We start from the raw sequence: 72,089 nt of genomic DNA on the forward strand, positions 1-72,089 counted from the left end.
GGTGGTTTGTGGGTGTGTCTCCCACATACCTAACTTTTGGCCGTTTACTTTCTTGGTAAACTTTGCCCCAAGTTTTGGGGTCTGGGCAAAGACACAGCAGTAATTTATGGGTATCTGAATGTCTGACGGTGCCATCAGGCTGCTGATGCACTCACCTCACAAGTACAGATTGACCTGCTGGTGGCACCATACTTCCTGTGAATGATTTTTTTTAACAAAATGTTAATTGTTCAGACTTTAATATAGCTATGTTTTGCTTACTTGTTCAACTTTTTCTTTTGGATTTTTGTATTTACATGTATTCATAAATAAATATCTTGATAAATTATTGGTTAACATTTTAGCAATAAATTATTAGAAATGAATTACTGAGTGTAAGGCATGTTTGATTTGAAAAAATTACAACTGATATTTTAAAGACATTACAGTGGCTGGAGCAATAGGACTGCGGGCAGGGTATTTGCCTTGCATGCAGTCGACCCAGGTTTGATTCCCAGAATCCCATATGGTTCCCTGAGCACCACCAGGGTTAATTCCTTACTGCAGAAACAGGAGTAACCCCTGTGCATTGCCAGAAGTGACCCAAATAAAAAAAATTACAAATTTACAAGTCATATTAAACTCACTCTAGGTTTAGTTATAATGTAGGTGTTTTGAAATTTAAGGTAGACAAATAAATGTACTACTTTCTGCTCTTTTTTTGATCAATTATAATAACCTGCTTACAAATAATCAAAATGTACTTTTCAAAGCATTCATGTTGTCTTAAAAATTTCTAGCACAAGCTAAAACTACAAAAAGTTCACAGATCACAGATCATCCTGTTATTCGTCGATTGCCTCGAGCAGGCCCCAGTAACGTCTCTTTCATCCTAGCCCTGAGATTATATTCAAGGCTCTTTAGGAGAATGAGACCCATCATTGTTACTGGTATTTGGCATATTGGGTACGACACAGGGAGTTTGCCAGACTCTGCCGTGTGGGCAGGTTACATTCGGTAGCCTGCCAGTTTGTCAAAGTAGGAATGAGATGTCATAATAAGATGTCACGTGGCCGCAAATGCCAGGCGCGGGGGCAGGAGACTGCACTGTTCTCCCTCCGGGATCTGGTTTTTATAGTCTCTGAGTCTTGGCTGCTGATGGGATTACACGGCGCCAGGGGCCAAGTGGTGGGTGTGACCCCCGCCTACTGGAATTTGGAGGATCTGGGTGTAGGATGCTCGACTCCAATCCGAGTAGGCTTGGAGATCTCGGTCCCGGAACCTCACGTGACTTTGCCCTCTGCCGGTACCTTCAGGTGTGCGGAGAGTGGTCTCAGAATGGTGGTGTCTGGTCCTGGAGGTCTTCGGCTGCCGGAGCCCTGGTCGGGGCGGGGAGGAAAGCTCAACCCGCTCTCTCCAAGGGGCCCCGGCAAGGAATAGTCAGGCGCGGGGGCAGGAGACTGCACTGTTCTCCCTCTGGGAGAACAGTACAAAAAGTTAACCAAGAAAAAACAAGTAACTAAGAAAACAAATCAGATGCTTTTGCTCCAAACTTCTATACCCAGTTGTCAAATGTGGTTTGTTACTATTGTTGCAATGGTCACATTAATCTGCAGGCTATTTCTCTCTTTCTCTAATTCTGTTTTCTTCCTCCTCTCACAGTCTTTCCATTTCTTCTCTCCTTTTCCTTTTTTTTTCTTCCTTCCTTCTCTCCTTCTCTGAGACCATATTTTAGGATCTAGCACCCCAGATATTAATGACCTCAACTTTTTCCATTGATTCTCCCTAAGATTTGTCTCTGATTTACAAACTCAAAATGCAAAATGCTTTTGGTACAATGAAATTCTTTAGCAAACACTGAAATAGTAGAACTATCAAAGCCAAATATTATTATGGAATAAAGGGGTCGGCTACAGCAAAATCAGCTTAAACACACGGCTTGAATGTAAGAAGAGTGGGAACAAAGATAGGTTGAGTAATTGAACTCTGCCTTTTGGCTTTTGAAATGGTAGAAAGTTTGATACTTTGCCATACCCTTGGCATTTGCCACATCAAACTGCAAAGAAAAAGCCCTTTAAGGTTTAAGGGTCATAAACTCTCTTGCACAGCCTTGATTATCTCATGAGATTAAATATAGTACTCTTTTATGATTGCTTTGCTCCCTCTGTCTCCATTTATTTTAGGGTCATTACCTTGTAAACTAAAGAATTCTCATATATTCTTGGCTTCGGAATTGATCAATTGCCAGATTGAAACTCAAGTGTGATACAACACCACAGAAGACAGTGATCATCCCTTTGAAATCAAAGGAGAAAAAAGCAGAACAGCAATGGGGAACATAAAAAAGATCCTTTTAGTGAGTGACTACTTCTAAATGAGTTTTACATGGATACATCTCACTGTATATTTTTTCTTTTTTAAAATCTATTCTTCCAGTTAAATATGAATTCTCTAAATCATGATAAGCAGAAACTCAAAGTTGGCTTCATATATATATATATATATATATATATATATATATATATCTTAAACTTGGTACCACGAGGATCCCTAAGTTCTGCTGGGAATATTTCTTGTGACTCTCAGCGCTGCAGGCCTGAGAAGTCAATGGTAATATAAACTTCATTGACCCAGTTGACTAATTATAGTTGGGAGTGGCCTCAGCAACATCTGAGCACTGGTTAAGAGTCTAAAATAAAGCATATTCAGAGATGGAACCCATTTAATTTTAGGTTTTGGACCACACCCAGTGATGCACAGAGGATTACTCCTGGCTCTGCACTTAGGAATCAATCCTGGTGTCCTTGGGGGACCACATTGGATGCTAGTGATTGGATGCAGGTTAGCTATGTGTAAGGCAAGTGCCCTAACTGTTATGCTGTCTCTCTGGACTGCTTTAATACTTCTGAAGATGATTAATGTCAATTTGTAGATTATGAGAAGATGATGAGTTTGGGAGTAAAGTCTATCAACAAACACTCTACTTTTCTCATTTGATGTTGGTAAATATTGAATAAATGATTTTAGTTCCACGAGCCTCAATTTGTTCTAATGAAAACAGGGTTAATCATGTTTGTTTTTATAATTTTTATGAAGATTAAATGATCTTAAACTGTAAAGAGTGCACCATAAAATAATGATCAGTATACAAAATTCACATTGCAGTCAAAGATTCATACTGATTCATCAAATGATTATAATAATAAGTAACTATTTACCTTAATATTTTGAGGACATAATTACAGTAGTTATCTTTTACATAAGGCACATATACTCAATATGTCTCATTATGGTCACAAAAGGATTCTCAATGAATCATGTTTACTTCTGAAAGAAAAATCACATCATCACACTCACACTGGAAAAGCAGCCCAAGTAGTTTAATAGCTTAAGAAGCTAACTTCCAGGTGGAAAATAATGCTCTTAAATCATAAGACCAGGATCTGCAATTATAATGGCGCACAGGGGTGGGGGAGGTTTGTATTATCATTTTTCATTAGCGTGTTTAGCTAGAATCCTTGAATTCTTTTTAAAATAAAATAAAGCAGAAATGTTTGTACAACATTGGGCCAAGAAGATAGCTCTCAGAAGATAGAAGCAGAGTTTCAATCCTGGCATCACAGGTCCCCTGTGCACCATGGGGGGCACCATGAGCACCAAGACAGGAATATTCCTAAGAAACACTGAGTGTGACCCCCAAAACAAACAAAACCACAAAATACCAAAAACAGTTTTTTTTTATTATCTTCTTCACAAGGAATGTGAAAGGCAAGTATATTTTTCCCTTCTAATTTGTAACTCTAAAGACAAAGATAAGCTAGAAATTTGGAGTATGGATATGAATTTAAAAAATATTCATAACAGTTCCAGAAATGAGCATTATCACGCAATTATGACATTTAGGTGATAATTTGGGCCACACTTACAAGTCAATTCTTTTATAAGAAATCATAGTTCTCTAAAAAGTCCTTAGATATTATCCTCTCTGTGAGCAGTAATGCTTGTGTCTATATTCACTGAGTCCTAGTTAAATATGCTGTGCTTCCATGTTGTATAAAATCAATAATTCAAATAAAATCTGTCAATAATCTTTGAAATTATATTCGTAAGATCACCTCGAAGTTAAGACATAGAAAATTGTCTTTGAGGGGGTCAGAGAGATAGTGCATGAGGTAAGGCATTTGCCTAACATATGCTTGAGCTTTGACCTGGGTTCTATCCTGGCATTTCAGGTGATCACCCAACCACCATCAGAAGTGATCCCTGACACTAAGCCAGGAGTAAGCCCCGAGTAGCAGCAATTGTAACCCAAAATACCAAAAAATAAAAAAGGAAGAAAATTAAATTTTCTTCTATTATTATTTTAATGTTCTTAATATATATTGTTATAGCCAACCTCAAATTTAATTTGAGATGTTTTCGCAATATTTGGTGAAATACATAACAAGAATTCTGTTCATTATTATTTCACTTAATGGAATCATAGAATGTCTTGGTGGTCAAATTTTTAGCACCAAAAGCATCCATAAACAAAAAAGTGTATGGTCATTATTATCTAACTTACAGATATTTATAAAGAACTAACCTATATTGTAATTTTAAAATACATTTTTCCTGATTCTTAAAATTTCTTTACTTAAAATTTCTTACATAATTTCTAGTTCCTCTCTATTGCTGTAAGATTTCAAGGTTGCCTAAATCCACATAGCCAAGAATGAAAAAATACCAAATAAAAAGATTCCAACTTTCTCTTATTATACAAAGTCACATGTCTGAGATACACCCCTGAAAATAAAAATCATTCTACAGTGTTATGAGTAAAATCTGTCCACCCAAACTGATATGTTGACATCCAAACTAATCCTGTTCCTTCAGATTGTGATCTTATTTGGGAATGAAGTTACTGCAGTTTGAAGTTGCTAAGAGACACTAGGCTAGGGTGAGCCCTTAATTCAATATGTCTGGTGTTCCTTAAAACATAAATTTAGGGCAGGAGCGATAGGATACTGGGTAGCAATAGGATAGTGTTTGCCTTGCACGTGGCTGACCTGGGTTCAATCCCTGGCATCCAATATGGTCCCCCAAGCACTGCCAGGGGTAATTCCTGAGCATTGCTGGGTGTGACCCAAAAAAGAAAAACAAAACAAAACAAAGCATAAATTTAGTCATAGAGAAGACCGAAAAGCAATCACGTGAGGATGGAGGCAGAGACTGGAGTTATGCCACCACCAATCACAGAATGCACAGGACTCCCAGAACTTTAAGAGGCAAGAAAGAATGTAGGATAATTCCACGGGAACACAACCTCTCAACATCTTAATTTTGTACTTCCAGTCTCTAGAACTATAGGATAATGAACAACTGATATGGTTTTGTTTCTGTTCTGTTTTGGGGGGAACCACACCTGGCTTAGTGCTCAGAGGTCACACCTGGGATTCAAACCAGGATCTTAATCACAGCTTCCTGCTAGAAAATCACCCTAACCTTTGTAATATCTCTTTGGCCCTGAACTGCTATTGTTTTGAGAAACACAATTTGTGGTGCTTTGTTATGGCAGCCCTTGGAAACCAACACAGTTACCTAACAAAACTTACCTAATCTTCCTTCTTCTAACTTCAGGACTTACTTCCTCAATTATCACTTTGTCTAACCTCTGGAATTTAAACTGTACTGCCTTTACAAGGTTTGAGTTTCTATTCCCTGTTTTAACTATCCTGGCTGACCGTCCTCTAATACTTTAGAAAACAGAGGTGCATTGGAGTCAGCCCATACTAATTGTAGTAGGAGCCAGTTATTAAATATTTAAGAAAATTCTGCAAGTCAGTTGTGACTGTTACTATTTTTAAACTACATTATAAAAGCTTTAAATTATGAAAGTTACACCAAAACAAAGACATTGTAATGAAAACATTCAATTTATTATTCTTTGATTGCAGTTTTCTATCTATACCCTTATGATTATATCTCATTCATCTACATAGTAGAAATACAATATTTAAAGCTTTACTACTTCTCATATTCTCCCAACTCCATCAGAGACTTGGAACCAATCAATCAATCATTGTAGTACTATTTACATTATAAAAGTTTTCTAAAGACACAGATGAGTTATTCATGCATTTTCCAAAGCTGTTTAAATATTTACCAGCAAAGCATTGAAAAAATAATCTATAGTTCTATTCTATTAAGTCCAACTGGGTAGGCTACAGAGAAACAGTTGAACAAATCCCTTCGTATGGGTCCTGGTATTACACCTTACAGTAGGAATTAAAGAGTTTAGGGAGCAAAATAATGCAAACAAATGACTCCTGCAAATAATGAAGTCAGGAAGATTTGACAGGGATTGTCAACCAGAGATAACACTGACTTAGAAGCTGGTGACCTAATTTTAGTATCATCTTCTAAACCTCTCAGGAAAGCATCTAGCTCTGATTATAAATATTAATTAGATTCCAATCAGCATACATAAAGGGTTTGTTCTACCTATCGAGAAATACTTCAAATAGATAAAGGAATATATATGACATAAAATATGAATGTCAATCAAGTTATTAATGAACAAGATAATTGACTTGGTCAAATAGATCTAATTCAGCTATAAAAATACAGGCGAATTAAGTGCCCCTGTAAACAAGTAGAGTAAAATCTTAATAGTTTTAATGGATATAAAATTTCCCCTCGTATGTATAAGACCATCATTCTTTGCTTTGCTAAGACACCTTCCTTATTATGCACATCATCAGCTGAACAAAATTGTTCATAGAAACATCACTTCACATATAAAACAAAAATTCAAAGAATGTTAAGCTCATTGCACACTTATTTCCTAAAAATTTTAAGGAACCTTTGATGCTATTAGATGCTTAATCATATTCTGCACTGTGGTGATTCTCGGGTTAGAGATTTTGATCTAGTCCTTGAACTCTATGCCAGTAAGAGATGGGGATGCTTCAAGCTTTCAGTCATCGCCAGAGGGAAGGTAGAAAGCCTTTTTTCTTTTATTCACAATGTCAGCAGCAGATTAAGGAGTGGCATTACTCACTCCATACAAAGTCTTGCTTCGTCTACTTTTCCTATAACTTCTGTGCTTCATACTAGAAAGTATAAGTGCAGAATGCTTAAAGTGTGATTTGCATCTCTTAGTTTTGTGACTGAGGCATTCTTAAAAAACTTGTCATCTGAGTCCAATAATGTCCTACTTAATTAGCCACTGATTTCTATTTTAAATGATAACTAAGAGGATCTCTTTCCTTTTCTGTGAAAATAATCCAAACAGAGGGAGAGAAACTCAGTCTCTAAAAGTTATATTTATGATATAATACCCATTCTTAATGCATTGTAAACAAAATAAAGGGGAGAGGCGAATTCAGCTCATACATGAAACAGTGAGAAAAGAAAGCAAATAATAAAGGTAGTCCATGTAAAAATGTATTGGAATATATTTTATATTTTACTATTTAACATTTTGGGTTTGGGAAAACAACCTGAGTTTAGTTTGTTGCTAATACATACAATTATTTAAGGAAACAAGGGCTGGAGCAATAGCACGGCGGGTAGGGCATTTGCCTTGCATGTGGCCGACCTGGGTTCAATTTCCAGCATCCTATATGGTCCCCTGAGCACCTCCAGGAGTAATTCCTGAGTGCAAATCCAGGAGTAACCCCTGAGCATCGCCAGGTGTGACCCGAAAAAAAAATTGAAGATAGATATAAAACATAAGAACATAAAGACCAGAGTGTGGGCTAAGTGAAAACTAGGATTTTCTTTAACATTTGTATCTTTTACATTTGTTTTATGTTAAAACAAAAAATTTATTGACATATTGATCATATTTTTATATTTGGAAAAATTTCCCTTGAAGACATTGAAAACACATGAAAATGTATTTTATTTTGAAGTTATTTTAGTATTATACTAATTTTACTAGTACTGGCATATTGAATACGCCATGGGGAGCTTGCCAGACTCTGCCCGTGCCGACAGGATACTCTCAGTAGCTTGCTGGGCTCTCCGAGAGGCATATATATATATATGTCTATACACACACACACACACACACACACACACACACACACACACACATATATATATATATTTCTCTCTATGATTTGTTGCCTACAGTCTGAACCACATCAAACATGGTGTGTTAATTATGGAAAATGGATAAGAAGTGTCTTATGATGTGTTCAGAAAGCAGCCTGGAGCGTGGCGGTGGTTGGGTAGTGGAGGTTGGCTGCCAAGGCTTGGTCCCTTGGGGCGGGGAGGGCTCTCACCCACCCCCCTCTGGGGCACCCCTAGTGAAAACAGCCTGGCACAGAGGTCTCATTTCCCTGACCCTGAAAGAGCCTCCAATCGTTGGTAAAGACGAGTAAGGAGAGGCTGCTAAAATCTCAGGGCTGGGATGAATAGAGACGTCACTGGCACCCACTTGAGTAAATCGACAAACAACTGGATGACAGTGATACAGTGATACTAATTTTACAGCTTTACAGAAAAAGTTATGGTCTTGTTTTGTAGTTACACTGGTGGTGATTTGACAGCAAGTTATTTTTAATAGATTAAGTTCATCATAGATACGCACTTATAACTTCTTCTCAGCAGGTCCTATGATGAACTCTGCTAGGGTTTTAGAATAAAAAACTGGTCCTGACTAAATGCAAGCTTTCCACAATTACACGTCACAGTGCAATTCTTATCCATTGAGCTTGTGGTTTTCCAAATTTAGGACAACACAAGCTATTTTATCATTGTGTTGAAATGTACTGCTTCTCTTTGATTTCATATATTGTTACTCAAATTTAAAAATGGGTCAACCAATTTATAATCAAGTTCCCAATTTCTTTTGAGAACTGGGAAATAACAAATTCCCAACATACAGATCAAAGAACTTTAGAAACTTTCTCCCTGACACATACTATTTCATTCATAAGATCTGTTTCCTGTCAATAATTTGCTTAGATGAAGCTATAGCAAAATCAAATTCTGACTCAGATAATCAGATAAATATCTGCCTATGTGTTTACAAGTGTAATGTAATGTGCTGTTTCTGGGAATTGAGCCATAGAAGGACAAGACCACAATCACTTATTTGTTTGAGTAACAGAGGGACTTATATTTGGAATTATTTCAAAAGAACCCCCAAATCAGTTTACTGGAATGAAAATAGTAACCTCTACTTGAAGATTATTAAGATTAATTGAATGATGAATCAAACCTATAATCCACATTGTGATTCATATTAACTTACTTGGTGGCATTATCTTGATAGATCACACTCAGTGTGTTTCTTGGTAAGAGATGAATATATAATACATAAATTATCAATGAAGACACTTTTTAAAGTATTTCAGCAACTCCCTCATTAAAAACTACTCTTATGTTAATGTCATATCTTATTTTGGAAATTTAAATCTTCATTTCTGTTTGTAGTGACATATTGTAATCTTTGGTAAAGATTTTCCTTGCATATTATCATTAAAGATTTGGAGAAAATATTTGCTTATTAGTATAAAACTAGTAGGCAATGCCAGTTTTAAATTTTTTCACCTAAAGGTAATGAAAGGTAGGAAATAACATCAAATTTAAAGTTCTTTATCTGCCTATAATTCTGGCTGTTAAGAAGAATGTAGCTAGCAGGCAATATCTTAGGTGAAGCTGAATATCCAATACTAGTATTAGTCTCTCAACTGAAGCAAAACTCCGAAAAGGCCCTTGGAAGCAGAATTAGGAAAATTCCTCTTACTCTTATAGTCTGTGATATACGGTACTAGGGTTGGCCGTGGTTTGGTCCACCTGCCAGCGGAGTTTAAAGTTTCAGAGGCTGGGAGGAACACAATGACTTGGATCTAACTGCCTAAATGGGAAGAGGGGTATTTCTGCGACATCAAAGAAGACTTTACAGTCCTGCTGCGCTTGCTATCTCTTTTTTATGCATCCATGCACAATCCGACTTCCTCTTTCGGTAACCAGTGATTATTTTTGACAACCCAGGATACTCGGAAAGCTGCAAGACAGATGGCCGAAAAATGAAACAACCCTGGAGTGTGGCTACCTCTTATTTTTGTGTCGCTTGGTACCAGATGGACAGTGAGTGAATGGCGCAGGGGTGTTGGACGAACAGTTTAGAATGCGAATTTTCTTCCCACGAAGCTACATTTCAGACTTCATTGCCCTTTTCCTTTCGTCTGCAGTACCTGCTCCCTTCCTCTCCTCTGCCCTCTGCACTAACAATTAACTTTTCAAGAAGGTAGCCAAAAAAAAAAAAAAAAAAAAGAAGAGTATCGATAGAGCAATCACCCTCATCCTAGAGCCCCAGGCGTCGCTGCGCCCCGGGAGCTGCGGCTGAGCCCCGCAGAGTCTAGGACGGATTTGGGGGGGTGATCGGGCGCGGGCGGCTATGGAGTGGACGTTGCCGTCCGCCTGCCGAGGCTAGAGAGCCGGGAGGGAGCCGCGGACCCCCACCCCAACCCCCCACCTCTGCAGCCGGGGAGGCCTGTCCGCCACTGCCTTTTCGCACCGTTGTCATCGTTCTGGAAAAGTCATGGAAGACGGTCCGCTGCCAGACCTCAGAGATATCGAACTCAAACTGGGGCGCAAAGTCCCCGAGAGCCTAGTGCGTTCGCTCCGCGGGGAGGAGGTAGCCCCCCTGGAAAAGGACAGGGACCCCAGTGTGGGGAGCGGCGGCGGCGGCGGCGGCGGCGTCTGCAGTAGCAGTAGCAGCTGCTGCAGTTTCCCTCCCTCCGTGTCATCCTCGTCTTCGTCCTCTCCAACCTCCAGCTCCCCGCGACAGAGCCGCTCCAGCGCCCTGGAGAGGCTGGAAACCAAGCTTCATCTCCTGCGGCGAGAGATGGTGAGTGGGGCGCGCCGGCGGTGGGAGCCCTCCCTCCACCCGCCTCCCTCCCCTCCCCCCCCCAACCCGGGGGGCGCGGGCCGAGGCGGGCATCTGGGACCTTGGGGCTGGGCTGGGTGCGTGGGAAACGCGGGGAGCAAGGGGCACACGCGTCTGGTGGCAGATGTTGCGAGCCTTGTTTACCGTGGACTTTGCCCGGTCAAGGTTTGCCAAGGCAGCAGAGCCTGCGGACCTTCTGCCCTCTGTGACTCCGGGTTTCCCTTGAGCTGCGGCTCCGGCTGTGGCCCGCTGAGGGTTTGCAGCTCTAGCACCCTTCTGGGGCCTGCTGTGCCGCCAGCCATTCACACTTGCAGTTCAAAAGGTGGTTCAGTCCTTTGCACTTACTGCAAAAATTCTTCCTGCTTCACCGAGAGGTGGCGCGACCGGTCACTGCAGCCTTTCCCCCGGTTTACTCCTCTTCCACCACTCCGGTCCCCCGCCCCCCGTGCGGACGCGCAGCTGTTCCAAAGCCAGGGGCTGATGCTTCACAGCTGGTTCAGAAAAACAATGGCCCACTCGTCCTTGAAATCCTTATGAATAGACCGTTTCACTGTTTTGATCCCGGCGAGCAGGTGATTCCCCGGGCCCGGGAATCTGCTAAAGACCGCTTCCTACCCTTCCCCCTCCATCCTCTATCTACAATTGTTTTCTGAACTGTTTGCGAATGTTGGCCTAAGAACAGGACAAAGGGACTAGTAGAGTCTAAGAAGACTTGTTATTCCGGATATACTTAGATTTATTTACTTGCCATGAGCTCTTGGGGTTGTCATTTCACCTCTGTGGGTCTGAGGTTTATTTGCACAATGACTAGCTGGAGGAAATGATTCTTTCCTACATCCTTTGAAGAAAATGATGAAGAAAGCAGCAGCGTCTTCTATTTACTGCTCGGCTAATAGAAATGTTGAAAAAGGGAGCTTCAGTTACACAGACATGGTGAGGAATTCCTACCTAAATGACTCTGTTGAGGCTTTTCATTCAAAAAGAACACACCCACCTTTGAAGTAGTGTGACCCACTACATCAGAGGTGTTCCCCAGCTCTTTCTGCAGTGAGAACATTCTGGAGAAGATAAATTTCACACAATAATCTTGGCAAACGTATGTATGCAAAAAGCCAATTTTTGGAGATCATCCCTTGTGTTCAGAATTTTCATATTAGAATAGACATTCTAGTACCTCACTCTAAAGACTGTTAAAGATTTCTAAGCTGGCTTACGGACTTTAGTTTCTTTAAGGAATATGTTTTCTTGCTACTTAGAATGTTCCAGATGTTGAATGTTAAAATATATGCATATTTATATGTAGTTATGTATGTTTACATACTATGGACCTGTACACAAACAGGCTTCTAATTGTCCCTATCTACATACATATATACATATATATGCCATATATGTCTGGATATGTATTGGTGTGCATATGTAATGCATATTTTTCTTTTATATTCATATTTCACTGTATAAACATGCACACAAGTTGTACATATTAATTGAACATTTACTATATATTAGCAATGATCTGGTTACTGAATAAACAAAATGAAAAAAATCAAGAAGACTTTCTGCTTACATACATTTGCTATTTATTAATATTAGATACAACTCAAGTATGTTTTAAAAAACTACACAGGATTGAAAAAAATTGGGATACTTTTAACTAAAGAAACTTTCTAAGCTAACTCATTTTTCTTAATGAAAAATGTCACAGTTAACAAAAAAATCTGCCTTTATCAGTACGTATCTCAATGGAAGTATAACATTTTAATAAAGACATTTTTGAAAACAAACAGCCTGAGCAAAAACAGCAGTGACAGATTGCTAATTGACTTCTGCATTTTCTGTTTGAAGCATCAATATCTGTAGACTTTCAGAAATTTATGTCTAAACAGATCATTTGAGTTCAAATTTACAGTAACTTGGTATTCTAAGGATGATATCCATTGAGCAACTGGCATCACTGGAGTTTAGAGCAAGGGGCCTGAGAGCAGGCATATATCCCTTGCCAATGAGACACTTTCTCTCATGTTATATAATTCTTACAAGTCCTAAAAACCCCATCTTCAGCATAATTGCAAAGCAACAGATTTGTTTTCCTGTAGACTTGGCAGTTTTGACATAAACATTGAACAGATGCACTTATACAATTCTTCCTGTCTCTTTCTAGCATCTTCTTATAGAGAAGTTAGGAAATTAGCCCTGGAATGTGACTTTATAATAATAGCTTTCATGTTCTTTTCAGCCCTCTACTATAAGCATTGATTTATATTAACTGCTATTGTGTATGACTCTATATTTCATGCTCATTGTTTTATATTGCTTATAGATTTTTTCTGGGAATTATAGAATTACGAGAATCTGGATCTACCCACAGAGCTTTTGCCTAAAAATATAAAACACCTAAACCATGCACAAGCCTCTCTTTTCTTATTAGAATGGATGTGTATATAACTGATACAGTACTATACAAACTTTTACGAAGGTTGTCCCAGTATAAAGTTCTTTACAAAAATTGAAAGAGACTAAAGAGGAGAAAGAAACTTCTATGGCTATGTTTCTTAATGCTGAAACCTCTATTACCAATATAAATAACTTCATAAAAGGTGGACTAGGGTAAGATATTGGCCAAAAAATTGTATAGTGGTTCATTTAAATTTTTTTTATTAAAGAGCCATGATTTACAAGGTTACTGATAGTTTTTAGGCATACAATAATTCAATACCGATCCCTTCACCAGTGTTAACTTCCTTCCACCAGTGTTCCCAGATTCATTCACCATCCCAACCCCCCCTCTACCCCCATCTGTCAACTTAACAGGTACACTACAAAGTGTTAGTGATTGACAGTTAGATCTCGTTTTTAGTTCTGTTGAATATGTGTTTTGGGTTCATGGCTATACCTTTCAACCATATCGCTGGTATAACTGAAGCCATCATGCTTGTTAACCCAAACCATCTTGTTCTCTTCTTCCCTCCATGATATCTTTCTTTCTCTCTCTGAAAACACTGGGGTTGAAGATGATCTAAGCTTCGTCCTTTAACTTCAAGACATTTCCTCATCTAGTCGTCTATAGACAACAGATAAGTGAGTGCATCCTGTGATTCTCTTTCTTCTTGCTTAATTCACTCAACATCATATCTTCAAGTTTCAAACATGTTGCAGCAAATTGCATGATTTCATTATTCCTTGCAGCTGCATAGTATTCCACACATGTATTGGTAGTGTGTGTATATAAACACGTAGACATACAAACACAGACACACACATATCTTCACAATCCACTCATCTGTCATTGGATACCTAGGTTGATTTCATATGTTAGCTATTGTATTCAGTGCAACAATGAATAATAGTGTGCATATATCCTTTTGAAAGAGTGTTTTTATGTCCTGAGGATAAATGCCCAAAAGCAAAATTGCTGTCCACATGGCAGTTCAATTCTAAGTTTACTGAGAACTCTCCAGACTGTTTTCCACAAAGGTTGTACCAGAGAACATTCCCACTAGCAGTGAAGAAGAACTTTTTCATCACATCCCTGCCAACACAGATTGTTCCTACTGTTTTTGTTGTGTGCCATTTCACTGGTGTAAAATGGTATTTCATTGTTGTCTTGATTAGAATTTCTCTGATAAGTGATGCTAAGCACTTTTTCATGTGCCTACTGGCCATACCCCTGACTTCCTCTGAGAAGTGTCTAATCATTTCCTCTCCTCATTTGTTAATAGAGTTCTTTTTTTTTTTTGCTTTTTGGGTCACACCCGGCAATGCACAGGGGTCACTCCTGGTTCTGCACTCAGGAATTACTCCTGGCGATGCTCAGGGGACATATGGGATGCTGGGAATCGAACCTGGGTTGGCCGGGTGGAAAGCAAACACCCTACCCACTGTGCTATTGCTCCAGCCCCTGTTAATAGAGTTTTTGAATTTATTTTTATTGATCTTTGTGAGTATCCCAGATATCCAAACTTTATCTGATGTGTTGACTGCAAATATTTTTTTCCCCATTCAGTTAGCTCTCTTTCAGTTTTTAGCTCATGGGTTTTCTTTTTTGTTTTGTTTTTGTTTGTTTGTTTTGTTTTTCCACTCAGAAGTACTTTAACTTATGTAGCTCCATTTGTTTGTTTTTGATTTTGTTCCCTTTGTCAGTGGTATCAGATTATTAAAGGCACCTTTGAGGTTCAAATCTTGAAGAGTTCTGTCTATATTTTCCTCAATGAATTTTATAGATTCTGGTGGGATGTCAAGATCTGCCATCCCCATTGAATTGACTGTTGAGTGAAGTGTAAGATATGGATCGAGCTCTAGTTTCTTACGTGTAGTCATCCAATTTTCCCAGCATATTTGTTGTAGATGCTATCTTTACTTCATTTCATGTTCTCAGCTACTTTATCAAAAATTATCTACTCACATATATGAGGTTTTTTTCATGGGATATTCGATTCTGACCCATTGATCAGAGGGTCTATCTTTATTAGAGCACCATGCAGTTTTGATCACTATAGCTTTATAATATAGTTACAAATTCAGTAATGAAATACCTCCTAATTTCTTATTTTTCAGTATGGTTCTGTTTATTTGCTGTGCTTCTGATTCCATACAAACTTTATTATTGATTTTTCAAGATCCCAAAATAATTTCATCTGACTTTGGATTGGGAATGCAATGAATCTATATAAAAGTTTAGGTAGGATAGTCATTATAATAATATTGATTCTTCCCATCCATGAGTATGAGATATTTTTCCACTTCCTGAGATCTTCCCTATCTTTTTCTTAAGTGATTTAAAGTTATCATGGTATAGATTTCCCACGTCTTTTGTTAAGCTGACTTCTAGATACTTGATGTTTTTGCTTTTTGGGTCACACCCAGTGATTCACAGGGGTTACTCCTGGCTTTGCATTCAAGAATTACTCATGGCAATGCTCAGGGGACCACATGGGATGCTGGGAATTGAACCCGGGGCAGCCACATGCAAGGCAAATGCCCTACCTGCTGTACCCTAGCTCCAGCCCAATACTTGATGTTTTGGGATCCCTTTTTAAATTGCATAAGCTCCTTGATTGCTTTCTCCTATGCTTCATTCTTTGAATATAAGAATTCAGCTAATTTATGTCTATTGACTTTGAATTGGGCCACTTTGTTATCTTGGTTTATTTCTAGTAGCTTTTTTGTGGACCCTTTAGAATATACTATGTATATTATCATGCCATTTACAAATACTGATAGTTTTAATTCTTCTTTTCTTTTTTATTTATTTTTCTTGCCTGATTTCTGTAGCCAGGATTTCTAATAATATGTTCATTAGAAGTGGAGAAAGTGGACATCTTTGCCTTGTACATGAGCTTAGTGGGAGTTCTTTTAGTTTTTCACCATATAATATAAATAGTCCAATTCAAGGTGATAATATCAAAGTGGACTGGAGTGACAGCACAACAGGTAAGGTGTTTACCTTGCACGTGGCCAACCAGGTTCAATTCCTCCGCCCCTCTTGGAGAGTCTTGCAAGCTACCAAGAGTATCCCGCCCTCACAGCAAAGCCTGGCAAGCTCCCCATGACATATTTGATATGCCAAAAACAGTAACAAGTCTCACAACGGAGATGTTACTGGTGCTCACTCAAGCAAATTGATGAACAGTGGGAGTACAGTGGACAGTGGAATATCAAATGTTTTGGAGAGGGAATAAATTTTTCCAAAAGTAAAGTGTTTTTGATTTAAAGATAAGAAAATTTAATTATACAATAGCAAGTGTAGAGATAGACGTAGGAAAGTTATGATAAAATCTGGAAATCAATTTCATATCTCTCTTGCAAAGTCTGTACCCAATAATAGTCGTTCAGTTCATTTCAGTTCAGAGTATTTTTAATAGCTGTTATATAATTTGAAGTAAGGTAATACTGAGAACGAATAAATATTTTCATCACATTTTGCAAATAATATCCTTGTGATTTTTAGATGGTTGAGAAATCTAGTCAAGGTCGAACAGGTAATTAATGAACATAGCTATAACTGGAACTCAAATTATCTTACTGCATGGGGTGCTCCCCCACATCCCAATCATTTATTTTCAGAGTACAGTATAATTTTTGTAAACCTGTGATAACTCAATAGCCATGGGTACAAGCAATTTGGACAACAAAGCTCCTAGGAAACAAGAACCCCCCCCCAAAAAAAGAATAGAACCTTAGCATTGTTTATCAAATATTAATATTTTATATGTTATTTAAAATCTTTCTCCTTTTTCACATAAATAATCTGTCAAATTCTGTGTTTTATCACATGGCACTTTCTGTGTTTGTGTGGTGGCAAGAGAGTTCATATTAGATCCTACTTTACAGCTACTCCCAGTATACTACTTGGGAATATGAGGTGCTGGAGATTGAATCTGGGGCTCCTATGTACAAAGATATAATCTAGATAGTTGAGACATCTTCCCAGTCTGACTGAACTTTATTTACTTTATTTTTTCATACACTGTTTAAAGGGATTTTAAGGATATCTCAATTATGTATAGCATGCTGCTAGTTAAGGTAATGAAAATAATTGTCATCAATGTACTCTGAAAGATTTTGAAATGCAAAAGATGATAAAGACAATCACTGAAGAATGAGGACCTGAAACAAGATGAGTCCAACGTGTCTTCCCACACTTAGCTTCCTGGATTATTATTGTTGATACCATTGAAGTGCAGTTTAGAATGAATTTAGAAAGCTGAAACAACGTTCTAGTTCTAGTCAATTCTGTGTTATGCAATGGGACATTGACCATTCTTTATATAGTGCAATATAAATTGAAAACTAGTTTGAAAATGCTTTACTGATTTCTGTCACTGTCACTGTCCTCCGGTTGTTCATCTATTTCCTTGAGCAGGCCCAGTAACATTGTGAGACTTGTTGTTACTGTGTTTGGCATATGGAATACTTCTGTGTTTGGGGCAATTGTTTGCATAACAGCTGTGTAAAAGTATCTAGTAGAATAGTCTCATTGTAGGTGTTCAGCTTTGCTTACTGCTGAAACAGTTCAGTACTCCACTGTCCTCCAGTTCATCGATTTGCTCGAGCAGGCCCAGTAACGTCTCCATTGTGAGACTTGTTACTATGTTTGGCGTATCAAATAGGTCATGGGTAGCTTGCCACACTTTGCCGTGAGGGCGAGACAGAGGGCGAGACACTCCTGGTAGCTTGCAGGGCTCTCCGAGAGGGTCAAAGGAATCAAACCTGGCTCGCCTGGCCGGCTGCTTGCAAGGCAAATGCCCTACCGCTGTGCTATCGCTCCAGCCCATAATAAAATATTTACAATGTTTAGGATGGTAGAATTATACTTTTAATTAGTTTTTTTTTTGTTAATCTTCTCCATGTTCCCCTTATGTTAAAGACGACTTATTTAATTTTAATAACAAGAAAAATATGTTTTGTATTTCCTTGATAATTTCATCAATTGACTTCAAAAATATTTTGACATACTTGAAAGACTCTAGGAATTTCTATCAGTGTTTCTCTGATTTAGTTATTTTTTACAATTAGTTTCATTAGTATTTTTTGCAATTCTGTGATTGGTTCATTTTAAAATTTGGGCAACAATTTAAGGAATCTATATAAGAGAAAAACCATCAAGTGGAAGTCGCTGTACCTGCTGAGTTCAGAAGATAGTTGAAAAGATATAATGGGAATGTAATTTGGCCAGAGTAAGATTACAAACCAAAAAGTCAGCAGGCACATGGTGTCATAGTGGAAATCAGATGTAAACACTGAGACTAATCTGAAGTTGGAGAGATTTCTCACAACTAATGTGCCTTGTATAAGGAATTAAAAGTGCTGATAACTATGCAAATGAAAGGTTTAATATTAGGCATAATGACATCAATTAGATGGGGAAATCTGTTTCTTAACAGTAGCTTCTTAAGACATCAAGGAGATGGGGTAATCGCATTCCTAACAGTGGCTTCTGCCATTTTGCCTATGGAATGTTATTATACTTAATCTAATAAACCAATCTTGTTGCAACCTGTTTCCTTATAGTGGCTCATAAATTGACAGTAGCGCAGGCTAAAGTAGTTAATGTCATGTTGTTAGAGAAAACATAGACGCCATTGAAAGAATTTATATAATGTGTACCTTGAAAACAGTAATACTTTCCAAAATTGTACAGCCTCACCCTGTCCCTTGGAATGTATGTTGAATGATTGGTATTTACAGGAAGATTTTCTGACAAGAAAAATTTACTTTCCACTCTGTGCAAGCTATACAATAACAGTGTCTTGTTCTTAAGAAACTTCAAATTTTGTGAATTTAAAAATAGTGATACATGCATTTACCCAGGAGGATAAGAACACATATCTTACTGTCCATTTTGTAGTAATGTGTCACAATGAAAAATAAGTAGTATATTACAATTTTAATTTTTAACCTACAATTCCTGATACTAAAATTCATTCATGACTGGTATGTCCAGGTTCCTTATAATTGTTCTTTGCTTTCCTTTTTGTTTTTCTTTAAAAGTTAAAATATTTACTATTCTTTTTGTTTGGTTTTGTTTCGTATTTTTGGGCCACACCTGTCCATGCTCAGAGTTACTTCTGATTTTGCCCTCAGGAATCATTCCTGGCAGTGCTCAGGGGACCATATGGGATACCAAACATCAGACCCAGGTGGGTTTCGTGCAAGGCATGCAACCAAGTACCTTACTTGCTGTACTATCTCTCCAGTTCAATATTTACTATTCAAGTGATGGGTCTCTAGTTTGTAGAAGATGGCTTTGGAACCAGACCAGTTAAGATCCTACTTAAGCCTAAAGCAAGTCAGGACACAAATCAGTAGTGCCCAATAGGCTAAACTTTAACCCTAGGGAGACTTTTACTTCTTTTCCTGTTGGAAATAATGGCCTGTCCCAATCTCAATGACCCTCATTGAGTCTTGGCTTTTTTACTTATTATTATATGACACTGAACAAGTTATATTAAAAATTCTAGGGGCTGGAGCGATAGCACAGGGGGTGGGGTGCTTTGCACGTGGCCAACCCAGGTTCGATTCCCAGCATCCCATCATCCCAGGAGTAATTCCTGAGTGCAGAACCAGGAGTAACCCCTGTGCATTGTCAGGTGTGACCCAAAAAGTAAAAAAAAAAAAAACCTCTAGCAATCAACTTTTTTGTTAGTGTAGAGATATAAACACCTCTGTTGAAGCATTACAAAAATTGAATTAAATAGTCTGAGAAAGCCAACTATTACATTGCACTGTAGTACTGTCCTCCCGTTGTTCATTGATTTGCTCTAGCAGGCCCAGTAACGTCTCCATTTTGAGACTTGTTGTTACTGTGTTTGGCATATTGAATACATCACGGGTAGCTTGCCAGGCTTTGCCGTGCAGGCGAGATACGCATTAAAAATTAGTAATAAGAACAGAGACTGTATAAGCTATATGCCATGGCTTGATTGTTCTGTGAATATACTTGTGGTGCTGAATAAGCAGTGTAGCTTGGGACTACTGAAAAGTGTAGACACCATCTCTGTCATCAACTGTCACATGTTTGATAAAAACTAAGAATTAAGTACATGGATATTTCCCCTGCATTTGTTGTAGCTGGAAATATTGATTTCTACTATAGATGTACATATATTTATATAATTTACAAAGTACATTTTACAAGCCAGCATGCTGCAGAGTATAATACCACAGATGAAAGAATTGTGCAGACTTGTTTCTGGTAAACTAGGAAGGTTGAGAAACTAAGAGTAGGCTAACTTACAATGGGTCCTTTTGAAGTGTGAGGCCCAGTGTTAAAATTTTATGTGTAATTATCCCATAGAAACCTTATATTAACCTTCATTTATAAAGTTTACAACTATTCATGAATAAAACTTGAGGTATATTGTTAATGCTCAAGACTACCAAAATAATTAGCCGCATGAGTTTACTCAGGTTAGTTAGAATCTGAGTTTTAAGCCATGACTATACAGCTGCTTTTCATGCTTTGAAACTGTGTTTCTAAAGCTTTTTCTGTCCTTGATCCCATTCCAATCTTGTTTCCTTTCTGTGACCTCCTGTCCTAAAAGTTGGCCCCATAGTCCCTTACTACATCTCCTCATTTACTCAATTTTCACATGACCACCTTAGAATAGTCTGGGGGCTAATGGGGCCTATATAGCCCCCAGTTGAGAAATGCTGTTTTAAAATGCCTGATGTGGGCACGGAGAGGTAGTACAGCTGATAAGGCACTTGCTTTTTATGCAGTTGACCTGGGTTCCACCCCTAAGTACCCTACGTAGTTCACCCAACCTACCAAGAGAGATCCCTGAACACAGAGCAAGAAATAAGTCACTAACATGTTTGGTCTGGCCCCAGAAATCACAATAAAATACTTGATATTCATATTGAAACCCGATATTAAAGTATTTTCTCTTCTTTCAGAATTTTGACACAATTGAACATGCTAAACATGTCTGCTTACCATAAGCTCTCTCTGAAGGAAAAAAAAATCTAAAGAGACTGTCTAGATTTGTGTGAACGTATCCAAAAGTTAATTGCTAGTTCCCACATCTCAAGATTCCCAGTCGACACTGCCCTGTTCTAATGAGATGAAGGCTCAGATCTCAGTACTGGAGCGCAAAGCTGTTCTTAACTTAGATTGAAAACTTACTATTGGTAGCAATTTAGCTCCCCAAGACACATGTTCAGGACAAAGCTTAGATCTTAAATCATTCACCAGAAAGAAATAGAAACTGGGTATTTTGATACTGTCTTATACTTACTTAAGCACTGCTTTCAAATCGTTGGTCCTCTAATAAAAGCTCAAACATGCTATTTTTCTGAAACACTACCAGTTCTACACATTGCATTATGATTGCCAGATGTATATTTGAAACACATCTATCTAACTAGTGCCCAGTGGAAACTGCATTTATCTAATTCACACACACACATACAATGTTATTTTTGTAAACATACAATTAGTTTAAACTTCAAAATAAACCATGAATAATTCAGATTAAAAAGGCTAACTTTTTATATCAAAAAGGCTAACTTTTGTGCTTGATGTTTTTATGTTACTATTGCTATTTTTATTAGCAATAAAGTATGACTTATAAGGCAAATAACTTTATTCAGTCACCCTAAGTGAATTCCTAATCATCTAATTCAAACATTAATCTGACTAAATGCTGAATTCAGATTACTCTTGGTACTATGTCTACCTGCCATGAAGTGTCTCCACTGAATGTGAATGAATCTCATAATCCACCATTTAAGAATAATCTGAGCCACATGGAATACATCGTATGATCAGCCTAGAATTTGGTGCAGGGTTGAGAGACATAGCTCAATTTGTGTAAGGCCCCAAATTCTATTCCTCACTCTGCATGACCTCCTGGAACACCATCTAGTAGAACCCTGATGGTTACTCCCACCCCCAGCACTGTAGGGAGTGGCCCTTATGGCCTCTGTTGGCCCCAATGGCCTACAAAACACCATGTCATGGCATGGATGGGTGGGAGCACCCTAACCACCAGAACCATACTGCCAGGTTGAGTATTGTGGGAGAGGTTTTTGGCTTCATAGCTCTGTTGGGATCACCCTTCTCCTTACTCCACATACAAGAGAACTAAGTGCTTTTAGTCCTTACAGCTGAAAAATGGATTCATTCAGTCCTTGCAGTGCTCATGATGACAAAACATATTCTGGTTCCAGGAATCATACATAATCAGAAATTTTGTTTTTCCAACTGAAGAAACAGTATCTTTAAGATTACCTTGTAAGATATAAAGACAGGGACCAGAAAATTAATACAATGGGTAGGTGTGTTTGCTTGCATGCAGCTGACACAGTTTCAGTTCCCAGGATCACCACATCTGATCCCTTAAGCCATCTTCAAGGAGTGATTCCTTAGCTCCAGTGGATGAGGAAAGGAGGAAGGGAGGAAGGGATGGGGGAAGAAAGCAGGGTGGAAGGGAGTAATGGAAGCAAAGAAAGGAGGGAGGGAAGAAAGGAAGGAAGAAGGGAAGGAAGGAAGGAGGGATGGAGGGAAGGAAGGAAGGAGGGATGGAGGGAAGGAAGGAAGGAAGGAAGGAAGGAAGGAAGGAAGGAAGGAAGGAAGGAAGGAAGGAAGGAGGGAGGGAGGGAGGGAGGGAGGAAGAAGGGAGGGAGGGAGGGAGGGAGGGAGGGAGGGAGGGAGGAAAGGAAGGAAATAGGGAGTGAGGGAAGGAGGGATGGAGGGAAGGAAGGATGGAGGGAAGGAAGGAAGGAAGGAGGGAGGGAGGGAGGGAGGGAGGGAGGGAGGCAGGGGTGAGGGAGGGAGAAGGGAAGGGAGCAAGTAGCTAATCAGGTTAACAGGAGACTAATAGACATAATATTGCCTAATAAGCCATCTATCTGATGGCCTTTGTCAGAGGAAGTTAGAAGATTGGAGAAACAGGGGCTCACTGAGAATGAGAGTTTCAGTCATTGCACAGATCAATCCAGTGCTTCATTTGGCAGCTACCAGACCTTGTTACCATATGTTCCCTTAACTATGTAGGCTGAGGGTGTTAGCAGGTCCATATTTAATTGACAAATTTTATCTTCAGAATTTACTCTCATCAGTCCCCACTTGGTCACAAAGAAATAACTTTAGGGGTGAATTTTCAAATGTAACCTCTGCTGCCTCACGAATTACAGATTTCATGAGGATAATCATTTCACTTCTTTATAAATTCACCTTTAAGTGGCCCTCAACTCAGCATGCTGTGGCTTCTATACAGTAATTTTATAAGACATTTTTTCTTGATAATATAGTTTGTTTTAATATAAACAAAAATGATTTAATATGTGTTGTTTTAAGTATGGAGTGTCTTTTTGACTCTGTTTTGAAATAGAATGCCAGAAGTAAGCTAGAAATAAATCTTCCTCAACATTCCATATATTTGGGGAGCAGATTAAATTTTTCTGCATGAAACTATCTCTCTAAGAAGGCCTGCTTCAGGAATCATAAACATACTTAACACTAGCATCTCAAATTGGGGCAATCTGTTACAGCTTTGTGATTGTGATCACAGTATCTCTGATACAGATATTTAAAGCTGAATATGTTTAAAGCTGTCTCTGTCAATTTGCTTTATTTATTTATTGTTGGCTTTTGGTTCACACTCAGTGGTACTCAGAGGCTATGCCGAAGTAGGGGCTCAGGGAAATATGTGGTACTAGGAATTGAATCTATTTTTTACATAAAAAATCAGTTGATGAGGTAAAGCAGTAGTGTATGTATAATTTCTACAAATAAGAAAAATCATCTGAATTACTCTAGGATAGGAAGATATTTAGAGATTTCTTCATTCTTATCTTAGCTAATTGATCATCTCTCCTTTGCTTGCATTTTTATAATGAGAGGGACTTTATTTCACTGCTTTCCAAGACAGACTAAGCCCTCTTCAGACATTATATTTGTTATTTGTCAATTTCAGTTGTTCATCAAAAGAGACACTCTGTATACATTTCCCTGGAGAGTAAAATGCTCCAGCACATGTATGTAACATGCCCTGGATTTATTTATGACAAGTCTGGTCACCGTCCTCCCTTGTTCATCGATTTGCTCAAGCGGGCCCAGTCTCCATTGGAGACTTCGTTGTTACTGTGTCTGGCATATCGAATACATCACGGGTAGCTTGCAAGGCGAGATACCAAGGAGCTTTTTAAAATAAATTGTAACAAAATTTTAATGCATTTCTGATAGTTTTGTATGTATATAACTAAAAGATTTTCTTGACTTTTGTGCAACATGAGAAAAGAACAACACTGAAAGTTGGGAATGATGAAGAGAAAGACAGAAGAGGTAGTACAAGGGTAAGGCACTTACTTACCTTGCATGCAGTCAAGCCCTGTTTGATCCCCATCATCACATGGTCCCCAGCATCTGTGGTGTGGCTCTAAAGGACTCTGAACTCTCAGGGGTGGCCTAAGTCACCCATTGCACCACAGGCTCCAGCACCACTATATGCTAGGGTTTGGTTCTTGCAGGGTCTGCCAGAATTCCTGAGCATCACTGAAGAGAACCAAGAGAAGTTGGAGAGAAATGAGCACTCTCCTGCACTGCCCCTGGTCCTGTGCATTGAAGGTACTTTCAGAGAAAAAATTGACACTACCTTAGGAAAATACTCCTAAGGTAGCAAATCTAGTGTTAGGAATACTATGAATGACATAGATTTGTATCCCAAAGTAATGTTTTTTTTTAAGAGTTTAACTGTCTGAATATAGTATTATAAAGCTATTTTTTAAAAATAAAATGATCAGGGCTGGAGCGATAGCACAGTGTGTAGGGCATTTGCCTTGCATACTGCTCACCGGGTTCCATTCCCAGCATCCCATATAAATGAATGACATAGATTTGTACCCCGGCACCATCTATGGTCCTCCAAGTGCTGCCAGAGGCATAAAGCCAGGAATAAGACCTGAACACCCGAGCACCACCAGGAGTAATTCCTGAGTGCAAAGCCAAGAGTAACCCCTGTGCATTGCTGGTTGTGACCCAGAAAGCTAAAAAAAAAAATAGAATGATCTATATGAGTAAACGATACCCATATAGTATCATATAGGCCTCGAATACGACCTCTTATTGTCTAGTTCTAGCTCTCGGAGTACCCAGCAGACTACCAAGAGTATCCTGCCTGCATATATGCCTGACTGGAAACACCTGTAAAGGGGATTAGAGGCTGCCCCCAAAGCCTCCATCCCTCTTGGAGAGCCTGGCAAGCTATCCAGAGTATCCCGCCCACATGGCAGAGCCTGAAAATCTACCCGTGGCATACTTGATGTTTCAAAAGCAGTAACAATGATGGTCTTCATTTCCCTGACCCTGAAAGAGCCCCCAGTATGCCATCGGGCCACACTAGCATGTGGCAGGGACGAATGGAGACGTTATTGGCTCCCGCTCGAGCAAATCGATGAACAGCGGGATGATAGTGATAGTGATCTATATCATCAAAAACAATAGGTAGACTATTTTTGTGCAATTAAAGGAGGCATATGTAGTGATTAAAATCATGCTTTGAAATTTTGAAATAATTATTTTGTTACAAAGCCACACCAAGTGGTGTTCAGGTCATATTCCTGGTTCTATGCCCTTGGCAGGACTTGGAGTACCATATATGGTGCCAGGGATTGAACCCCAGTTGACCAGGAGGGAGGCAAACACTCCACCTCCTGCATTATTTCTCTGGGCCCTGAAAATATTTATATAAGACATAAAGTGGTCTGGGTCCAGCCTGTTTCCTACATGGACCCAGAAATCTCCAGAACTGTACACCGAAACTTGAGCCATGAGTAAACCTTGAGCACTACTGGTTGTAGCCTAAAGATAAAACAAATATTAAGGAAATAATATCTAAGAAGCTACCATGCATGCCTAACTGAATCACACAGATCAGTGATTTTGGCCACACTACAGCATTCAATCATGGTAAATGTTTAATAATCAAAAATTCATTGGCTGGAGCGATGATAGTACAGCGGGAGGGCATTTATCTTGCATACGGCTGACCAGGTTCGATTCCCAGAATTCCATATGGTTCCCTGAGCACCACCAGGAGTGATTCCTGAGTGCAGAGCCACGAGTACCCCCTGAGCATCGCCAGGTATGACCCAAAAAGCCAAAAAAAAATGCATTGGCAACAATTTCACAGCAAAAGCACACCATTTACAATTTTTAAACAACTCTGCTGGTAATTATTTCCACCATATGACAAAATTCTATATATGTATTATGACTTTGTTGCTTTTGTACCAAATTTTTGGTTCTGAATGTTGCTCACTTTTTCTTCATCACTTTAATCCCAAGGGGGCCAAGACTTTGACTATGTAGTGCCTGCATTTTCCTCATTTTCAGACAATTATTTACCTTAATGTCTCACAAAAACTTAATTTGTTTAATGTGTGAATTAATAACACATCAGTCCTGCTTCTACTTTTTGAGTGGAGTCCATTAGCGACTTAGTCTTTTTGGACTGAAACACAGAACCTCAATGTGGCCTCTGGCAGCCTCCAGTCAGGTACCTGAAATGCAAGTTTTGATGAAAGGAATACTAGAATATCTTTCAAATATCTTTCTACTATGTGTTACTCGGACACTTGACCTTTTGTAGAGAGTCATTTTCTGCTATTTTGAAGTGGTACAGCAGAATTTCTTTTTGGGTGTGGGAGCCACTCTGTCAGATGTTGTCAGTTTCAAGAACCATGTCATCAGATATATTGGTGGAAAAGTGACGTAAAAGAGTTGTTTTTATTCTCTGACAAGTGATCTAAAAAAGCTAGTGAGCTTTTGTTTTTGCTTTCTCTTTTTCTTCTCTGGTAGAAGATTGAAGACTCAGACTTTTAAAAAAATGAACTACTTTATGTTTGGTATTATCTGTATATCCGTGTACACCTGATTAGGCACATGGGTAGTATTAATAATTTGGAAACTAGCTTTAAACCATACTTGAAGAAGCTCCTCCCCCCCAATACCACCCCCCCATACCCACCCTTCCCTGCCCATAGACTTTGGACTTGTCAATACAGTCATTCTTGTTCTGAGGTGTTTGGGGCAAATTGGCAATAAACACACCAGCAGTATTCATATGGGTATGGGTAAACTGAATAGAGAATGAGAATGATTAGGTTTCTTTGACTCAACATACTTTCCTGTTTTTAATTTGTAACTAGGTGAAAAAGATGAAAAATGGCTGCTATATTCTAAATATTCTAAAATTGCTACCAAATGAGCAATTGCATAGGTTTTTTTGTTAGATTTTGTGATTATAGACATCAATTTAAAATAGTGCCCCAAACATATTTGTCTTAGCAATTTCTTAGTGCTCAAGGACCATTCACTCTTGGCAATACTGAGTTGGTGGTGGAGGTCTGATAGTTCACTTCAGGCACCCAGAGGTGTAGGGACAACCAAACCATACCTCTCATATATCAGACATGTGCTCTGTGTATTACAGATGTCTCTTGCTTTTTCATTTTTGTTTTTTTATTAATTTTATCATCCAAGGAGAAATACCAAATATATAGTCAACTTTTAAAAAACTTTCCATTTGAAAAAAATGGATTTTAGACCACATCCAGCTATGTTCATAGGATGCTCCCAGCTCAGTGCTCAGGAGCCACCCTGGAAGTTTCCAGGGGACCATATACTGCCAGGAATAGAACCCAGGGTCTCACACAAGTACTCTATCTCTAAGCCACTTCACTGCTCGTTACAATAATTATAGATTTTCCATCATAGCTAGATATCCCTGTATGCTCCTCAGTCATACTGCCCCACATAACATTTTACGTTTGTTTTCTCTCCTTCCTTCTTTCCTTCCATCCACCTCAATCCAGGGTCTTTTTCTCTCACTTTTTCACTTCCCCATGATATTTTAAAACATTTAGTTTAAATGTTGCAGATAGAATTATTACTTTGCTTCTAAGTGTTTCAATGAGCGTAGTTTGAAAACACGGTAAGTTATAGGTCATAAACACTGTCTTTCCCTCCTGTATACACTGCAATCATGATTAATGATTACATTATCCTTGACCTGTCCTTAATGTACTTTCAACAGAGCATTGCCAAGGACTATCCTCATGAACCAGAATCTAGTTAAGGCCTAGGAGTTAGATAATAGATGAGGTTTTATTCTACCTAACGCATAGTAGGGAAATTAGAAGCATATGTCTTCAATTTCTCACATTCTTATCAACTTAATACTAGAATTTCTATTCTAAAATTTATTTTCAGTCAGATCCATATGGCATTGTAAGTAGCAAGCAGTTTTGAACCCTAGATGATATTGAGTAAATATATCCAGAATGTTGCATACAGGAAGCCTGTTTTCTTCTTTTGTTGAAACTGTCTGGGAGCAAGAATTTGAGTAACAGTTTTGTTCTGTAAGAAAAAAAAAGTGCCAAAAAGAAGGAAATCATTTCAGTGTTTCTTCTGTGTGTCTTTACTTCAGGAACTATAAGAAAATGAACATAATATTCAGTGTATATGTTCCAGTAATTTATTTATAGCATATATTTGCTAAAATATATTATTTCCCCCAATGAATGTAACTACTAATAATAGTCCTACCAGTATAATAGTTACTTGGTCAAAGACTAAGCAAGATATACTATTCCTCTCACTATGTGCTTGTTTTGTTTTTCATTTACACTTTTTTTTTTTAACTGCACTGGTAGCACTCAAGGCTTACTCCTGACAAATCTCAGGATCATTTGTGGTGCCTAAAATAGGATCCAGGCTTGATGCAAGGCAAGTGCCTGGCTCGCTCTACAATCTATTTGTCCCTAATTTAGTTTTTAAAACAGAAGCAAACTCTTTGTGTTGAATTAATATTTAAATTGCATTAATATTTATTCAATAAAACTATTATGTTGAATTAACTCTTAGAAAATATTTAGATGCTTTTCTTTCTTCTGTTATATTCAGAATTTGTTAGGAACTGTGGTCCCAAGAACCCTGATAAGATAATTTTTAATTTATATATTCTTTTCTTTGAGGTCATGACTTCATTTAAATTTTTTTTCTATTTTTTTTTTGTAATACTTGTTTAACTGGTCCCTGCTTGACAATGTTAAAAGTGAATTTGGTAAGTTCATAATAATTACATGGGAACAAAACTGTAATAACCAAGAAAATTATGAACCTATTTAAATATATTTTTTGTTAATGGGGAGAATAAAATAAATAGCAAGGGATATGTTGACAGATACTGATCTCATGCTGAGGAATCCAGACTAGTTGTTTTCATAGGACTTAAATTTAAGTAAGGACTTAGAAATACAGTTCTTGGGACTGGAGTGATAGCACAGAGGGTAGGGCATTTGCCTTGTACGAGCTGGGTTCAATTCCCAGCATCCAATATAGTCCCCTGAGCACCACCAGGAGTAATTCCTGCATGCAGAGTCAGGAATAACCCCTGTGCATCTCTGGGTGTGACTCAAAAAAAATAAATACAGTTCTTAATTTTCACTGTGCTATGTACTTCCATTCTCTCCAGTGACCATCTCTCAGTAGCCTGCTTTATTATATAAATATCACCTTGTCTACTAATATGTCCTGCTCCAAGCTAATCTGCTATCAAACAAGTTAATTTGGATACTCTATAACAGTATGCTTAATGCAAACCGTCCAAACAAACACTGTCCTCCTCTTGTTCATTGATTTGCTCAAGCAGGCCCAGTAATGTCTCCATTTTGAGACTTGTTGTTACTGTGTTTGACATATTGAATATTTCACGGGTAGCTTGCCAGGCTTTGCTGTGTGGGCGAGATACTCTCGGTAGCTTGCCGGGAGGTGCGGAGGAGTCGAACCCGGCTCGGCTAGGCTGGCTTTGCGCAGGGCAAACACCCTACCTGCTGTGCTATCGCTCCAGCCCATGCTTAATGCAAAATGAAATTATATTCTTTGATATCTCTCTTACTATGATTCCTTTGGTTAGTTACGTTGACTTTTTATGAGCACACATATTTGTTGTCAATGACCTTCATCTGTTCTTTGGAATGGCATTAAATGTCCTTTACGTACATGTTTTGATAATTTATTCAATCAAATATGGGAAGTACTGTTTTTTTTTCTTTTTGGGTCATACCCGGCAACACACATGGGTTACTCCTAGCTCATGCACTCAGAAATTACTCCTGGTGTGCTCGGGGAACCATATGGGATGCTGGGAATTGAACCCGGGTCGGCCTATGCAAGACAAACACCCTACCCGCTGTGCTATCACTCCAGCCCCAGGAAGTACTGTTTCAAGAGCCCTCTATTTCCCTTCTTTTTGGGCGGTGGTCTCAAGTGGTGCTTGCCTGGGGTCCTCGTGCAGAAATTCTTGAGCAAACAGCTACATTCAGTGTGAGGTCCAAGGGTGTAGTGCTTGTTGAGTACAGTGGTAACATGAGCTATGCTGGCATACTCAGAAGCTCCCAATGCCACATCTGTGTTGCTCAGGACCCCCAGGGCTGCACCTGGCAATGAGAGGGAGACCTTTGGATGACTGGGACAGAACGGGGATTAGCTGCATGCAAGCCATGCACCTTAACCCTTCTACAAAGATGTAGTGGTCCTTCTTCCCAACCATGTTACAAATTACATTTGTAAAAGGAATTTATTTTAAGAGATTAACTTCACAGAAAGTAGAAAGCGTATTCAAGGAGGCAATTGACTACTCCCACCCTATTGTGGATTCATATCAGACTGAGAGATTGTAGAGGATATTAATGGTTGTTCTGTATTTTGTATACTATCATTTTCAAAGGCAGTTTTAAAGGACTCAGTAAAAAACAAGCTTTAAGTTGTGTTCTTTTCAGTCATGGCACAAAGCAATCTCTTTAGTGAAACACTTTACCTGGTTCTATACTTGATAAACTGATAGACTATGAAGAGTTGAACCAGTTCAATATGGAGCTACACAAACAGCACAGCACAGCACAGTCCTCCCATTGTTCATTGATTTGTTCAAGTGGGCCCAGTAATGTCTCCAGTGTGAGACTTTGCTGTTACTGTGTTTGGCATATCGAATACATCACGGGGAGCTTGCCAGGCTTTGCCAGGGGATGAACAAGATACTCTCGGTAGCTTGTCGGGCTCTCTGAGAGGGGCGGAGGAATCGAACCCGGCTTGGCCACATCAGCCGCACGCAAGGCAAATCCCCTACCGCTGTTAGATTTAATTAAGAGATGAAATAAGTCCAGAATATAGTCAGTAGTGGTCAGTCAATAAATAAATAACAAAATACTTCACAAATGGATATTTCTTACTGTTTTGGAGGCTTTTAAAACAATCAGAGCACAAACATGCTACCATATTGGTATTAATATGCAAGTAGGTTGAAGTGATTACTGTTAGCATCTATAACACTGTTTAATTCAAAGCCACTAACCATTAATTAAGTCTCCTGGAAGCACGATCTTGTGTTTACATTGTGGAGTTGAAAGTGGAGATACAGAGACTGAGTGATTTGTAGTAGATAAAGAGAAAGCCAGATTCCCCACTTTCCTAACTGGTTGTTCAGGATGGTAGATAGTGGCCAGTATAAATAAAGAAAACACATTTCCATTTATACTTAAATTATAAAATTTCAAACAGCTATACTAGGAAAGCTCATTAATGTCACAATGTTAAGTGTTGAGTTGATTTTTGTTTGCTTCCATTCTTAAGACAATTTGATTTTATTTGTAGCACTGTAGTACTGTAGAACTGCCCTCCCGTTGTTTAATGATTTGCTCCAGCAGTCACCAGTAACGTCTCCATTGTGAAACTTGTGACTGGTTTTGGCATACTGGATAAGGAGTACCTTAAAAAATATTTAAGGTGAAACAAACATTTGCTTTATTTTCTGCACATCACTGAGTTGATGCCCTGTCAATAGAATCAATAGCATTGAAAACTGATCCTCTACATCACTGTAGCACTGTCCTCCCATTGTTCATCGATTTGCTCGAGCGGGCCCAGTAACATCTCCATTGTGAGACTTGTTGTTACTAAGTTTGACATATCAAATATGCCACGGGGAGCTTGCCAAGCTTTGCCATTTGGGCGAGATACTCTCAGTGGCTTGCTGGGCTCTCTGAGAGGGCTGGAGGAATCGAACCTGGCTCGACAGTGCCAGCTGCATGCAAGGCAAACGCCCTACCGCTGTGGTATAAAAATAACAAAATTTGGGGCTATTTTGGGGCTGGAGAGATATTACAGTGGATAGAATATTTGCCTTATATGTAACTCATCAGGTCTGATCCCGAGCATCCCATATGGTCCACTGAGCACTACCATGAGTAATTCCTAAGTGCACAGTCAGGAGAAACCCCTGAGCATTGCCAGGTGGGGCCCCCCAAAAAGACAAAATAGAATCCATTTGTTTTGGTAAGTAGAATTTGGGGCTACATTGATGCATTAGCTCTTTCAAAAACAAATTAAGTATATATTAAGAATGTTAGATAGATTCATATATTTGGAAATGAATTTAGAAATAGACTATTTGCTGTTAATTCACCATACTTTGATTTTCATGAACAAATACATAAAATTACTTTTGTCTCAGGCAAAGTTAGTGGGTTTTATTCAATTAAATTCTGTGATATATATTTATAGTAATTTGAGAAGTTCTCTCATAGAAAAGAAATGTAAATACGAATGTTTCCAAATCTTTACTCCTTGGAATTTGAAGATAGATGAAAACTCTCATCTGAGCACCATTTTATTATGCCATTTGGTTCCTCCAAGTTACTGTGTCTTTCAAGTCGAACCAGTAATAATTTTGAGTTTTGCCTCTATTTTTAAGATTTTACTTTAAAATATGTGAATAGCCTTCACTACAGTGGAAGTTGTCTCAAGAACTATACCTGATTTATTTTGTTTCTAGAATTTAGCAAAGGACAAGAATTCAGTAGCACTGTAGCACTGTCCTCTGGTTATTCATCGATTTGTTTGAGCAGACACCAGTAACATCTTACAACAAACTGTGAGACTTGTTGTTAGTGTTTTTGGCATATCAGATACACCACGGGGAGCTTGCCAGACTTTGCTGTGCAGGTTGGATACTCTTGGTAGCTTGCTGGGCTCTCTGAGAGGGGCGGAGGAATCGAACCTGGGTTGGTCACGTGCAAGGCAAATACCCTACCCCTGTGCTATCACTTCAGCCCAAGAATTTGGTAGCGAGGGATAAATTAATAAAACCATCTATAAAGTGATCTTCAATGATGTGATTGGATCAGTAAAGGTAATGGAAGAAATTGGGGCAAAAGTATAAGCATTGATTACTTAGAAAAATATAGTGAGAATTAATGAGGTAGATGTGAAAATTATGTTGAAGTTAATGAAAGTTTGAAAATATAAAATAATCCTAAATAATAGAGAGTACTAGCCTAAGAAATTTGAAAACGGCTTAATGCAGAATAAGGATCAATTGTAGCTGCATTTTAGGGAAGCTATGTAACAAAAGCTGTGTTATATTTATGCATACTTAACTATTTTTTATAATTCTTTTTTGGGGAAGCTAAACATTTTCCATGTGTTTTATATTATGGGATCCTTAAAGTATGTTGTAAATACTTTAAAAATACTCATAAACAAGAAAGCTCAGTGTTGATTACTAAGGAATGAAAATATGCAGTAAAGTACAAAGTGACAAAAATATTTTTGAAACAATGAAAGATTATGTGTGTAAATACTGGGGCCAGAAAGATAGTAGAAGGATCAAGGCATCTGCTTGCACGTGGTTGACCCCAGTTTGATTCTTGGCACCACGAAGATTTACTGAACTTTTCAAAGAGTGATCTCTGTGCATAAGCCAGTAGTGAGCCCTGAGTTCCCACACTGAATGTGGACCCAAAACAATAAAAACACAAACAAAAAAGATGTATTTAATTTTTTCTATCAGATATAATTCATGATCAGAGCACAGCCTCAGTAAATTTATGATCACAGAGCACACTCAGTAAATTATCCTGAATTCCTTTTATATGGACTTTTTAACAACAAAAAAAATTAAATCTGTTTTTAATCATCCAAGTGATATTTATTATGATAATTTTCTGTTGATGTTTATTTTTTAACTGAAGACTTTTCTGATTAAAGTAAAATACCCCCTCCTGATAGCTATTTTAGAAAATACACAAAATATAAAGACAGGAAGAGACAGAACTAAGGCCAATATTGTAACAACTCTGTTTTTTTTTCTTCAGTAATTTTTATTTGCACTGTTGAAGAGATAATATGCAACTTAACTTACTTCTTCTAAAGCCTACATTTTTGCATAATTATATCATAAACCTTTTCTTTTTTTTAAAATTTATTTATTGAATCGCTGTGGGAAAAGTTACAAAGCTTTCAGGTTTAGGTCTCAGTCATGCAAATATCAATCACATTTCCCTTTACCAATACTTATTTTTCACCACAAAGGACCCCAATAAACACCCACCACACCCCCAATGCCTGTGGGTCAGATGAATTCTAGTTAACACTCTATCTACTTTGACTAGCTTCATTGTTTTGAAAAAAGTTGCACCATTATTATTTAGACTTTACCCCCACCCCCAAAATCAGCCATGCTGAAAAAGCATTGTGAAATGATTTGCTTTCTACAGCTGGGTTCAAGAATTAAATAATGTTTTGGATTTCTGCTATTTTACTTATTAACCCTAAGAAGTATTTCTACTGAGAGTCAGATAATTAAGAGATTGGTTTCTGTGCCTCTGGGGCCGTGGCCATGCCGGAGAGCCGCTCGTGGGGGGCAACTGGTGACCTCGGTAGGGCGTGAAGGACGGGCCGGAATGCCCCCCCCCATCCCATGAACTTTCAGTCGCGCCCCCACCCCGGCTCAAACCTGCTGTCCAAAAGGCTCCCATGCGGCCGCCGTCTTTCTTTCCAGAGAGGATTGGGCGAATGGGGCAACACCCTTTCCCCTCCAGGCAGGCAAGATGGCGTGGATTAAAGCATAGTCCGTTCGCTTTTCTGCTCCAAGCTGCTGAAACCTTTTCTTTTTGAGATTTTTAAAAATAAAATTGGTATTGCTTGAACAATATTCAGTACTATGTGCATTTTCCTGATGTTTGATAATTAACTCGTTTCTTATATTTTTCTTGAGATTATTAATATTTCAGGATATGCTCATAAAAGTTCTTACACAGAGGGAATAAATGCTATTCTTTCTGTTACATGATATTACAATTTCAGGTGTATTTTTCATTTATCAGACTGAATATTATAGTAGTTATCATTTCTTTCCTTTTTTTTAAAGGACTGCATAGCTATGTATCTCATGCTCTTATATGGTGAAAAGGTAGTGGATAAATATGTGACCTTCAGAACCAGATAGATTTAGTTCTGACCACTGGTTCTTTGAAATTCTGATTGTTTGACATTGGCTGGAGCGATATCACAGCAAAGCCTGGCAAGCTACCCGTGGCGTATTTGATATGCCAAACACAGTAACAACAAAGTCTGACAATGGAGACGTTACTGAGCCCGCTCGATTACAATGGGAGGACAGTGACATTGGCATGTTAGAGATCCTCTCTAACAGAGTTGCAATTTGAAGATGAGAGTTGCGATTTGAAGACGATATTTCCCATTCAGAGTTTTATACATAGTAAGTTTAATAAGTTAATAATATATTTTAAGCTGCAACCACTGTAGCCCTGTCCTCCCGTTGTTCATCTATTTGCTTGAGTGGGCACCAGTAACATCCCACAACAAATTGTGAGACTTGTTGTTACTGTTTTTGGCATATCGGATAAATCTCAGGTAGTTTGCCAGGCTTTGCTGTGTGGGTGAGATATTCTTGGTAGCTTGCTGGGCTCTCAGAGAGGGGTGGAGGAATGGAACCCAGGTCGGCCGTGTGCAAGGCAAACATCCTACCTGCTGTGCTATCACTCCAGCCCAAGCTGCAACCACTAGGATTTCTAATCAGTAGAAAATAATATTATATAATAATAATAGTTTTATACATACTAGTTTTAATAAGTTAATAATAGAAAATACTTTTCAGAGTACATGAAACTACTCCATGCATTAATCAGTGCACTTTTCTTATTTCTGCCATTAAGCTCTGCCAGAGGGCTTTACTTAGGGAAACTCTGTTTACTTCCTCTAATTCAATGTATCACCTCCAGCTGCTTCTTATCCTACTTCCTGAGCACTGAATTTGGTTAATTGCAAAACCACCCTAGATGCTATTGCTATTATTGAAGTGTAACAATGGGAATCACACTCTGATTGCTTTATTAAAGTAGCACAATGTGTCTGGAAGGACCAGGGCCAAGTTTTATAGCTAATTGCAAAAATTATTTCTGAATCACTAGGGAGAAAAAAAATTTTTTTTAAAGTTAGGGCATAAGTACATCAAGTATATTTTAAGCTGCAACCACTAGGATTTTTTGAGCAGTAGAAAAGAATATTATATTATAGTTTGAGCAGAAGTTTAAACTTTTACTATGGCAATTGGTCTCCCCCACCCACACACACACACACCATGCCTAGTATTATAATTCAGAATCGCATTTTGATGTTTCTTGAGTTTTGTTTTAACTTTAGAAAAATATTTAAGGATATTGAGTACAAATTAAAAATTTTAACATAGTATTAGATCAACTCAAATAGGTTTATACCTACAAATTCACACACAGAGAAAATATGATTCAACATCATCTTTAATAATTATATGACAAAAATTTGTATAACTCACTGCTTATGTAAACTAATCATTACATAGCTTTACTTGCATTAATGTAAATCCTTTGCATTCTTCCTTGTCATTTCTACTTATCAGTAGTAATTATGGAATAAACTATATAGATATTGAAATAATAAAAAATAATAAAAAAAATATAAATTCATTTAAAATGCACCATTAATTTACGTGCTAGTTCATTTGGTAAACATTCTATCTTAGGATATCTCTGTAGTGTTTTATAGATATGTAGTAAAACTTTTGTCATGAGTGTTGTTCTTATTTATATTTTGAAAAAGAACATATATAACTCTCAATTAGATTCATGAATAGCTCATATATAAAATTTTCTCTTTCATGCTAGAATAAGCTGTCATCTGAACTAGTTAAAACCTGATATTATTGGCTGTTGAATGTTTAGACATATTCTGATATATTCATCATGTGCCATCTGCTAAAATAATTCTTACTACCACAGCCTTATTTCACCAGTAATCAATGTGAGTGCTTATTCATATTTGCTTAACTCCGTTATCAATTTTCTATATGATGTTTGAAAATACTATTACATGAAACTAGCAAAGTAATGTTCTTGTATTTTAATAGAATAAATACTGTACGTATATTAGGACCTAATTAAGTCTGCACTTCCTTATTTCTGCTTTATCCTTTTCATCTTCTGTGATAAGAGTTGAGAAAAGTGAACCATTTTATTCCCTGTAGTTCTTTTTAAATATGGTGACCCATCTGTTACCATATGCCAGGCATCTGCTTTCATCAACCACATTTGGGTCCTTAAAGCTAGAAGTGATGCATTAACACTGAATTTATGCTAATTTTTACTGCAATAGCACAGTTATTTGAAAACCAGTTAGTCTGGCAGCAGTGGTTTTCGTATATAAGGAAGTACACAGGGAAAAATAGAAATCATCACTCTATATTTATTTTTAGCTATCTCTTTTCATCAGGTGATAGTAATTCTCCCAGTGGCTTCATGATATGCAACATTGTCTTGTTTGAGATTTTTTTTCTTTCCCGTGATAATCATTTGCTGTTATAAACTTCATAAGGTAATTAAATTTTATTGAGCATCATCAGGCTAAGCCCCATGTTGCATCTATTTTAGGGCTGGCGAGATAGTACAAAAGATTAGGGAAAGCAGACACTAGACTCAAGTTCCTGGTACCACATGAACCCCTACCGGACACCATTGGTGCTAACCTGTACAAAAAAAAAAATGGAATCTAGTTTCTATTGGATGGGAGATGACACAAAAAACAATGAACTGATCCCAAGCAACACTGAGAAGCCCCCTTGCCTCCTTCATACCACTAGTGAATCAAATCTTAGGTACCAAAATGATTCAATGTTACAGAAACCAAAAATTTTATGTTTTAATTATAATAATCATATTGCAATTCTGCATGGCATCTTTATATTATAAATGACACAGAATCCAGCTGCATATCAGTAAAGTAGTTCCAGGATGTTATTTTAAATATCACACACATACACAAATATATATGTGTGTGTGTGTGTATATATATATAGAAATATATATATAATTCTTAAAGCTGATAAACTTGCTTATATGTGAAATGAGTTATGGGTTACTAAGCATCTGTATCTTTGTTCCTTATAGGGAAATATCAGGCTTTTGTTTTGTTTTCTTAATGAAAATAAACCTTGCTTCTCTAGTCACTCATTCAATAAATTTTTACTACATTAGCTTCGTTAAACAGTTATACAGACTAGTTAAGGGCTGGAGAGATGGTACATTGGGCAAGGCTCTTGCTTTCTGTGTAGCCAGCCCAGGTTCCATCCCCCCCCACCACCACCACCAAATTATGGTCCCCTGAGTCAGGCTAGGAGTGATCCCTGAGTGCAGAACCAGGAGTTAGCCTTGAGCTATAGTGTAGGCCCCAAATAAACAAACAAAAAGCCACAATTTAAAAAGAAAATACTGTTTAAAGACATTTTAATGCACCCATCTAAAGCATAAAATATATTTAGCAGTAGTTTGGAAACAATGTTATTATATTTGAAAGGCATGCAACAAACTTCATCCTATTCCAACTCTTTTTTTTTAAGGCAATAGTATAAACACAGACTTCAGAGAAATTAAGCAAATCTCCAAATAGAGAGAGTAAGTCAAAACCCAAGAGGAAGAACATATGCCATGAGAATTCTTAGAACAACAAGACTAGGTTTATAGGGAGGAAATAGAACAGAGTAAGAATTTGGAGTCAAGACCCCTGACTTGAGAAGCACTCCAACCCATCTTTCTTTTGCTTAGGAGGATGGAAAGCAGTCTTGTTTCTCATACACAAATGAACTCTAAATTGAGGAGAATGAAATCTTGGTCTGCTTGTAGTTTAGCAAAATTAGTCATGAATTACCCTACATATATTTCAGGAAGAAATGATAAGTTAGCTTGGTGTCATTCTAAATTGTAGTCTTTGTCTAACTGACCTATTGCTGACTGATTTTTTTTCTTTAAAAAATATTCTGTGTTGTTGCATTTTCGATATTTCTGTCCACATTCAAGAACAGGTCTGAGAAGCTCAAGTAACCCACTGACACTCTTTGCAGAGCAGTTCAAACTAAGGCCTAATGTGATATTCTGATCGAGAACTTATTTAATTTTTATTTATTTATTTTTTCTTAATCCAAAGTAGCAAAGCTGTTCTGTGGATGGTAAGAACATGCTTGAAACTCATTTTTGCTTAACACTCCTGACATACCTCTCAATTATCTTTCTACCGTTCACCACATCTAGAGAGCCTCCGGCCTTCAAGTTAACCTGCCATCCCATAAGGATGGATTGTTTAATTTCTTCATTGCAGGCCGCAAGTATAAAATATTTCTTGCCATAGGATACACATACTTACCTGTTTCCAATTCCATATTGTGCATTAATCAAATGTGATATGCTTTCTTTTCCCCAAGAAAATGAATTCATACGTAGTTTCTGCTGTTACCACAAACATACCTACTTTTGTTCCCCTATCACAACCATCTCTTTGACATCTGTTTATTGCTTTGCCATGTCATCATAATTCTCATTAAAAATTAGGATTTAAGGATAAGAAAGACCCATTGCACTGAGATCATGCCTGCCACATTTTTGCATTTTTTTGTATTTGATTATTTCCAATGTGCTTTTTTCGTCCAACACCTGAAAATGTAGCAAAAATTCTTCATTCATGCACAAGATATATCAATCTAGTCATTCTTCATAATTAAAGTCTGAGTTCATTCCAACAGTGTTCAACAACTGTGAGTGCTCTATTGGAGAATCAAGACATTTTAGGAATAAGAGTGATCTTAATGATCTTTGATAGTCTCATTTAACAGGGAGAAGAAGGCATGAGATGATTAGGTGAGTTGTTGTGGTTAACTTAGTAATGGAACTAAGACTAGAATCACAGTTTTAGGTTTCTTATTAAACAATACCATCAATGATGAACATATCATCAGTGATTTTTTAGAGTATCAGACAATAAAGGGCAGCTATAACTTCTGTCTTAAGATTTTTTGTATATTATTTCTGCTGGAGGGATATCAGTATGGACACAAACAGGACAAATAATACACCATTAAAAGGAAAACAAATTCTTACATTCCTTGGTGAAATCATCTCCATTAATTAAAATGCCATCCTAGGGTAGAACTGAATTGGAAAAACTGAATATAATATTGTGATCAACATTTGTGAAAAATAAAATATGGACAATTAAGTATGGTGAGCATCAAATGAGCATAAATCAACAGAAAACTTGGTATATGCTCACTCTCAAACAATCAAGGACATAACTTTTTGGAGATTAAGCAAATCCATTCCTTCCACATGATAATCATGTTTGCTCACACTGAAACAATCATTTGATGTGTTAAAATTAATTCATAAATATTCTCTCTTACTGGAGGGTAAAATTTCCCCTAGTAAACAAGAGAAAAGAAATTGTAAATAAAGTTAAAGTGGCATTTAAGACCAAGGGACAGATATTTAATTGAAACATCTGTCAGAGAAGAATCACATTTTAAGGTTTCAGCCTGTCATCCACATGTTTATACTCTTCTGTATGTATCTGAAAATATAACACAATTTCAGATACATACAGAAGAGTATAAACATGTGAATGACAGGCTGAAACCTTAAAATGTGATTCTTCTCTGACAGATGTTTCAATTAATATATATATATATGTATATATATGTTTTGGGGCCACTCCTGGTTGGTCACCTCCAAGGCAACCACTGTACCTGCTGTCACTCCAGCCCAGTTTTTCTATATTTTTGATGACTTAAAAATCATACACATTTAGTAGAAATCATACTTAGAAATATTTTATTGTCAGGTTATTGATAGACTCTCTATGATACTGGACAGTCTGTTATGTGACTGTGATGTTCTCAGTTACCTGTTATGAGGATAAACAGCCAATATTCAATGATCTGTTTTTCACTTCTGGTTAATTACAACACAAGAGACTCAGCATTTCATTGTAAAGTTGATTCTGTGTTAAATGAGGTTGCTCACTTGTAACCTAATGTAAACCTATCTAAGGTAGGTGAGGCCAAGATATGGTATTGAGTAGGGTAGATGTAGAAAATGCATTTTCTATTTTTTTCCCACTTATTTTGGGTGCAACTCCCAGCAGTGTTCAGAATGTATTCCTGGCTCTGTACTCAGGGACCACTCCTGGTTGGGCTAAGGGGCTATGTCGGGTACTGGGGATTGAACCTGGATTGGCTGTGTATAAACTGAGTACCCTATTGCTCCAGTATCTCAATTTGTTAGTTTTAAACTTAGGAGAGGCCTATCAAGAGAGTTCTGTTGGGGGAGGCCTCTTCACAAATTAGCCAATCTGTATTAATCTTTTTCATGAGTTGTAATATTTGGATAGGTAAGATAAAGTGCATTTATCTAAAGAATTTAAAATCTTAGTCTAATATGCTATGAGACCCATTTAATCACAGTTCCAGAAGGCCGAATATAAACGTTGGACATGGGAGTCTCCGGGTGGACGGTTCGACAATGAAATTGTCCACATCATATTCAATTGACGATTTTGCCTGACCAATGTCACTGTTGTCCCAAAATTCCATGGGATTGGACCACCGTCTCCTTCGTGCAAAATTTTTTACCTCACAGAGCAGGGAGAAAGGGCTGCAAAGTTTAAGAAGAGAACTCCCAGAACAAACACCAACTGGGAGCTCTTTGGCACTATTGCAGCAACATGGGAAGAAGCCATTGTTGACAACATTGACAGGGAGTACAATCGACTGGTTCAGCACCTCCATGAGTGTGAGAGGAACACCAAGAGAGAGATAGCCACAAAAAAACTCCTGTCTTCGAAAACTCTTGAGCATATTTGACAACTTGGTTTAGCACATACCTCAGGCAACCGCAAGCGAAGAACATCTGAGCTTGCAAAGCAGTGCAGAGATATGATAAAGGAAGACCTCAAAGAGAGAAGAGCAGCAGTGCTGGCAGATGCGGCAGAAGCCAGGAAAAGCATTCATAACACCCACCAACTACAAGACCAAGATGACTGCCCTCCGACATCCTGATGGATCTATCACATCTTCCAGAAGGGCAATGAAGAAGATAATCCATGACTTCTACTCAGATCTCTTCAATAGCCATGACCACTTACCCACAAACCAAATTCCGCAGGATGGATATGTCATTCCCAACATTCTCCCTTCCAAAATCTGGCACGCCATTCATTTGTCTGTAAAGAAACAAAGAGCACCTGGCCCAGACAAGGTCAGACCTGAACACCTGAAGAACCTGCCGTCAGTACTCATCAATACACTGGCTCAGATCTTCATGTGCTACCTGTCTGAATGCAAGGTTCTGTCGCAATGGAAAAGCAGCAGGACTGTACTACTGTTCAAGAAGGGAGACATCCACGACATTGGCAACTATTGCCCGATCTGCCTATTGTCTGTCATCTACAAGCTATTCACTTGAGTCATCCTGAATAGGATTGGCAGAACACTAGATGAAGGACAACCATGTGAGCAAGCCGGGTTCTGAAAAGGATTCAGCACGATCAACCATATCCACACCATAACCAAGGTCATTGAGGTTTCTCGAGAGTTCAAGATGCCTCTCTGTCTAATGTTCATTGATTTAAAGAAGGCTTTTGATTCTGTTGAGACAGAAGTAGTCATTGAAGCCCTAGCCAATCAGGGCATTCATACTCAATAAATCAGGATCCTCTGTGAGCTGTATTACAGATTCACTGTAGAATGGTGAGATCCTACAAAGAATTGATCATCCATGTCAACAGAGTAGTTCAGCAGGGTGATACCATTTCACTGAAACTCTTCAGTGCCACCCTCGAGAACGTCATGCGGCAACTGGAATGGGAAAGAATGGGAATGAAGTTAGATAGTCGGCAACTGCACCACCTCTGCTTTGCTGATGACATTGTTCTAATAACACCAAACATTAGCCAAGTGGCATAAATGCTGGCCAACTTCAACCGTGAGTGTGGAAAGATCAGATTACAGCTGAATTTCACAGACAATGTTTATGAGAAATAGTCTCACTCCTGACGTTCCATTTGCTCTCAACAGAAAGACCATCTCCGAATGCAACCGTTATGTGTACCTAGGTTGAAAAGTCAACATGACGAATGACCTGGCACCTGAGTTCCACAGGAGGAAGAGAGCAGCTTGGAACGCCTTCAAGAGTTTTGAAGATATAGCTAAGAGGATGAAGAACCTCCAGCTCTGGGCACATCTCTTCAATTCCACTGTTCTTCCTGCATTAACAATATACCTCAGAGACCTGGGCCCTATGAAAACAGGACTAGAATGCTATTTGGGTCTCCCAAAGAGGAATCAAAAGAGCTATGCTTAGAGTAACACATTTCACTCAAAAGAATCAGAAGTTCGGACCTCCATCAACGGCCAAGAATTAGGGCCTCTGTCTCGTTTGCCAAGGCCTTGAAAATCAGATGGGCTGGACACGTAATGAGATTTGGAGATGACCGCTGGACTAGAGCCATTACCAACTGGATTCCATGGGACTTCAAAAGACCCTGTGGCTGTCCACCTACAAGATGGTCAGACTTCTTCGTCCAGACCCTGAACTATCGGTTTGAGGCTCTTCGTGATCCTAGAACAAACAGACGCCATTGGGCTATACTAGCACATGACAGGGACGAATGGAGACGTCACTGGTGCCTGCTCAAGCAAATTGATGATTAAAGGGAAGTCAAGTGATCAAGTGATTAATATGATATAGCCCATATATGGCCCTAATGTACTATAAATATAGCTCAAACATGGAATCATCCCAATTGGTCCACTTTCTTCATTAGATCCTTCAATATATTAATCATAGCACTATAGCATTGTCCTCCCGTTGTTCATCGATTCGCTCAAGCGGGCACCAGTAATGTCTCACAACAAATTGTGAGACTTGTTGTTACTGTTTTTGGCATATTGAATATGACACGGGTAGCTTGCCAGGCTTTGCCATGTGGGGGAGATACTCTCAGTAGCTTCTCGGAGAGCTTCTCCGAGAGTGGTGGAGAAATCCGACCTGGATCAGCCATGTCGGCCGCATGCTAGGCAAATGCCTTACCCTCTGTGCTGTCGCTCCAGCCCATATCAATCATAGTTTCTTTAAATTCCCAGATGAAATTTGTAAAATTAAAAACCATTTAGATGTGACATTTTCCCTTAAATAATTCCCTCTTAGAAATTTTACTTCCCATGGTAGTTTACTCTAAACCTCTGCAATTTATTAGTCACAATTAAAAATGTTCCTGACGAAGTTGTTCCAACTGGGGCCTTAGCTTCCAGACTCATGCGTCCACTTGTTTGTCTCCCAAGAACCTCCTTTTGCACTATGACCTCAGTTCTCTGAAAGATTTAAGAGCTATTGATTTCAGTTTGTTCAGCATTTTTCTTATTGTGAGTATGAATAATAACTTCTCTACTCTTTATATGTCAGACCGAAACCATCAGAGAAAAATAGTTTCATTAAAGCTGTGGTGATAATGACATCAAGGTTACAGTCACAAATCAGTAATACACAAGTTCAGCTCCAATTTACCCCATAGAGTGAGTATTGCAAAAAATGAATCACAGTTTTTCATTTTCCAGTTCATCATAAAGTTGTGTCTGCCCAGTAACTGTAATCTACTATATATGCAACTGCATTATTTTATAAAAGACAATATAGAGGGCAGTAATATAGAGATAGAATAGAGGTTTGGATGCTTGTTTCCATGCAGTTAACCCAAGTTCGGTCCCTGGCACCCTGAACAGTGCCAGAAGTGATCTCTGAGCAAAGAACCAGGAGTAAGTCCTGAGCTCTTCCTGGTGTGGCCCAAAATCAAAAATGTGGGGAGAAAAGAAAGAAAAGAAGTGGGGGAGAGATAGAAGAGCAGGGAAGGAGAAAGAGAGAAAGGGAAGAGGAAGGAGGGAGGAAGGGAAAGAAGGAAGGGAGGGATGGAAGTGAGGGAGACAGGCAGGAAAGAAGAGGGGGAAGGGTGAGTGAGGAAGGAGGGAGGGAGAAAAAGAAGGAAAGAAGGAAGGACGAGAGGGAAGAAGGAAGGAAAGGGAGGGATGGAGAAGGAAGAAAAGAGAGGGGAGGAATAAAAGGGAAAGAGAGAGGGAGGAAGGGAAGGGGAGGGAGAGAAGTGGAGGGAAGGAGTAAAAGGCAGGGAAACAGAGGAAGGGGGACAGGATGGAGAGAGGGAAGGAGAGAGGAAGGAATTAAAGGAAAGAAAAGGAAGAAAGGAAATTTCAAAATCCTTTATGAGCAAGGGAGAGCACTCAAGAGGGTAAATTGCTGCCTTGGATGATCAAGGATAAGAGCTAGATCTCTAAGATCATACCACCTGGAAGACACTGCAAGGCCCCTAGATGTGCTGGATATGACTGGTGGCTTCTGAGCAAGCACTACATCAGCAGGCTGGAGCAGTAAACCATAAGCCTTTCATCACCAGCCCAGCATCCCAGGAGAGGGCCCCACCCAGATACTTTATTATAAAAAATTACAAAGCACCATCTGAAATTTCAGCACGTATCTTTGCAATCAACTTTAGATTTGAGGGGAAAATGTACTATCTGCAAAGCACAATGAAACAACAACACAATAAAAGAGGGTATGCCTGTGTACACAAATATGCTATATTCACTTAGGTACAAGTGAATATAGGTATGCTTATATTCATTTAAGGCATAATTCATAGGAAGCACTTAATAAATTGCTAGAATTTTTATTAACAGTCCCAAATCTGTTTTTTATTTTTAACAAGACAGGACATTGGACAAAAAAGTATTGTCACGGAATGTTGGAATATGACAGGTGTTTCTCTTGGCACTTTTTAGGATATGAGATCACTGTTTGAATGGGTGTCATTTGGAAATCTCCACCCACAGTTTCCAAATGAGATTAGTCATTATTTAGGCATCATATGAAAAAGAAGAAAAATGTATTTGACCATAATAAAGTGAAACTTTTCCAAATATTGACAAATTATCAACATTGGACAAAAATTGATGATTGTAACAAAATTCTATTGCTTTATCTATGTTTTCTTTGCAAAGGACCATTTATTTTCTTTTTCTTTTTCTTTATTTATTTGTCTTGAGGTAGTGCTCAGGGAGCTATTCCCAGTGCAGTGCTCAGAGATTATTTCATCACTAACGAGGGCTCTCGGGTGCTAGTGATCAAACTCAAATATCCTTTCTTTTTAACAAAAAATATGGTTTAATATATGAAAAAAATAAACACTCGAAATACAAGCAAGTATCCCTTCCTTTTGCTGCTGCTGTTGCAGTGAGTAGGATTCACATACATCTGACTGTGGTATCCATATCCTTAGTTGTGTTGCTCATCAAGAGTAGCACATCTGCCTTCAGGGTGTTTACACAAGCAGCTACAGTGCTCCCCAGGGATATTACTCAGTTATTTGTGTCATTTCTGCACATTCTATTCATAGTATTCTCCAGGAGTCACTGTGGTGCTTATACCTGTGTGTACTGGGATTTGCTCGACTGGGTTTGTGGCTCACAATCCTTTAGTTGCAGTCCTTGTAAGGGCTTACACTCTTTAGGTGCTCACAGACACTTGATTATATACAGGAAATCACACACTCCTAGCACAGAGAGTCCCAGGAGCAGAGTATCAAGGACATACTTAAGGCACATATAGGGGACTGGACATCAAATTCATAACTGTATGCCTGTGCTTTCTTTACTCCATCCTTTCTCCCATTCTACCTTCCACCCTCCATTCTCTCTCCCTTCCTTCCTTCCTTCCTTCCTTCCTTCCTTCCTTCCTTCCTTCCTTCCTTCCTCCCTCCCTCCCTCTCTCCCTCCCTCCCTTCCTCCCTCCCTCCCTTCCTTCTTTCCATCCATCCTTTCTTCCTTTATTTTTTGAGTCACACCTGGCTGTTCTCAGGGCTTACTTTTGACTCCATGCTCAAAGGACTATATGTGATGCCAGGAATTGAACTGGGGTCGGCATGGACAAAAAGCACACACCTCAATCTCTTTACTGTCTCTTCAGTCCTTGGAAGTTGCTTTTAGTCACTAAACCATTCCCTAAAACTCATATATTTAATTTCTGTGCCTACCCTAACTTCTTCCTTCCTTTGTCCTTTTGAGACCAAAGTAAATTGTTCTAATTAAGTGAAGAATTCTAAGAGACAAGATTATAATTTTGTAAATTTGTTTAAAAGTCAATTGTGTCAACATAATTAATCTATCAGTGACTTCTAAGTCCTAAACTTATATCTGAGTGTTATTATCTATGTTTGGTTTATTATCTTATCATAAAATACCTTTTACAGCCCACAAATTATAGGGACTATTATTTTTTAGTGACTGCCATTGAAATCAACATCTGTGTCATTAAATGCCTGAGATATTATCATTTCCCCCAGAGTAATAATCCCAACTTTATTATCAATATCATCTATGCTTTATCACTCACTTCAACTACCAATAACCTACATTAAGGAAGGTTATCATATGGGAGACATAGCAATCCCCCTTACCAGAGACCTTGAGTTTCCTTAAACATTTCCATTGCCATTAACAACCATTTAACAATTTACTCTATTTTTTTAACTTTTTTCAAACAAGAAACTAATGTATCACTAGAATAGCATTCCTTAGACACAATGGTACAGTATCCATAGCCTAAATTATTCAGAAGTAGATTATTTCCTCTGGATCTTTGCTATTCAAAGTGTGCTTTCTCTATCAGCAGCACAGGTGCATTGGTTATTGATGGGGCATAATTATGCAAAAAATAGTGGTCAACAGTAAACATGTGCTATCTCACAGTTTTTGATGTCTGAACACGGATGGATGGATGATTGGATGATCGGTGCTTTGGTCTAGGATCAGTTGGTAATAAACAAGTCAGCTGAGAATGCTTTATTCAGGGAAATTTGCCCCAGGCTCACCCATCTCAGTAACCAGCCACAGTTGGTAGGCCAGCTTCTTTCTAGCTATTGTGTCCTTATCATTTGTCTCTCACAGTTCCCAGCTGTCAGATGGTTCCTCACAGAGCTAGAGGATTTCCAAGATAGAAACTCAGGGTATTTTTGTTACCTTTTTCTCAGAAGTCATATTCCATCATTATGTTTTTCTTTTTTGTTTTTGGGCCACACCCATCTATGCTCATGGCTTGCCCCTGACTCTGGGCTCAGAGATCACTCCTGGCTAGCTTGTTGGTACCATATGGGGTGCTAAGGATCAAACATGGCTAGGCCACTTGAAAGACAAGAGCCCTACACACTGTACTGTCACTCTGACCCATATTCCATTATTTTTGCCATATCCCCTTCCTTAGAAAAGGCAGTCCGCACTCAAAGGCAAAGAACTTCACAAGGAGTTAGAGGACAGGAGAGAGGGAGTTACAGCATGTATTTTAGAGGCTGCTCACCTTTATTTGGAGTCATTTGGGGTCTTCTTAAAATGAAGGAACTAGTGAACTGTAACTGAGTTTGAGCAAGATTTCTGAAGCAAACTGTAAAAATTGAACACTGGGACGGAGCCATAGCACAGTGGGCAGGGCATTTGCCTTGCACACAGCCGACCCAGGTTTGAGTCCCAGCACAGTGGGTAGGGCGTTCGCCAATATGGCCGACCCGAGTTCGATTCCTCCACCCCTCTCGGAGAGCCCGGCAAGCTACCGAGAGTATTCGAGATGCCAGACACAGTAACAACAAAGTCTCCAATGGAGACGTTACTGGGCCCGCTCGAGCAAATTGACGATCAACGGGAGGGCCTTTACCTTTACCTTACCATATGGTCCCCTGAGCACCACCAGTAGTAATTACTGAGTGTAGAGCCAGGAGTAACCCTATGACCCAAAAAGAAAAAAAATAGTTGAGGAACATTGTTTCAGGAGAAGATTCATAGATTTTATTCTGTCCCAGAAACAGCTACCTTACTTAATTGTTTTTCATATTACCAGGTATGACTTTCTAAGAAGTGCTGTGATCAGCTCTTTTCAATTCAGTGATTCCCTACTCAAAAAAGAAAAAAAAATCATAAAAAAATCAAGTTTAGTTAAGTGCCAATAGGCTGCAGTTATCAGATGCGAAATAGAAATGAGAGACTAAGGAAGAGAAGGTGGCTTCAAGATTATGATAAATAGATCTAGTATGATAAGCATCTAGAAATTACTAAAAGCGATTAAGTATCTATATGGTGAAGGATGCCTGGAACCATGTGACTAAAAGAACCACTGACCTATTTCCTCAACAAACCTTAAGTATTCTGCTAAATAATTCTGTTTTATAAATGCTCTGTCTACAACAGTGATCCTTTACTCTGTGATTCTGCTTGGTTTTAATTGGTTCTGTTTACCAGGATAGCAAAGTATGCAGCATAATTTAGAAATGTATCTATTAAAAATTATAAGATAAAAGTGCTTTATTGAGTCTTAGATGTCTCAATTATTCCATTTCAAATACATTTCATGTGTCAATGAAATAATCTCTATTCAGAGTTTGAAATCTTTCTATAAAAAGCACTATGATTTTGGAATAAGGAGTTTAAATTTCCTTCAACTTGGTAGAAAAGATAAAATTACATTATGCTTTAAAACTTACATAGGAAAAATAAAAACTCTAAGTGGAGAGGAGATATAAAATTCTCTAATCCATTACAAAATAGAATAATTAGGTAAATCCTAGCTTTGTATCTTCAGTGATAAGTTAGAACCACCACGATTAAGGTATGTAAACTGTTAAATTTCTATGAATTTTATGCACAGCAACTATTAAAACTTAAGTAATTAATTTATATAAAAGCAATAATTTATAAAATTAATTCAGTAGATTCTTAATTGTCATCACGTTGTTGTGATTTGTACACTTTACCTTAATTATCTTCTTGAAATTATTTAAAAATTATAGCTATAGTGTGAAAACCTTATATGATTCTGCACTTTTCAGTTTATCTTAGCAACTCTGTTTTGTTAAGTACTATTTGCAAAATACCATTACATTGGTACTTTGAAACTGGCCATACTTGGAAGAGTTACAGCTCATAAATTATAACACAACCTTGGAAAAAAATGCTAATACTCAGATTAAATTTAAAAAGGTATTAGAAACCTACTTAACTATATTATCAATAGTACAAACATGGGGAATATTCTTTGTGTACTCAAAAACTACTAATTCAGAAATGCTATTCACAAACATGACAAGTCTCCATGCAACTAAGGTTGATGGGAAACAGATTAAAGTCATGAATACAATCTTTATTTGGCTAAAAAATGGTTTAATAGTCGATTGTATATAAAATTTTACTAAAAGTTATTCAGAAAAAAATTCATAGATTGAAAACAAATCCCACTGTTAATTATGGTTGAGTTACCAAAAGTTTGCCATGCATACAAGAGCTATAGTAAAAAAAAATAAAATAAAATAAAAACTCAAGCATTCTCTGTGTTAGTTACATGGAATTGACAATAAATATTATATTACTTTTCAATATCATTTTTGCAGTGTGATTTAAAAGATGAGTTTTAAATCGGCAGTGTCTGCTACATGTGTGTGGCTCTGCTTTCCTCAGGAGCCTGTTGTTAAGCCTTTACATAATACCACCCTGCAGACTCCTTTCCTCCCAGTCTAAGCATAGCCATATAGATTACAGAGCTACGCATTCCACGTCCTATCTTCTATAGACAAATGCTGTTTTAAGTTCTACACTAAAAAATGCACATGCAAAATGAACACTTGCTATAAATTACTGGAAACACTTTGATCTGTGTGAGCTTATTGTGTGAGTTTCTCTGCAACAAATATGGGGAGTCCATGATTTTGTTCAAATCATTCCAGAATAGCTCTTCTCGGGTTATTTTTCCCTCTTGCATTTGTCAAAATTTACTTTGCAACAACCGAACTAGGCTCACATATATGGATTTGGGTGAGGAAGGAAGGCAGATGAGATGTCTATGAAAAAATGAAGGGATACTGGCACTCTAGAACTGAGTATGATATGGAAACATGTACACCTAGAATATACAATGTTTGTAAATGCTTGTAAACTAATGCTGTTTTAATAATTTTTTGAAAATAACAAATAATAAAGTGTCAAAGAAGCAATTTTCACTGTACCCAAATATGGAGAAGGAATCACAAACAACTATTATGTAGGCCTTATGGACTATAAGAATGAAAAGCTCCCTATCTCATTTGAAAATAAGACATCTCACCAGAAAAACTATACAGATATTAGGAACAGGCCCAGTGGTAGGAATTAATGTTTAAATTTAGAGAAATCACTTGTGACCCTTTCACATAAGCCAGATGCAACTTTTCAATTTATCAGAACTACATCAATCAACCAATTCCCCTGATGAGACTTTGGGGGAATTACTCTTCTATAAAGTTTTGGGAAAATAACAAATGAGTTTAGTTATTATTCAGTTCCACAGATAAACAACATCAATGAAGAAAAACATAGCTGACTGATATAAAAATGGGATTCTCAATTGCCCAATTAGAAACAAATTTTTTTGTAAATTTGAACTGGTTGAAAAAAGCAGAAGAAATAAAGCATTGGCAGAATAGTACTGTAACACTGTCCTCCCTTTGTTCACTGATGTGCTCGAGCAGGCCCAGTTATGTCTCCATCGTGAGACTTGTGACTGTGTTTGGCATATTGAATATCTCACGGTTAGCTTGCCAGGCTTTACCGCGTGGACAAGATACTCTCAGTAGCTTACTGGGCTCTCCGAGAGGGGTGGAAGAATTGAACCCGGGTCAGCCGGGCCAGTCACATGCAAGGCAAACACCCTATGGAATGCAGTGAGTGCTAATGTGGTAAACCATCTTCTCAGACTGAAGAGACAATAATATTTGTATAGATCCTTAGAGAAAAGTTTGATCTTTGACTTTGTAAATATAACTATTAATAAAATTGCCAAGACATTTGAGAATGGGTAGGTAGAAAATCTTTTGTGGTCATCAAATTGACAATATGCTGAGTTTTGAGAAGGGAAAAATTTAGAAATTAGGAGCATATGCAAAGAGATTAATTGGTGTAAACTACCAGGAAAACAATACTCCAGGCACCTGAGCAAGAATGTCTTTCGTATAACAGATAACTCTGAAATTTATTTTTTGTATACATGGAAATACATATGTGATTTTTAACAAAAGCCTTTCACCAGTTACAAATTAGAAAAAAATATGTGGTCATTTTCTCTTAATTAGAAACTACATGAAGGCATCACATTAAAAGTTAGATCTTATCTCTTTTCCTTTCTCATTTCTGTGATTACAGAGTAGCCTTTGTCCCTTCTAATTTGTATTTCATCTTGTTGGACATTTGGAATTTAGGTCATGATATTGTTGGTTTTTCAACAGGAATGCAGAGCTAGGAGATAACCAGCTGTTATCAGATTAGCCAGTTCTCATAAATAAAAGGATAAACATAGTTAGGAAGAACTTCATGAGGTAAATGCGTGTATATTGGTGTTCCACCCTGCAGTGTGGTAAGAGAGAGTGGAAAATCCCCCTATTTCAGAGATGCATTCAACAGCTCATGGGTACATTTCAATTAATATATTGACTTTGAAGATTTTATATGTTTATCTTGGAGCAGAATACACTTATGATCACATAATATTATTTGAGCCTAAATGCCTAGACCCAAAATAACTTTACCATATGACTTCTGATAAGGTCATCAAATTCCACATTTTGACTTTAACCCTGAGTTTTTGTTAGTTAAAAATTATTAGCTAGTATGGCGTCTGCCTTGTATGCAGCCAACATGGCCAACCCGAGTTCGATTCCTCCGCCCCTCTCGGAGAGCCCGGCAAGCTACCGAGAGTATTCGATATGCCAGACACAGTAACAACAAAGTCTCCAATGGAGACGTTACTGGGCCCGCTCGAGCAAATCGATGATCAACGGGAGGGCCTTTACTTTACTTACTTTTATTTTAATACTAAAGCTATTTTGAGCAGGAAAATGGGCGGTTCTTTATCTACTCTATAACCTGGACACATTTCTCAGAGTAGAATAATTTAGTAACCAAATGACTACGAGAATAACAAAGAATCAGAATCAGTTTTAGAAGGGAGAAAAGGAAATCCTGAGATGATCTGGTCTAAGGAATCTTTTTAAATAAAATCTGTTTGATGAGGAGCAGATAAAAGTGACAAAGTGACTCCTCTTCATTGAACTAAATTTTCACTGTTTGGCAGAAATTATTGTTTATGTACTGTTTTGCCATATCCTGTGACTTTCTAGAGCTCAAAATAAAACCCATAATTTTTCTTCATGTGCATGAAAGCTTAATAACTATTACGTCAAGCCACTTAGTCTGACAGTCACTTAAATAGTGGCATAGATAGTCCCCAATTCTGTCATATATTTCTGAGATAACCTCACACCACCAAAGATACTCTCATTTAGAAACTCAAAATTGAAAATTTTGACTTGTCTTTTGATTGGGTTCTACTTTTTCAATTCATATACTGTCACTTTTATATACTGTCACTATTTGAATGACAGTGTAGCAGAAAAAACAGATCTGGAAAAGTTTGTTATTAAGGATACTAGTCTCTTAAAATCACTCATTAGTTTATCATTTGTCCAAAACTGACATGAAACTTCAGCATTCATTCACCCTAGTGTAAAAAAAACCTGTTATGCTACAATTTTGAACCAAGAGAGACTAAGAATGAAAATAAACCCCGTTGCAATAATTCTAAGAATTATTCTAAGAGTAGGAGGAATAGAGAGTAAAAGGAAAAGGGTATTGCTTTCCTGGATAAATAAATGCAAATATTTTGAGGGAGGCAATGTCCTATTTGTTTATCTCTTCGTTAACTAATTTCAACAAGTATTTACAGAACACCTGCGCTGTGCTCATATCACCATCACCAGTTATCACCTCAGAACAAACAGAATGTTTAGAGTGTGATTCACACCTCTGAATCCATGTCCTTCAGACCTACTATTTTGTAATCTACATTTAAACTAGGACTAATCTTGCGCCAGTTAGTCAGCATCTGAATTCTGGGAATAAATAAAAATAACATTATGGATAGGGGATATGACTCATTGGTCGAGCATTTAACTTGCATGTGTGAAACCCTGGGTTTGGTTCCCATCAACTCAAAAATCACCCTTAAGAAAAAAATAAGTTGGACTGCATACTTGGAATGCTTTAATACTGAAATGTTATTTTCTGGAGCTACCTATTTCTTTCCGCTCAAGTCACATATCACTGATGTACAGCAAAAGCCAAAGGAAAATCATTTCTGATAAAGGTCCACTCCGAAGCAGTGATGCAGTACTTGAACAAATACTAGTTGAGTGATTGCCCACACTCTTTCAAGTCTTCGGTAGAGAGCAGTGAATGGATAGACTTAGTCCTCTAAATTCTGGTGCTGACACGCTCATAGAATAAGCATAATATTATAAATAAACAATACGTGACTGATTTAAGCTAGGTATCCACATTATGAAGGGAATGGAATCCCCACTTGAATGTCGCATAAAACTAGATATGGAGATTAGATACAATGGGTCAGAAAGGGTTCTCTAAAGAAATACACCTTAAACTTAGGAAATGAGAAATATTTCTTAAATTCTCAGTGTCCCCTGAGTACGAGGGCAGCTGGGCCGGACAGAATCTCATCTGAAAGAAGGTCAGGGTTTCTTGGATGGGGCAAGGCTGTGCTCCATCGATGGCCCAGTTTTAGAAGAACCGGCCCGAATAACCGTAAGGAAAGTCAGAGCAGCTTCTGAAAAAAGAACAATATTGTGATTCAGCTTTGTGGTGATTGCTCATACTTCAAGGTCATCAGTAGCTGGGTAACCATACCTCAGTTCTAGGAAAAAAAAACAGTGTACAACAGCTCAGAGCTCTATGAACTCCAAGTCATGGAGGGCAGCTGTGTGAACTGTCTGTCTCAGAGCTCCCACAGTGGGAAACTGTTTACTCTCTCACCAGGAGGACACACAGTTAGACATAGTTAATTCTGTAACTATTAGCTCAGATCAACACTTCCTAACTGACATGCTTTCATCATTTTTTTTCCACAGCAATAGTTCAATGACCTATAAATGTTTGCTTTCAGGAGAAAATGATTTTTTAAAAAAAAATTATTTAAACAAATCATTGCATAGTTAAAGGAAGTTTTGTTACTTCATAAACTACAACCTTCTTATCTATTTTACCCAATAAAACTAAAACTAAAATATTTAATGCAACCATTGTGTAACGCAGAGAAAAATTGCTGACTCTGGAGCAATGTCCAAAAATGTTGGGATCATGGGCTTACCATTTTTAAGAGCTGAACTTCCACACATGCTAAATTATTACTATTTCTTTTTAAAAAAAGAGTCAATTGTTAGGAGAGATTTAAAGATATGAAATAAATATAAGCTACGGTTTCTTTCTTGAAGGCACATAAAACTTGATAGAGGACCAACTAAAAGACACAACAGTAGGTAGCAGTATAATACCTACAAAATTGAACTATATTGGGATGGACAAATTCAAAAGGACTGTAGAGGTTAAGTGGGTCGGCAGAGGAGGCTGGAATTATTAAGGCAGAACTTGATGGAAGAAAAAGGACTTCAAGAATGGGCAGTATTTGGAGAGGAAGTGTAAAGTTATTTCAAGTGAGGGGATTAATGGAACACACCCAGCACTAGTCATGGACAAGAACCCTTTCAAGGAACAAGGCGAGGACGTGAACAAAATGCAGCTGTAGTTTATTTGGGGAATAATTGGGAAATGGTCACATTTATATTACGTCAGCCCTCTGATGGGTACAGCAGAATTTTATCAGCTACACATACCTAACTAAAGAATTTTGAGAAACCTTTGGCTCATATTGATTTTTTAAGCTCCACAAATTTTTATTCTTTTGTAAATATTTGTCCTATCACTAGTAACTTGAACAGTCTCGTGATGGCTCATGGGATGTGGGGATGAATTTCAACATAAAGACTGACAGAAAACCTCTCCCTCAACACACTTCATTTTGGGGTCATTGAGACAACAGAACACATAAGAAAACATCCAAAGATTTGCTAAGTTCACATCCTGCTATTCATAAATATAGCTATCTTTGTCATTTATTTTTGTTGGTTTTTCTCAAAGAAGATAAAGAAGCCAAGATATATGAGTAACTTTTGTTAATATGCTAATCAAAGTAAGTATTACATATTATCTTTATATAATAAAGATATACTCTTAAACATATGGAGCCATTGGTATAAATTTCATCTTTCCTAATGTTTATTTATTACATTCACACAATCCAAAGTTCACTTTTGGTTATGGATTAATTCCTAACCAGGAAATATTTTAATTATAGGATTGCATGCACTTAAAGACAATAGGTTCCTTTCTCTATTATGGATTGAGTCATGCAGGAGTAAATCTCTCCGAGAACTCTAGAAACCCACTAATTAAAATCAGCTTTTAACCTTAAAGATACAACACCTTAGATCAGGACATTTGTAAAAGTCATAAGGAAAATTCTAGAATCTTCTAGAATCTCCTATCTCAAATTTGATTTGGTATGTTCCAGATCTAACTGAAGAAAAAAATTGGATCTACAGAAAATATGTTTTATCTTTTAGAGTTGTCAGCCTAGCAGTGTTGTCATTATTTTATTTTCACAGAATATTAAAACAATTTAGTTCTTCTTAAAAGTAAAAACATTATTGTATACTATGTATTTTTAAGTAATGAAAAAGGATGGATGTCTTTTCTATAATTCTGTCTCTTTTCTCTAGATTTCAATTTATCTGTTAAATTGAGATTAAAATAACAACTATGGTTCATTCTTGCTTTAATGAATATTGAGATTTTGTAAAGATGTCCTGGCATATTCACAATAAATTGGGCTTATGGCGATCATAGTGATGTTGAGGTCTTGATTTCTACCTTATTCTCCCTAGTGCTCACAAGTCATATACATATTCCCAATAAACATAGATAGATAAACTATTAATCTGTCCAGAGCAAGTAGCAGTCTTACTATTGCACTTAACATACAATATTATGCTTTTAGACAGCTTGGTGAGGATCAGGGATACAGTGGAAATTGTCTTTTATTGAGTCCAATACAGTTGGGAGGAATTGGGTTCTTGAATTACAACTCCTCCCATTATCATCAGTTTTCAAAAATATATTCAGATCAAATCAGTTCCTATTTTGTTATATGAATTTATAATTTTGGATGGCCAAGGAGATAGCTCAGGTGGACATGTCTAGTATATGTGTGACCCTGAATTTGATCTACCACCTTCTGACCCAACACCACCTGGTGGAAACCTGAGAGACCAAAACCTCATGCACATGCCACCAAGTTGAGCAACACTGGGATGGGGAAAGGGTGCGGGAGGAGGTCCTTCTTATTAAATTGACAGAATAGGTTGGAGAGCTAATAAAGGGAATGGGACCCTAGTTCAATCTCCAGCACTAAATACAATCCTCAGACACCCCAAGAGTTACCCCTGAGTACAGATCCAGGAGTAAGTCCTAAGGAGCCCTGCCTGTTGTGGGCCCTCCCGTCAAAATAAATTAATTAATTAATTAATAAAGGAAATCCTGAAAAAAGTAAGAAGCTGAATGAATGTTGGCTCTTTTGGTCAAAGAAAAGAAATCTAGTTTATTTTTCTTATTTTCCTTTCTCCACAGGTTAATCTCAGAGCCACAGATGCTAGGCTCATGCGTCAGTTGCTAGTTATCAATGAGAGCATTGAGTCCATCAAGTGGATGATTGAAGAAAAAGCCACCATCACCAGCCGAGGCAGCAGTCTCAGTGGCAGCCTGTGCAGTTTATTGGAGAGTCAGAGCACCTCTTTACACGGCAGCTACAACAGCCTACATGACGGCAGTGATGGGCTGGATGGGATCTCTGTGGGAAGCTATCTGGACACTTTGGCAGATGATGTTCCAGGCCATCAGACTCCATCAGACTTGGACCAGTTCAGTGACAGCTCCGTAATAGAGGACTCACAGGCACTGCACAAACATCCCAAATTGAATTCTGAATACTACTGCTTTGGCTAGTCACCCATTTTATTTGCATGGGATTGGTGTGCAATTAACTTGTATTTATCCTTCTTCTCTGCTGCTATATTTTTTGGTGTGATTTCTTTCTTTTATATGACCTTTTAAAAAGAAGCTTATTTTGAAATTGCTCAATGGTATTTCTGTTGCTACTATATTTCTCATCTGGTCTGATGGTTCTTTCTCTCTTATATCTCTATTTATTACAACGATTGTTCTCCCTTCATTTTTAGTGGCACAAATAAAGTAGGGAGAAAAGAATAAGCAATAATTATATTTTGTTTTCAGGGCAAGGGGGCCAGGGATTACCAAAAAAAAATCTTTGTTAAATTTTACAATAAACCAAAGTCTGATAACAGTTCATTTTGTTGCCTGTATTCTTAAATAATTTTAAGTTTAGTACTTAAAGTTTAGTATGTTACTCTTTCCATATAATTTTGAGTCAAATGCTTATGGAAAAGTTAGGCATTATTTCTAGGAGACAACTTCCTAATGTTAAATTAACAATACAGTTATACGCTTCTACATGATAGTAATTCGGAAGCTACAACTATATGCAGTTCAAATTTGTGTTAGTACTATAGATCAACATTTTGTCATTGATTATCTTAACTTTTATCTTAGATTTAGGTGTATGAAAATATTTTCTTTCAAATTTCAAATTATTAAAATTAGGTCATACAGGTTATTCCTACCACATGAAAATAGCACTTCTCAGTGACATGATTTGGGAACTTGTTTTGGGGGTTTGAGAATGCTGAAATATTATTCCAAATAAATGAAGAGGAACAGCATTCCTTGGCTATCTAGCCAAGGAATACCCAAAAATAACCAACTAAATGTTACCAAAGAAAATATTGTATTTTATAATAGTGGAGGAAAACTTTATAGTGATTAAAGATCAATGAAAGTGTCCTAAAAATAATTGTGATTTGAGATTTTGTTGGTAGTCATTTATGTGCATTTTAAATTCTCTCTCTCTCTCTATATATATATACACATACATATATATACACACAGATGGATGAATAGGTGAATATAGAAAGAGAATGTGGGTAGGGAAGCAGAATAATTCATCTATACAGTGCATATGATTTGTTTCATCCTGTGATTGATAAGTTATCTCTTGGTTGTCAGAAATGACACCTGGAAATATAACTCAGTAGTAAACATTCAGCTTTAGTGTGATATTATTAATCCTTTACACTTCTTTTACTTGATTACTTGTGAGTGGCTATAATTGAGATTTCTAACTGTTCTTTATAATGATATATTTTGCACTAAGCACTTTAAGATATGAATCCAAAAGTTCTCCTGTTTACAGGTGAGACATGTCCTTACTCAAAAATTATTTTTCAAAAATGTCTTTTATTTTAATATTTATTATACATACCAAACTTATTGTTTTCAGAACATATAGTATTAAATTTCAATTAAAATTTATGTGTCTATATTTTATGAGTTCTTTTTCATAAATTGTCTGATAAATAAATTGTTGCAATTATTATTTCATAAGAAGGGGATTATATCATTTCTATATTTGATTAAATAGGGATACATAGGTAAATGGGTTAAATTTATAAGTCTGACCTTTCAACTTGGGTATGTCCTATTACTAATAATAATACTAGATAGCCTATTTTTTACCAAAATAAAAACAATTGCTGTAATCTTAAAAAAAGTGACCATGTTCTTTTTACTGGGATCCATTTTAAGCTTATTGGCAAACCAGGGAGTTGGCCAAATGTCAACTATTTTTCATAAATTTCTCTTTTTCTGCTTGCTACTAATTTTAACTTATTGAAAGCCAGTGGTTATCTTTGCTAGATTTAATTTATAATTAAAAAATTTAGCCTCAATTTACCATATTAAAACACAAGAGTACATATTATCCCTGAGTAGAGAAATTACCCTTAAAATTAAGATTGATGAATTTCAAGAAGGTAATAAAATCTATTACCATAATCCTGTAGCATTGCAGGGATAATCACTTCAAGAAGATTGAAGAGAGTATACTAGAAGAATGAAAATGTTTACTGTCTTCACATCATGAATTCAAACTGCGAAATTTCTTTAACAATTCATTTATCCTAACACCTCCTACTGCTATTTTGACAATTGCACAAGCTACATGAATTTGTCCGCTGTGCTGGGAGCTGGAGCGATAGTGCAGCAGGTAGGGCATTTGCCTCGCATGCGGCCAACTCATGTTCAATCCCTGGCATCCCATATGGTCCCCTGAGCACCTCCAGGAGTAATTCCTGAGCGCAGAGCAGGAGTAGCCCCTGAGCATTGCTCGATGTGACCCAAAAAAAGTGAAAAAAAAAACTGTTCGATGTAGAAAGATAATGCAAAAGCACAAGATTATAATATGAGAGAAGTGCATTAAATAGTTTTTGTTTATAAAATCTCATTTTTCAATAAAGGCCACCACCCATGGGAGTACAGAGATCTGGGACCACACACAGATAAATGCTTGAGTTTCAAGGTCATACCAGATTTTGGGGGGCCAGTATTCCCCTTGGACAGAACTCTGGGCTTGCCACATGGTAGATATGGGACCTACCCTTGAGTTATCTCCTAGCCCCTACTTGCAATAGACACAGCTATAATGCTTGAGATTTTAAAAATATATGTTTCTATATTTTGTGTTTTATAATTTAATTTTACAAAGTTACTCAATGTATATAGTCATATAAAACCAACAATGTTTATTTTACTAAGAGAAGAGGAATATGCAATTAACGTTTATTAGTTATAGGCCTCAAGGGAATATGTGAACTTTCAACTAAAGAATACCCAACTAATTTCCGACCTTTAGTTTTGATACTTCCTTAGCTATAATAAATGAGAAAATGGGGTAAAATCTAAAAGATTAATTTTGTTCATTATTATTTATATTACACATAATTTTATTCATTAGAGATCTATTATTTTATGATAAAAGTAAATAATTTATCACAATTAATTTTTATATATAACTTAGAATTTATATTACATATAGAATATATAAAAGTTTAATATTTTTATATAATTTACTCAATCACTTAATTGTATTCATCCTGCATCATTTTTTAAGACAATGATTTTAGATAAAGCCAATGAGTTTGCCAATAAATTTTTGATGATATAGTAATTGCTTGTTACCTGGTTCTAATTAGATGGCTTTATCAAATCAAATCAGAATAAATACTAAAAGGAACAAAAATAATTCCTTGATTAATACCATATATTGATTACAAGAAATTGTATCTCATGGAATTGAAAACCCTATTCTGCTAGGTGAGTTTGATGATCTTTGGAACAAGAGCAAGAGCAACTATCCTATGTAAATTTCTGAGTAAATTATTTAGATCATTCAACAAGCGATGGTCTAATTAAAAACAAAGATTCTAACAAGCTTTTTAGACTCCAATACATACAAGTGCCTTCAGACAGGTAAGAGCACAAAATTGTAACACTATGACCTAAAAGCTTTTGGCCCAGTTGTACGGAGACATTTATCTGCCTGTAGTTTTACTTATAGCCAATAGATAAAGCCAATGAGTTTGCGGAAAAAAAAATCATGCTTTTGCTATGGTCCAGTATTGGGCTAATCTATTTAATTGTGGAAGAATTAACCTAGTTTTGTAAAACAAACTTCTCAGAGCCACGTGGGCGGTGAAACTGAAGAGCTTATGGAAGAGAAAAGGCAGTATGCAGAAGACAGAGTTGTATTTGTACAGGGTTCAGTTGCTTACATCCAAGATACAGTTTCTCTTTCTTGATATGGATTAAATGTATTGGAGCATCAAACTTGTACAATTTGTATTTAATCAAAGTTATCATTGTTTAATGTTTAATAGAGTACTCCCATTAAATGCTAACCAGCACTCCTTTCAAATCTCACCTATCATTCTGGATTACTGTTACATGCTTGACCTAAGGCTTGGTCAAGTCAAACCAAAGTTAGTGCTAGAATACTATAACATCTACCTGTACTTAAGAGTATTAGTTAAAGTGAAAACATTGCCGAAAGTTTGTATTCTTTCAAGTCATTAAAAGCATTTACAGGGCCTGTTTATCTATGTGGGAGGAAGAATATTCACAGCTGCGTTATTTCATTCGTACTAATGAGGGATCATGTACCTATAGGAAAAGGCTGCATTCCTAGTGTTTTTAAATTTTTCTCAGAGTAATTTACTGCAATATTTTTACACCAGCCAAATCCACCTATAAATCAAATATAACTCCAGCTATCAGCCCTGCATTTTTTCCCTCTTGTGCAAAGAGATACAAGTGAAAAGTCAGAAGATTGCTTACTCCTCTGAGGCTGATGCATTCCAGCTACTTGTCACTTTTCCTTTCCCTCAAAGCATTATTTCTGTGTTCTTGTTGAAGTTCTTTTTTTTTTGAAAATTTAATAGGGATTATAATCTCAAAGAATCTATAAAACTCCTACTTTATAAAATGAACTGATGTCACTATACTATGTGATCTTTGAAAACACAAAGATCTGAATTTTTTAATTCAGAGAATTTGTTGTGTTGGATCTTGAAGGGTTGCTAGAAGATATGTAAAATAATCGGTCATTTTTCAACTAAACCAAACACGGAATTCTTGAGCAACTTGTACCATATGACAGTCTTGCCAAGATGTCCCTCTAAATTTTGCCTCAGAAAATGATCTGATCCATACTTGCTTTAAAGAGTGCAAAGTTTTTTTAATTCAAAACAAACTAAGATAATGAATTCCACTTAAAATATAAATAATCTAAATGTCTGAAGGAAAAGGACAAAGAGTTAAGGAAATGCCATCACCATTAACCTATAATTAACAGAAAAAAGATAATTGGACTACTTATAGTTATTTGAATATTCATAAGATATGAAGACACAAGCTTTAGAATGTTTCTGTTTGGTCAATTTTTCGATGCATGAGGTTGAAATAAGTAACATTTTAGTTTCAGTTTTATTGTTTGAAAATAAACTTAATAAAATCTGTTTCATAGAACTGTTGGAAAATTAAATACTTGGAGGATACTTGAAATTTTTTTGTGTAACAAGCACACAAAATTGATTAAAATAATGTTAATATAATCATAATGTAATTAAATAAATTAATTTTATTTAGGAAGGAATGAATATAAACTGGTGTATAATAGTACAATAGCATAGGTTTGGGGACAATTATTTAACTAAACCAATAATGATTTACAAAAACTTTTTATTGACAAGTTTTTCTAGAGGCTACAGAAGTTTAACAATTATAATGTGTTGCCACAGTTTTAATTAGCAATAGCTCTGAGAATGTTAAAAATGGCCAATAAACGTAAGCAGAAATCTGACAAGGTTTTTGGGAACATATTTTGCTGACTGCCATGTTTATATAAACCATTCCTGATCTCTGATTATGAAAAGCTTCTCACATGCTTATTTCCTATGACAGTTGTAAAAGTCATACAAGAAAAGGCACTGGATGAGAAACTTGCATTTTAAGACTATTAACATAAAATGTAGGCAGAGGAATTAAACAAACTATTTTTTTTCTATTTTTTTGTATTATCAGGGTCACTGCAATTCAAGTAATAAATCTAGGAAGGCATCAATCACATCACACCATTTTCGACATTGGAGAAGAACTGTTCCTTAAAACATGTATCAAAAGAGTCATCGGTGGTGTCAGTGTCCTTTATCAACACGAACTTGGCCATAAGCATTGATTCATTCGAATGCCTAACAACCCAAATCGGAAGATTTCATTTGAATAGATGTGGCTCACTGCCGGCAGTTTCTATCTTTGTTGTTTACACACCAACATCTAATTATGATGAAGGGGAAATTGAAAAGTTCTACATGGAGCTGGAGGAGTTCTATTAAGAAGACCATCTCTTCTGCAAGATCATTGTCAGTCATTTTAATGCCAACGTAGGACCAAGAAGAACAGCCGAAGAACTCCACATTGGGACCCATAACCTAGAATGGAACGAACAGGGTGAGAGACTGGCTGAGTTCATCCTGTAGACCAAGAGCATCCATGGTAACTCACAGTTCCAGAAGGCCGAATCTAAATTGAACATGGGAGTCTCCTGGTGGACGATTCCACAACGAAATTGACCACATCATATTCAATCGACGGTTTTGCCTGACTGATGTCACTGTTGTCCCAAAATTCCAAACGGGATCGAAATACCATCTCCTTCATGCAAAATTTTACTTCACAAAACAGGGAGAAAGGGCTGTGAAGTTTAAGAAGAGAACTCCCAGAATGACCACCAACTGGGAGCTCTTTGGCACTATTGCAGCAACAAGGGAAGATGCTGTCATTGAAAACATTGAAAATGAATATGATCAACTGGTTCAGCACCTCCATGATTATGCAAGGAACGTTGAGAGATAACCACAAAAAGACGCCTATCTTCGAAAACTTTCCAGCTCATTCGCTAATGTGGCTTGGCACAAGCCTAACACAACCACAAGCAAACGTCCGAGCTCGCAAAGCAGTGCAGAGAAGCGATCAAGGAAGACCTCAAAGAGAGAAGAGCAGCAATGCTGGCAGATGCAGCAGAAGCCAGAAAAGGCATTAGGAATGCCCCCCTTTCCTTTGACAACTACAAGACCCAGATGACAGCCCTCCGACATTTTGATGGATCTCTCCCATCTTCCAAAAGGGCAATGGAGAAGATTATCAATGATTTCTACTCGGATCTCTTCAATAGCCACGTCCACCTGCCCACATGCCAAATTCCACATGATGAATATGTTGTTCCCAACGTTCTACCTTCCGAAATCTGACATGCCATTTCATTGGTAAAGAAGTGAACAGTACCCTCCCAGACAAGGTCAGACCCAAACACCTGAAGAACCTACCATCAGTACTCATCAATACACTGGCTTGGCTCTTCACACACTACCTGTCTGAATGCAGGGTTCTGTCCCAGTGGAAGATCAGCAGGACTGTACTACTGTACAAGGAGGGAGACATCCACGACATTGGCAAATATCGCCCAATCTTCCTGTTGTCTGTCATCTACAAGATGTTCACTTGAGTCATCCTGAATAGGATTTGCAGAACACTATATGGACAACTATGCGAGCAAACCGAGTTCTGAAAAGGATTCAGCATGATCGACTGTATCCACACGATAACCAAGCTCATTGAGGTTTCTCAGGAGTTTAAGATGTTGCTCTGTCTAACATTCATTGATTTAAAGGAGGCCTTTGCTCTGTTGAGACAGAAGCAGTCATCAAAGCCCTAGCCTAACAGGGCACTCAAACTCAATACATCATGAGATCCTCCTTGAGCTGTATTACAGTTTCACTACCAGGATCTTACCAATCTACAAGAAAGTGATCATCCATGTCAAGAGAGGGGTTCAGCATGGTGATACCTTTTCACTGAAACTCTTCAGTGCCACCCTCGAGAACGTCATGCAATGACTGGAATGGTAAGGAATGGGAGTGAAGATAGACGGTTGGGAACTACACCACCTCCGCTTCGCTAATGACATCATTCTAATAACACCAAACTTTAGCCAAGTGGCATAAATGCTGTCCGACTTGGACCATGAGTGTGGAAAGGTTAGACTACAGCTGAATCTCACCAAGACAATGTTTATAAGAAACAATCTAATTCCTGATGTTCCATTCGCTCTCAATGGAACAAACATCTCCGAATGCAACAGTTATGTGTACCTAGTTTGAGAAGTCAACATGAGGAAGGACCTGGCAACTGAGTTGTGCAGGAGGAAGAGAGCAGCGTAGAATGCTTTCAAGAGTGTCGAAGAAATAGCTAAGAGGACGAAGAATAGCTCTGGGCACATCTCTTCGATTCCACTGTTCTCCCTGCTTTAGCATATGCCTCAGCGACCCGGGCCCTACGAAAACAGGATGAGAACGCTATTCGGGTCTCCCAAAGAGGAATAGAAAGAGTTATGCTTGAACTATCACACTTCACTCAAATGAGTGAAAGAATCTGGAGTTCCGACATCTGTCAACAGTCAAGAATCAGGGACGCTGTCTTGTTTGCCAAGGCATTGAAAATTAGATGAACTGGACACATAATGAGATTTTGATACAACCACTGGACTAGAGCCATTACTGACTGAATTCCATGGGATGGCAAAAGATTGCGTGTCTGTCTACTTACAAGTTGGTCAGACTTCTTTGTCAAGACCTTGAAGGATCAGTTTGAGTCTCTTTGTGTTCTTAGAATGAGCAGACGCCATTGAGCTACACTAGTACGTGACAGGGGTGGATGGAGACTTTACTGCCACCTGCTTGAGCAAATCAATGAGTAACAGGATATCAAGTGATCAAGTGACCAAGTGATTAATCCCAAAGCAAGGCAAGTTTTTGGCTTTTTACTATATGTGTTTTAGAGTAATAGCCAAATCTTCAGAATGATTAAAAGATGCTAAATACAGATTGTTTTTACAAATTTAGCTCTGGAAACCAACCAAGATTCATAGGAAATTCTTTGGACAACAAGACTTTCTAAAACATTATTAATTTACTCTATCAAATTTCTCTTGGAAATGTATTTAAAGAACAGGGAAATATTTATATAGTGTGTCACTCTTTTCTTTGCGATCTCATACTGATATAACACAGCAAATATTAACTTACTTTGATAGATTTATTAAAAAATGAAAAACAGTCCATATAAATATGAGTAGAATTAAATGTAGTTGTATTGGCTCACTTTTTCTGCATTTGTGAAATTAATACATGAAAAAACAATAAATGACAAAATGATGACTCTTGATACCATTTATAACAGCATTCTTCAACTTCTTTACACAAATTGACCAGACTCCATGGACCTGTGGTTGAAGCACTGATTTATATTCACAGGTATTACTTATCTTGGAGATCTTTTCTTATTATTAAGTAGGAATTGAATATCCTACTAACTTTATTTTTCCATTCAATCATCTTGATATATAGAATTATAAAGTTGTTCATTATTGAGTTTCAGTAATACAATGTTCTAACACCTTTCCCCTCCCCAGTGTACATTTCTCACCGAGTATTGCTCCTGCCACCACACCCCCAGATCGACTCTGTGCTGGGCACCTTTCTTCTTCCTCTCACTCTTGCTCTTTAAGAGATCCTTTCACTCCATAGCAGTTCACACAATGATGATCAAATCTATTATCAATCTACCTTCTTCCACATTTACACTTCCCATAGTACTTTAACATTAAAATTCTGGATTTTCCATGAAGTCATACGAGAATTAAATATTTGGAGCAATAAGGGTTTACATTATCATTAAACTGAAGACTAGAAACTGCCACTGAATAAATGAGTGTCACAATGCAAATTTCAAATTCTGACAAGCTGACAGATCTATAAAATGAAATTTCAAGTGATTAATGATAAAAATATGCTAAATTTAGACTGTGATTCTAAAGTGGCTGACTTGGAAGTGCTAGAATGCTATTCTATGAAGGAATTTTCAAAGTTAGTGAAGTATTTTGAATACTGTTTTGAAAAAGATGGCCCTTGACATTTCTATGTTTTATGAGAGTCCTATAAACTCAGCGGCTTTGAAGACTGTAGATGTTCAATTTTAAGGTTTTATCCAGGAATTGGTAATAAAAATAAACACTATGTAGCTCTCATCAAAATATTTTATTTTAAAACTGCAAAAAGAACATTTATAGTATTCAGTCTTCGAGTTACCATAATTGGGAGTTACTTGATTTTGTTTTAAATTATTTTACTTTCAATGTTTTTTAAATTAATTTTTGGAAGCAAAGTAGTTTTATACAAAAAATGTGAGAATGAAATCCTATAATGTGAAAGAAAAGATAAACATCCCACATTTGAGAATAGGTAAGTAAAGGAAAATAGTTGTATACCAAGCATACAGTACTATGGGCAACTTCAAGATCAATTGTATGATGTATTTTTCTTTTAGTCTTCAGAAGTTGTGTTCCTGAATATGAATATGAAGGCTTATACAATGTCATATTTTATATAAATTAATTTTTTAAAAAACAACTATAAAAACATGTTGATGTAATTCTTTGCCTTGTTCTGTTTTTATGAAGGTCTATACTCTAATATACTTCCTTTAAGAACTTTGTACTGCAGACTCATTTCCTTTCAGACATTCAACCCTACAACTTTCTCTGTACAATATTAGCTTTGTAACAAAAGAACACACATCCTTCCCAGTGCAGGAGGGTCAAGGGACCAGAAAGTCATAAAGATCTAAGGGATAGATCAGATAATATAATCTTCACAAATATTTTCCTAATAATACAAGCCAACAGCAAAGATAAAATCTTGCAAGACCATAAATTGAATTCAACAACCAAGCTGCAGAGGCCAGAATGATAGTCAGAAAGAGATCACATTAAGGAGTAAATTGGTGTAAAAAACTCAATTGAGCAATTTGGGGCTAATGGGGAGGGTACTTGAATTGCATGCTGCTAATTTGATTTGATCCCAGATACTTACTACAGTCCCCTGAGCATTGCCAAAAATGATCACAGAGCCAGGAATAAGTCCCGAGCACCACCAGGTGTAGACCAAATTCCAAAAATAAATGAATAATAACAGGGTGTGATCTTGATCAGTAACTTAGGGGAGGAGATCTGGTTTGAATGGAGAAAAAGAATCAGCTGTCATCCACTATTCAAAACATTAGGCAATTCTTATGTCTTAGTCACTGATGACACAGCTCACAATAAGATAAATTACATTAGTGAATCAACGAAAAGCAAATACCCACTGTTCCCATATAGAGTACTGATTTGCTTATTTTTGGATATATTTTGAGAATATTATATACATGTCATTGCTTTTTGTCTTATGCATATATTCCTGTTTTCTGTTTTCCATCCATCAAAATTTTATTCTATCTTCTTCAAACAGAAAAAAGTTTTCTATAAAATGATTCTTTTCTATAAAATGATTTGATTATACCATTTTTTTAATTTCATAACTTCTTCTGATATGTGTTTTTGATGTTGAGTGTATATATTAAACAATTTTAGGTTGGAAGCATCAAATTTTCGTCCTGCATTATTTAGAATACAGAGGGCAGGGCGTTTGCCTTACATGCAGCCAACTGGGTTCAATTCCCTGTCTCTCTCGGAGAGCCCAGCAAGCTACTGAGAGTAGCCCGCCAACATGGCAGAACCTGGCAAGCTACCCAAGGCATATTCAAAATGCCAAAAACATTTGTAAGTCTGTAACTGTACCTCATGGAGATTCACTAATAAAAAGTTTTTTAAAAAATGCCAAGAACAGTAACAAGTCTCACAATGGAGACGTTACTGGTGCCTGCTCGAGCAAATTGATGAACAATGGGATGACAGTGCTAAAGTGCTCCGTGTTTGTTACTATGTATTCATAGCATATGTTAATCAGATATTTCTATAAATAAATTTAATTTTAGATCCATAATTACATAAAAGTAATTTTATAAAAGCTAAATTACTTATATCATCAGTAAGAACATATTCCATCATCAGATGATGATTAATTAAATTGCCAATATGTGGCTTTAGAAAGATAACAAATGAAAAATAGCAAAAAAAGAAACAGAGGCTATATAATAACTTAAGGTAACGTGAGTTATGAAAATTCAAATATCATTATTTAAGGATATAAAACAAATGCTACTAGAATGTATGAAGCAATTTAACTCCCAAAATAGTCAAAAAGTGCTAAAAAAACCAAGAAGCATCATAATCCCTAATTTTAGATGATGAAGCTATAAATTATGAATTACACTATAAATTATAGGGCCAGAGCAATAGCACAGCAGGTAGGGTGTTTGCCTTGCAAGTGACCGACCCGGGTTTGATTCCTCTGCCCCTCTCTGAGAGCCCGGCATGCTATTGAGAGTATCTCGCACACAAGGCAGAGCCTGGCAAACTCTCCGTGACGTATTAGATATGCCAAAAACAGTAACATGTCTCACAATGAAGACGTTACTGGTGCCTGTTCAAGCAAATAGATGAACAAAGGAAGGACAGTGCTACAGTGTTACGATAAATAATAATTATTAAAATGTACAAACTATCCTATTAAGCCATATTAATCAAAATAGTATGGTGTTGGACAAAAGTAAACATGCAAGACAATGGCCAAGAAATAAGAGCCTATAGATAGCCCCTCAGATATAGGAACAAATTAATTTAAGGATGTTGTGGTTTATGTCACAGTGGAACACCACTCAGCTAGCTAACAGATTAAAATGAAATTTTGCATTGCTACAACAAGGATTGAGATAGAACGTACTGCTAAGCAAAGTAAGATAGAAGGAGGATGAAATTGCTGGATGTTCTCACTCACAGGTGAGATAAAAAGAATCAAAGCAGGAAAATAGAGACTATTCTATCAAAACAAACCTTTATACTCTGAAGATAACTCTTCTTACCAATGTGAGGGTTGAAGAAAGGACAGGAACTTTGCTGTGGGCAGTGTGGGAGCTACTGGCACTAGTAGAGGGCATTTTATGGTAGCATTACTAAACTTAAAAATATATATTTGACATGCTATACACCACAATTATCTCGTTATAATAATAATAACAACGACAATAAAAATAAATGGAAGAAAATGAGCCAAAGAGATAGGAGAGCAAGAAGGGCACTTGCCTTGCATGCAACTGACACAGTTCAATTACCGACATCTCCTATGATCCCCCAGTGGTCTTCAGGAGTGATACCTGGGCTCAGAGCCAGGAGTAAGCACTGGAAGTACTGGCTTGGTACAAAACTCAAAAAAAGGGGATAGAAAATAAACAACTTTGTAAACCACAGTGTTTAGAGCACTTTATTTAAAAAGAAAAAGAAAATTTTTGTTTGAAGGTTTTATAAGAAAAAATTAAAAACATTATTTAACTGTATACCTGCTGCTTTACTTGTGGCTATCTTATTAAATACACAACAGCCAGAGCTGCAGGGAAGTTCTTATCTAATACTTCTCACTAGTGATTGTGACATTTATTTATGATTCATTTGAAAATCATTCAACCAAGATTATCTTACAAAGATTGTCTTTAAATCAGCAGAATTCCAGAAAGAAAAGCAGATAAGATAGCAAACTATTTTTGAAACCTCAGGTGACTGGTGACTACATCTTGACTTCATGCTCTGAGTTTGTCATCAGGAATTCTGATATCTACCCATGGAAAGACTTTTTTTAAAAACACCTATAATGATTTTTCTATCAGTGCTAAGATTGATTAAAATTTTTAGCATAGTGCCAGATATATTGTAGATTCAGTATATATTCTCTGTATAATACAAAAATTATGTGAATTGATCATTCTTCCAGAAAGCTGTTAAACGATTTCTGACTAATTTCTAAATGATTTCATGATTTTATATATATATATATATATATATATATATATATATATGTGTGTGTGTGTGCTTTTTTCCCTCAAGCCAACATAAGAACCTTTTCAAATTGTGTACTATTTGTATTTCTCTGCTAGGTTTCTTAGTCAAAATCTGAGGAAATGACTCAGTGAAATTCAAATGACTTAGTGAAAATGTTCTTAAATAA

At 37.3% G+C, this 72,089-nt stretch overlaps 1 protein-coding gene across 1 annotated transcript; it reads left to right on the forward strand.

The window, feature by feature from the left end:
* Positions 1 to 9,811: 9,811 nt before the first annotated feature.
* LURAP1L (leucine rich adaptor protein 1 like) lies at positions 9,812 to 58,930 on the forward strand. The gene is made up of 2 exons (XM_056117225.1): positions 9,812 to 10,828; positions 58,198 to 58,930. Exons 1-2 carry the CDS (start codon positions 10,520 to 10,522, stop codon positions 58,570 to 58,572), a joined length of 684 nt encoding a protein of 227 aa, XP_055973200.1. The 5' UTR covers positions 9,812 to 10,519; the 3' UTR covers positions 58,573 to 58,930.
* Positions 58,931 to 72,089: the final 13,159 nt, after the last annotated feature.

Source organism: Sorex fumeus, unplaced genomic scaffold, assembly GCF_029834395.1.
Source record: "Sorex fumeus unplaced genomic scaffold, SorFum_2.1 ptg000034l, whole genome shotgun sequence".
NCBI classification, from domain to species: Eukaryota; Metazoa; Chordata; class Mammalia; order Eulipotyphla; family Soricidae; genus Sorex; species Sorex fumeus.

Coding starts and splice junctions, on each gene's coding strand:
- LURAP1L (XM_056117225.1), top strand. CDS start 10,520: ATGGAAGACGGTCCGCTGCCAGACCTCAGAGATATCGAACTCAAACTG. Junction 10,829..58,197: donor ATCTCCTGCGGCGAGAGATG/GTGAGTGGGGCG, acceptor CTTTCTCCACAG/GTTAATCTCAGAGCCACAGA.